This window comes from Oncorhynchus nerka, linkage group LG14 (genome assembly GCF_034236695.1).
Source record: "Oncorhynchus nerka isolate Pitt River linkage group LG14, Oner_Uvic_2.0, whole genome shotgun sequence".
NCBI lineage: Eukaryota > Metazoa > Chordata > Actinopteri > Salmoniformes > Salmonidae > Oncorhynchus > Oncorhynchus nerka.
Window position 1 is genome coordinate 61524398 of NC_088409.1, and position 72089 is coordinate 61596486.

The window sequence follows — 72089 nt, forward strand, 5'->3', positions numbered from 1 at the left end:
CTTTGTTCACAGTTGAATTTGAGACATGGATCCCTACAGTATCCAGTGTTCTGTAGAAGACAGTGGGAGGTAGTGAATGAAATTCAAAGCCCAGCATCCCATGAAGCGTCCTGTTGCTTATCACTTTGGCAGGAACCCAGGAGCGCTCCTCGGGACCGTAGCCTTCCCAGTCCACCAGATACTGCCAGGACCGCTGCACCCGGCGGGAATCCAGTATCCTATGGACGGTATAAGCCGGCTGGCCTCCAATGACACGAGGCGGAGGGGGAGGTCTGTCTGCCGGGACAAGGGGAGAAAAAAACAACAGGTTTTAATAAGGAAATGTGAAACGTGGGATTAATCTTAAGGGATCTGGGTAAGTGTAGGCGATAAGAAACTGGGTTAACTCTCCTGGCAACCTTAAAGGGACCGATGTATTTTTGGGACAGCTTGCGAGACTCCACCCGTAGTGGTAAGTCTCTTGTGGAGAGCCAGACTCTCTGGCCGGGGCGCAGGGTAGGCCCGGGACGGCGACGTCTGTTGGCTTGTTGTTGGTACCTCTGTGAGGAACGCATAAGATTAAGACGGGTCTTCCTCCACATAAGCCGACAGCGTCTGACGAACTTCAAGGCTGAAGGCACTCTGACTTCTGCCTCCTGGTCCGGGAACCGGGGACATACCAGTGGAGGAGGAGCGCAAGGTGTTGTGCACGTATTCGGCCCAAACAATGAAGGACGACCATGTGGATGGGTTGTTACGAGTCATACATCAGAGGGTGGTTTCCAGCTCTTGATTCATCCTCTCTGTTTGGCCGTTGGACTCCGGATGGTACCCTGAAGATAGACTGGCAGAAGCCCCCATGAGTTGGCAGAAGGCCTTCCAAAACCTTGAGGCGAACTGGGGACCTCTGTCAGAAACCATATCTTGAGGAATGCCGAAGACTCGGAACACATGATTAATTACCAACTCAGCCGTTTCCTTGGCAGAAGGTAACTTAGTCAGAGGGACGAACCTGGCCGCCTTTGAAAACCTGTCGATTATGACTAGGATAGTAGTATTGCCATGGGATGGAGGAAGGCCAGTAATAAAGTCCAACGAGATATGGGACCAGGGTCTGTGGGGAACAGGTAAAGGGTGAAGGAGTCCTTGAGGGCGGAAGTGAGAAGATTTGCCCTGGCAGCACACGGGGCAGGCATTGACGAAAGTGGCAACGTCTTCTCTTATGGTAGGCCACCAGAACTTACGCTGGATGAACTCCAAGGTGCGACCTACGCCCGGGTGACAGGTGAGGCGTGAGGAGTGCCCCCACAGAAAGACCGGAGTCCTCACTGCCTTGGGGACAAACAACCGATTGGCAGGACCTCCTTTCGGGTCCGGTTCGATAGCTTGAGCTCGTCTCACGGTATCCTCAACTTGCCACGAGATCGGAGCCACGATCTTAGCAGCAGGAAGGACAGGCATGTCCGTGTCATCTCGAATGGCAGGAGCGTAGACTCGGGACAGGGCATCCGGTTTGAGATTCTTCGACCCGGGCCGATAGGTGAGGATAAACTGGAATCGATTGAAGAAAAGAGACCATCTAGCTTGTCTAGAGTTCAACCGCTTCGCCTGCTGGATATACTCCAGATTTTTGTGGTCCGTAAGCACTTGAAACGGGTGAGAAGCCCCCTCGAGCCAGTGTCTCCATTCCTTCAATGCCATCTTAACCGCTAGGAGTTCACGATCCCCCACATCGTAGTTCCTCTCAGCCGGGGTAAGCCGGTGTGAGAAGAAAGCGCACGGATGAAGCTTCTTGTCTTCACCCCTCTGAGACAGGACAGCTCCAACACCAACCTCTGAGGCGTCTACCTCCACCACAAACGGTTCATCTGTAGTCGGTGGTATCAGGATGGGAGCAGAGAGGACGCTGCTGCTGAGTCCTTGGAAGGCCGTCTCAGCTTCTCTTCCCCACAAAAACCTTGCATTGCCACCCTTGGTTAAAGCTGAGAGAGGGCTGCCACCAAGCTGAAGTTCTTGATGAACTTGCGGTAAAAGTTTGTGAAGCCCAGGAAACGCTGAACTTCCTTAACGGATTTGGGGTGGGCCAATCCGCTTAACCTTCCTGGGGTCCATTTGGACTTGACCGGGTTCCACTACAAATCCCAGGAATTGTACTCGGGATGAATGGAATTCACATTTTTCCGGCTTAACGTACAGATGGCTGTCTAGGAGGCGTTTGAGTACTTGTCTGACATGCTTTGTGTGTTCTTGAAGAGAGCTCGAAAAGATGAGGATGTCATCCAAGTAAACGAACACAAATATGTTAAGCATATCCCTAAGCACATCGTTTATGAGCGCTTGGAACACCGCTGGGGCGTTGGTCAGGCCGAAGGGCATCACCAAGTATTCATAGTGACCAGTAGGCGTGTTGAAAGCGGTCTTCCACTCGTCACCAGGTCTGATCCGCACAAGATGGTATGCGTTCCGCAGGTCAAGCTTAGTGAAAACAACTGCTTCCTGGAGCAGCTCGAAGGCTGTGGCCATAAGGGGTAGCGGGTAACGATTACGGACGGTTATGGCATTGAGTCCCCGGTAGTCGATGCAAGGACGTAATCCACAGTCTTTCTTGGCCACAAAGAAAAACCCTGCTCCCGCCGGGGAGGTGGATGGATGCATGAGGCCTACTTCCAGAGCGTCCTTGATGTAGGTATCCATAGCAGCTCGTTCGGTTGGAGATAGGGAAAAGATCCGACCCCTGGGGGGGCAAGTGCCCGGAAACAGTTCGATGGGGCAATCATAAGGTCTATGGGGTGGTAGCATGGTGGCCCTCTGTTTGCTAAATACCAGTTTGAGGTCATGGTAAGACTCGGGAACTCGGGTCAGGTCGATGGATTCTAAAGACTCGGGAGTAGAACTCGGGGAATTCGGGAAAATACAAGTAGCTTGGCACGTAGGACCCCACTGCTTGATAGTGCCCACAGACCAGTCGATGTGAGGGTTATGGCTGTGAAGCCAGGGGTATCCAAGGACGAGAGGGAACTCGGAACAGGAGATCAAATGAAAGTTCATCAATTCCTGGTGTTGTGAAACTGAAAGTCGCAAGGAGGTAGTGACATGAGTGACAAGTCCAGATCCCAAAGGGCTTCCATCCAATGTAGTAACCCTCATGGGGTCACTTAGAGGTTCAGAGGGAACGCCATTCTCCTTCGCCCAGACACCATCCATGAAGTTACCTGCGGCTCCAGAGTCTACCAAGGCTTGAAGGTGAAGCTTGTGGTTGTCCCAGGAAAGGGTGACTGGAATGAGCAGACGGGAGTTGGACGGATGGGAGGAGGTTATGTTTCCCGTTACAGTTCCCCCCGGTCTGTACGGGACAGAGCGTTTCCCTGGAGCCCGGGACACGTGGAACGGAAATGGCCCGGTTTGCCGCAATATAGACAGCGTCGCTCCCTTATCCGGCGGTCTCTCTCAGCCTGGGAGATGCGTCCAATCTGCATGGGTTCCGGTGGAGCCAGTGAGGATAAAGGTGGGGACTCGGAGCTGGGACTGATAGGGGCTAGAGGTCTACGGTTGTGTTCTCTCTCTCTCAGACGCTGGTCAATGCGTGAGGCCAACTTGATCAGGGACTCGAGATTGTCCGGTGGTTCCCGAGTGGCCAGTTCATCTTGGATAGTGTCGGAAAGGCCTTTCAGAAAGCACACCGTGAGTGCCTCGTTGTTCCAGCCACTCGCTGCTGCCACCGTGTGGAACTGGATGGCATAGTCCGTCACGCTGCGCCGACCTTGGTGGAGAGTCAGGAGCTGTTTGGCTGAGTCAGGACCACTGCTTGGGCCTTGAAACACTCGTTTGAATTCCTCAGCAAAGGCAGAGTAGCTGGCACAGCAGGAACTATGGGCATCCCACACAGCAGTAGCCCAGGCCAGGGATTTTTCCGACAGCAGGGTGATGATATATGCGATCTTAGACCGGTCGGTGGGGAACGACGAGGGTTGCAGCTCGAAGGAGAGAGAACATTGGGTGAGAAACCCTTTACAAGCACTTGGATCACCTGAGAACCGTTGGGGAGGTGGAAGACGAGGTTAACTGCCATGGGTACATGAATCTGAGGTACTGGGACGGGAACTGTTGCCGGGGTAAGTCGATCAGATATCTGCTTTATGGAAGTCAGCATCTCCGACAGAAGATGAGAATGTCTAGCCATTAAGGCCTCTTGCTGAACCAGGGCGGCTTCGTGGCGTTGGACACGTCTCCTGGTGGTGGGACAGCATGGCAACAAGGTCCTGGGAACTGGCTGCCTCTGGGTTCATTTTTGGCTCTGTGTTTCTGTCAGGACCCGGTTACGAACCCGGGTCTCCGGAGTGAGAAACAGTCACTTAACCAACTGAGCCACGAATAGTCGGCAGAACCCAGAAGATGAGGCAGACACAGCAGTACTTGAGACGGTGTATTTAATGAAGTAAAAAGTGAAGTCCTTCAGGAAAACATGTAACTCCACAACCTCAAAAGGTAATCCTCCAAGACAAAAAGGTAAATCCACAAGGTGGTAGGTATAGCGCCAAAAGCCTCAAAAGATTCCACAAGAGAGTCCACCGGGATCAACAAGAGTTCACAGAATACTAGGGCTGGGTGCTAACATACAAACACAGAGCAAAGAACTGAGGAAAACTAAGGGTTTAAATACAATCAGGGGAAACGAGGCACAGGTGCAAATAATAATGGGGATCAAGGGAAAACAAAAGGTCAAAAAGCACAATGGGGGCATCTAGTGACCAAAAACCGGAACAACCCTGGCCAAATCCTGACAATATAGGGATGGTCTGCTATCAAACATGAATCTCAGCATAATGGCTTGGATAAATGAGTGTTTTTTCTTTCTAGACACTTGATGCAAGAGGTTAGTTGGCGTCTCTTAGTAGTTGCAAGCAATGATGCTTCTATGAAGAATAAACAAGAATTTGTTAAAGCAAGGTCAACAATGCTGAATAGGAATTGCTGTGGCTTTCATTTAGTAATACAATGTATACAATCAGTATTTTAGCATCAGTCTTGTTGACAATCCACAACACAGAACACAGACAGATGGTGTGGTATTCAGCCCAGATAACTTCCCCCAAGGCATGTATTAATGTCAGACAATTAATCACGTATATAGCTTAGCTTCATTATTTGATATGCCAATAAACAAGATATTTTGTTATGGGTTATGTCTTGGTTGGCTTGAGTTCCCCATATGTCCCACCCACATTCACACATACAATATGCTGTGTGATGCAGTCTTTTTGATGCTGTTCCATAACATCATGTTACCCATAAAGACCTCTGACTGCATCAATTGGCCATAACTGATTCCAATATGAACACAGTCTTGGCAATAATGCTGAAGTGCAGCCCTACCTTTCCATTATAATTCAATGTTGGCAACTCTGGCTGGGAGAAACAGAGCTGACAGTTGCTCCCAGTGACTTGACATCTTTAACAAGATTTATATAAATAAATGTGAGAGCAGACTTGCTTCATGGAATCAAAATGACTGGCCTCTAAACTCAATTGGAGGAAGCAGGCAAATAGCTTCCCAAAGACAGATGATGCACCTTAAAAAAACAGCTGGTATTTTTTATTTTATTATTATCATATCATTTTTTTAATGCAGTTTGTAGCCTAGTTACCAAGGTTGGTAGCTCACAGCTGAGCACTCCCTTGTAGTAAGGAACATTGGACTTTGGGATGGATTTTAGATCCAGAACTTTGCACCTCAAACAACAACACTTTCTTCCAACTAGAGGTCACATAGCATGTGAAGCCTACCGTACATACACCTCAAATAAGTGTTGAAGAAGTCTATATTTCTGTGGTAATTATGGGAAGGAAATGCACTGTGACTGCCGCTTTCACTTTGAGAAATGATTTATTATCAACATAAGACAGGATTCATCGTTGTCACCTTAACTCATATTAGGTGGATTTTCTTTTCCGTATTTAGTCATACCTTTCAAAGGATTATTGCTCAGCCTGCTATTTGCGCTGCTGATGCTTGGCAACATGGCAGTAGCACAATGCAAGGGAACATAGCTGTTAAATATTCCTGCATAATTGGTTGCATGTTTTATATCTCTGAGACTCCTACACAAGAATGGAATAAGTCCATGTCTAAACTGCCTATTAGGATCGTAAGTAGATTGACTTAAACTAGAAACCAGCATGGTCAATAACTGTGTTGACTCCAGATGAGCTTGTTGGATAAAATAGTACCACAAAAGCACTGCTTTCTACTCAACTGTGGAGCCATTGATGAGCCCATGTCCCCAGGGGATCAGTCTGTTACAAAATGGTTAGGCAGGAGACAGAAATATCATTTTCCAGACTGCTAAACCGTGTCAGCCAGACATCCAAACCATCCATCATTATGATCAATACTCTTCATTTACTCTTCGTACACAAAGGATTATTTATATTTGTTTTGTTTCACATGTGAACCTTGTTGAGGTGAAATTAAATGAATTGAAGGATGCAATCATTCAAACAGAAGTTAGTATGGCTCTTTTGAAAACTGTGAAGACAATATAGCAAAACAAAAATATTGGAGAACTTTGAATGGACAGATCCTATAGTGAGACCAGTGCCAGATAATACTATTTTATGTGCAGATGAAACCATTGCATGAAGACAAAATCTAGTTAGTGTTGATGTTTTAATGGGGGTGCTGTTCAGTCACTACAAACAGGATATTTTCCCTCAACACAAATAACCCTGGGAATGTGTGCAGGAACAAACAATTGAAATGGTGGCAACAGCTGTTTTGTGCAGGCCAGCCAACTTAACATAGTTGATCATTCGGTCACAGCTTATGCTGCAAAATAGAATAACCCTAAATGATGGTTGGCTTCAATCAGAGGTAGGACCGACCGTGCTGCATCTGTTGATTGGTCATCATCTGAGGTCTGCCAGGGCTGAGAGGCCATGGGGCATTATTTATATAATCTTCCATTAAATCAGAAATGGTGCGAGAGGACACCCTTGTCAAACACCACACCGTCCTCACGGATGAGAGAGAACGCCTGCAGATTTGAGATGTGATTTCCAACATGATTTGATGAAGAGCAGAAAGCATCAAGGTTATTGAATCTTTACACATCTAGCAAATTATTAACCGGCGACAGTCTTGAAATTATTTTGAAGGTGGTTGATCAAATTTGGATTGTCGGGGAATTCAGAGTGTCGAGAAAGAATTCCAGTGCAGGCTTTAAAATAATTATGATTAGAATTTCGGAGTGCATAATAACATATTAGCACCGTTCAGTGTTTTCAGGACAGACAAGCAAACAATTCACTCTCCCAAGGTTATGATGCCATTACAATGCCTCCATATTATTCAGATAGACCTGCTTTTCTTATTCAAATGAGTAATTGTGAACTGTAGGTGTGTCTTTATAACGGGAACCACCAGCATTCAAATTACCAACGTGATTGACAAAGAAAAGAACTGCCGTAGCTATTTGAGGTATAACAGCGACATAACTCATATAGCCTCGTGAAAAGTTGTTCTAATAGCATACGAAGTAACTCTACCTTGAAACACTACATTTACAGATCCATCTGGTTTATTTGTAATGTGCTTAATTAGGCTAATTGTGCTCCTCGTGAAAAGCATAGGAAAGAGGAGCGCCAGAGGTGACTTTGGATGGGATGAACTGCTGCCTGAATAATAAGTCATTATATCCATCTACATGAGCCCCTTCATCAGTTAGTCTATGAGGAAACCATTGTGAAGCCTTTGATCTTACTTTCTCATCTCTCTATGCTTGGCTGTTGTATGCATATCAAAGCCCTGGCAAGCCCTGTGAGTTTCACTGAAGACTTCAATGAGTCCATGGAAACATTCATTCACTGCGATGCTGTTTATACACTTTAATATTGATTGGATTGGGGCTTTAATGCTGGGAGCAGCGAAACATGTCCACCACTGGCTTGTTGTTCCACATAATTACCAAGCAAGGTTAATTTGTTCAGCCTCTCCGTTTTGGAGGCGTCAATAACATTGCGCCGGGTACCTTTGGTGGGGGTGGGCTGTGGGAACGGGGGAAATGGGAGTTTTTTACACTCTGCCTCTCCCCTTACTTTTGTAGTGCTCTGTTAATCTAGTTGCATTTAGGAGGATACCTTTATCACATGATCAGGCCGCCCAGTTCAATGGTTAGAGATTCCATCGACACCTGTCGCCAACACTAACCCATCCCTCTAAAGACCAGGCCCCACAAGGACCCAGATGGTAAGGGAATGAAGGAAATCCATTACATTAATATAAAGCCAACTCTTTTCTCCGTGCTGTGGTCTTTTTGAATAGGCTTGATAAGCACTGCAGTTATTTATATGCAAATTCTTAAGGCAACACGTCATGCATTACCTGCTGTTCAATAAAATGGAAATGAGACAATGTGTCTGAGCATTGCTTTAGTGTCACATTGTATATAACATATATTATTTGCACCACCAGGAGGTTGCTATAATTCAGTTTCCCGTGTTACAGCCACTTCTTCAAGCGGTATTAGCAGTGATGGTGGTGGATTAACATGGATTGTGAATTCTATGCCTATCTAGCATTGTGAAATGAGATTACCAAATGTATTTTGGCAGCAATTTCTATGGCTTTTTGTTCAACAAAACAATGTGAATACCAGCTGAGAGAAAGTAGTATTGCCCTGCCCTAGAGGACCTTGCCAGTGCTGGGAGATGTGTCCGTTTTGAGACAGAGAGTTTGCTGCAAACTGGGTTGTTGTGAGGTTAAGTGTAGCCAGAGAGTTTCTGTAATAAACCTGAGCTGTGTCTTGATTGTCTCTTGTAAAATATGATGTCAATAATGTTCTTATCGATGGAATGTAAGACCATGAGGGAGCAGGTCAACACCTACTGCCTTTTTGACTTTGCTAACTCCAGTCACTACTTCATGTTTAAGATTAGCAAATGAATAGGTATTTCTTTATTGTGCATCAGGATGTTTAATTTCCACAGTAAATGTCACATTTACTATTTCAATTCAGCTAAGTGCATCCATCTCAAGTATAAATGTGAAGTCGCCCCCCTTGTTAAGACCGTGACTACTGCACCATTGCCAGCCTGTAGACTTACTTAGCTTTTAAACGAGGAACATTCAGTCTCTCGTTCTTTGACAGAAGAAACAGCATGTGTTGAAGTGTCCAACTGAACTAGAGAATCAGCTTCCCCCAGTCCCCTTAAAGACGTTCGAACTCACCCACTCTGTCTGAGGAGGAGGAAGTGCCCCCTAGTTTCTCTCCTTTCTGCCTGCCGACAGATAGACACACAGGCTCGGCGGTGACAGTAAACATCAGAGCGGGAGAACGCCTACTCCCTAATGAGACGCAGTGTGAGATGGGGGCCCTATAATCTTCTGGAGCTTGGGCTGCTGTCAGTACAGACAGCGGGACCGTAGTGCTGCCAAGACCTTACAGGAAGCTTAGATACAATCAAAGGTACATGCACAGTGTCACATCAGACGCACCCTAAATCTAACCCCGAAATACAAACGGTTCTTCTTCTTAAAGAGGAACAACAGGAACTCAACCTCCCGGTGTGCCATGATGGGTGTGTGCGTTGTGTAAGCTATTCATTAGAGGGAACGTCCCCCAAACAAAGACGTGCAATCGCTTTCAAAGTGAGTTATGTTCGATAGCTTGATGGAGTTGTTATTCATTTGATGGCTTGATTAATCTGTAGTGTTATCCATTGTCATTGGATGCCCAGTACAACAAAGGATAACAGGGACATTAATGAAAATGGTTAGGGACAGTGGCACAAACTCATATTTTACGCCTATATTACTGGACTAGAAAGAGATCTGGCCTTTTATATGGCCTAACAATGTACAGGAAAGTTCTTACTCTTTATCTGCGTGATACTCTACTGCAATTCATAATGGCCTGTAGGCAACATGAATGCACAGAGCACATAAATTACTGCACATAATAGGTTTTTCAGTTATCTAATTAGTGTATTAACTGTGAAGAGACCGCCTCTTCTGTGGGGGAAGGTGTATTGTTCAGTAGAGGAATATGTCTGGCAATGTCTGTAGATACATTAACTTTTATTGACGATTGACCTCGTGGAATTACAGAATTACCAGTATTATGTTTGCAGGGAAAGGTAAATTAATTATCCAAGCTAATTCCTCTAGCATTTATCTACTTAGGGGTGTAAACGTTGATAGATCTCCCCATTAGTCTGCAAATGTAATTGCTTAGTGCGGTTTAGTAACCTATTTTAGAGACATCTCTTAGATTAGCCTGGATACAAGGTGCTGGAGAAACATGCCATTGTGAACTTAACAGGCTATGTTCAGCTACTGTGCAGTTGTGCTCTCCATCTCCCTCCACACCAAAAGCCTATCCCACAAATAAATTGCTGTCACGGTTTGACCTGAGTTCCTTTTTTATGTCTGTGTTAGGTTGGTCAGGGCGTGAGTTGGGGTGGGTAGTCTGTTCTTTTTTCTATGTTGTTATATTTCTATGTGTTTGGCCTAGTATGGTTCTCAATCAGAGGCAGGTGTCGTTCGTTGTCTCTGATTGAGAATCATACATAGGGAGCCTGTTTTCCCCATTTTGGTTGTGGGTGATTAATTTCTGTTTAGTGTCTATTCACCTGGCAGAAATGTTTTGTTTTCTCTTCGTTGTTATTTTGTGTTAGTGTTCAGTTTTTCTATTATAATATGACGAACCCTTACCACGCTGCATTTTGGTCCTCCTCTCCTTCCACCAACGAGAATAGTTACAATAGCATAAAACCACATTTCACAGAGTGATAAAGAAAACCCCTTTCAGCATCTTTTAAGTAAAATTGGACGGGAAACTAGTTCATTTTCTGCACAAGAATTTAAACCTATTTAAATAATCCATTACTGGTTCACTGATGTACTGTACATGTGGGCTGGAGAGAAAAAATACAGCCCCATTATCAAATCAAATGAAATATCCTAAAGGATGATTTTGACTGCCAAGCTCTGTGCACAGTACACAATCCCTTAGATGAACAACAACATGTTATACTCTCCCCTCAAAGAGCGACCAATAAAATAACCATCAGTGGGTGGTCAAAAAACGGTGGATGGCTGCTCACTTTAAATACCATAAAACTGCTGATACCAAAAAAGACGTCTAAGTGACTGTCGTTGACTGGCCTACTGAATACAAACTTCTAACAGAGTTGTGTGACATCTGGAAAAGGATAGTGTAGTTAGTTATCATAGGTCATGCATTAGTAATAGCTCATCACACACCGATGTCATTGTGTACATAGTAGATCTCATCAAAGGCAGTAAGCCACTTGTCAGCCATTCAGGTGGGGCTGTATTAACAGGTTTAATTCTTAATGCTCTATGAACTATGTGTGAGGTACATAGTCTATTACATACAGTACCAGTTATAAGTTTGGACACACCTACTCATTCCTAGGTTTTTCTTTATTTGTACTATTTTCTATATATTAGAATAATAGTGAAGACATCAAAACAATGAAATAACACATATGTAACCAAAAACAGAGTTAAACCAATTTTAAATATATTTGAGATTCTTCAGAGTAGCCACCTTTTGCCTTGATGACAGCTTTGCATTCTCTCAACCAGCTTAAAAACCTCTCAGGGATAAGGCGTCCCGCTAAACATTATGGACATTGATATGGCAACTACCAGTGAAAATAGAGGGCGCCAAATTCAAACCACAGAAATCTCATAATTACAATTCCTAAAACATACATGTGTCTCATATCATTTTAAAGCTATTATCGATGTTAATCCCACCAAAGTGGCCGATTTCAAATAGGCTTTTCAGGAAAGCACTACAAACGATTATGTTAGGTCTCCACCAAACCACAATAAGCACAGCCATTTTCCAGCAAAATATAGCATTCACAAAAAGCATAAATAAAGATAAAATTAATCACTAACCTTGAATTATCTTCATCAGATGACACTCATAGGACTTCATGCTACACAATACATGCATGTTTTGTTTGATAAAGTTCATATTTATATAAAAAAATCGGAGTTTACATTGGCGCGTTAGATTCACTAGTTCAAAAACCTCAAGTGATTTTGCATAACCACATCGTTTCAACAGAAATACTCATCATAAATGTAGATGATAATACAAGTTATACACATGGAATTATAGATATACCTCTCCTTAATGCAACCACTGTGTCAGATTTTTTTTTTAAATTACGGAAAAAGTAACCCATGCAATAATCTGAGACGGCGCTCAGAACAGTAACCAAATTAGCCTCAATGTTGGAGTCAACAGAAACCAGAAAATACATGATAAATGTTTCCTTACCTTTGATGAACTACATCAGAATGCAGTCCTAGAAATCCAAGGTCCATAATAAATGCTTGATTTGTTCGAAAATGTCCGTTATTTATGTCCAATTAGCTACTTTGGTTAGCGCGTTTGGTAAACAATTCCAAAGTCACAAAGCGCGTCCACTATAACGTGACGAAATATCCAAAAGTTCCATAACAGTCAGTAGAAACATGTCAAACGATGTACTGAATCAATCCTTAGAATTTTGTATACATATATCTTGAATAACGTTCCAACCGGAGAATTAGAATTACTTCAGATAAGCGGTGGAACGCAAGTCCTTCAACTGTGAACGCGCCTGGTGAAAGCATGGTCCACTCATGGCTGTGGTGACTATTTCCTGTGTTAATCGACCCCCCTTCACATTAGTCATCAGACAAAGTTCTATTGACTGCTGACATCTAGTGGAAGGCGTAGGAAGTGAAAACTCATCCATATCTCGCTGTAATTTCAAAGAGACCTTGGTTGAAAATCTGTCCTCCAGAAAAAAAACAGGAATTGGAATTTCTCAGATTTTGCCTGCTATATGAGTTCTGTTATACTCACAGACATAATTCAAACAGTTTTAGAAACTTCAGAGTGTTTTCTATCAAATACTAATAATAATATGCAAATATTAGCAACTATGACTGAGGAGCAGGCTGTTTGATATGGGCACCTTTCATCCAAGCTACTCAATACTGCCGCTGCAGCCATAAAAAGTTAAACACTTAGGTACATACAAGTGTCTTATATCGGTTGAAAGCTCAAATTCTTGTTAATCTAACTGCACTGTGCAATTTACAGTAGCTATTACAGCGAAAGCATGCCATGCGATTGTTTGAGGACGGCGCCACACAACAAAATATTTTTCCACCGGCACAGGTTTCATAAATTCATAAATAGCGATTAAATATTCACTTACTTTTTAAAAATCTTCCACTGATTTGTCATCTAAAGGGTTCCAAATATAAAATGTAGTGTCATTTTGTTAGATACAATCATTCTTTATATCCCAAAAAGTCAGTTTAGTTGGCACCATCGATTTGAGTAATCCACTCGTTCAATGTGCAGAGCATGCATTCAAAAATATACCCCTAAACTTTGCTTTAACAAGTCAAAATATGTTTCTATTTACTCCTCAGATACCCGAAAATATAATAAAACTATAATATTTCTTACGGAAAGAAGTATGTTCAATAGGAAACCGATTTTAGCAGGTGTGTCTTGTCTTCATGGCGCACCCAAACATGAATTTCCAAGACTGTGTCCCTGTAATAAAACTGATATTTCTTATTCGTTTTGGAAGTTACAAGCCTTAAACATTGAACATAGACTTCTGACACCTTGTGGAAGCCATAGGAATTGCATCCTGGGAGCTAGAATTCAGTATGCCCCTATACTTTCCATTGTAAGAGCATGGTCTCTCAACAAAAGCAAAATTCTGGTTGGTTTCTCTTTGGATTTTCTCCTACTATATCTATTGTGTTATAGTCTCCTACATTATTTTAACATTTCTTTCCAATGGTAGCAATTATATGCATATCCTGGCTTCAGGGCCTGAGCAACAGGCTGTATACTTTTTTTGCGTTCTTTTTTTAACTTACTTTGTACATTATGTTTCTGCATACCGTATCTTACGGCAAAGAAGAGCTTCTGGATATCAGGACAGCGATCACTCACCTCGGATTAGACAAATATTTTTTCGACAACAAGGATGACGCAAAAGACAAACAGCCCACGGGGCTCCAAACAGCCCACGGGGCCGACATCCCCGTTATTTGCAAGAGGAAGTGACGCAGGTACAGAGGACAAAGAGCCGGATGCCTGGTCAGGACCCGGAGAAGGCGAGTGGGAAAGCTGCCGTTACTGTCAATACTACTCGCCAACGTGCAATCATTGGACAATAAATTAGACAAGGTACGATCACGAATATCCTACCAACGGGACATCAAACTGTAATATCCAATGTTTCACGGAATCATGGCTGAATGACGACATGAATATTCAGCTAGCGGGATATATGCCGCACCAGCAGATAGAACAGCAAACTCCGGTAAGACGAGGGGAGGCGGTCTCTGTATATTTGTAAACAACAGCTGGTGCACAAAATCTAAAGAAGTCTCTAGATTTTGCTCGCCTGAAGTACAGTATATTGTGATGAATTTCAGGCCACACTACTTGCCTAGAGAGTTCTCAGCTATACTTTTCGTGGCTGTTTATTTACCACCACATACGGATGCTGGCAATAAGACCGCACTCAGTCAGCAGTATAAGGCAATAAGAAAACAGGAAACCACTCACCCAGAGGCAGCGCTCCAAGTGGCCGGAGACAGGGAAACTTGCAGGGAAACTTAAATCAGTTCTACCAAATTTCTATCAACATCTTAAACGTGCAACCAGAGGGGGAAAAAATTATAGATCACTTGTACTCCACACACAGAGACGTGTACAAAGCTTTCCCTCGCCCTCCATTTGGTAAATCCCACCACAATTCTATCCTTCTGCTTCCTGCTTACAAGCTCAAATTAACGCAGGAAACACCAGTGACTCGGTCTATTAAAAAAGTGGTCAGATGAAGATGCTAAACTACAGGACTGTTTTGCTATTTGCCCTCCTGGGACATGTTCCAGGATTCTTCCGATGGCATTGAGGAGTAAACCACATCAGTCACTGGCGTTATCAATAAGTGCATCGAGGACGTCGTCCCCACAGTGACTGTACGTACATACCTCAACCAGAAGCCATGGATTACAGGCAACATTCGCACTGAGCTAAAGGGTAGAGCTGCCGCTTTCAAGGTGCAGGACTCTAACCCGGAAGCTTACAAGAAGTCCTGCTATGCCCTGCGACGGACCATCAAACAGGCAAAGCGTTAATACAGGACTAAGATTGATCATATGTGGCAGGGCTTGCAAACTATTACAGACTACAAAGGAAAGGACAGCCGCGAGCTGCCCAGTGACATGAGCCTACCAGACAAGCAAAATCACTTCTATGCTCGCTTCGAGGCAAGCAACACTGAGGCATGAATGAGAGCATCAGCTGTTCCGGACGACTGTGTGATCACGCTCTCCGTAGCCGACGTGAGTAAGACCATTAAACAGGTCAACATATACAAAGCTGCGGGGCCGGACGGATTACCAGCACATGTGCCCGGGCATGTGCTGACCAACTAGCAGGTGTATTCACTGACATTTTCAACATGTCCCTGATTGAATCTATAATACCAACATGTTTCAAGCAGACCGCCATAGTCCCTGTGCCCAAGAACACAAAGGCAACCTGCCTAAATGACTACAGACCCGTTGCACTCACGTCCATAGCCATGAAGTGCTCTGAAAGGTTGGTAATGGCTTACATCAACACCATTATCCCAGAAACCCTAGACCCACTCCAATTTGCATACCGCCCAAACAGATCCACAGATGATGCAATCTCTATTGCACTCCACACTGACATTTCCCACCTGGACAAAAATTTCACTTATGTGAGAATGCTATTCATTGACTACAGCTCAGCGTTCAACACCATAGTACCCTCAAAGATCATCACTAAGCTAAGGATCCTGGGACTTAACACCTCCCTCTGCAACTGGATCCTGGACTTCCTGACGGGCCGCTCCTAGGTTGGTGAGGGTAGGTAGCAACACATCTGCCACGCTGATCCTCAACACGGGAGCTCCCCAGGGGTGCATGCTCAGTCCCTTCCTGTACTCCCTGCTCACCCATGACTGCATGGCCAGGCATGACTCCAACACCATCATTAAGTTTGCAGGCGACACAACAGTGGTAGGCCTGATCAGCGACAACAACGAGACAGAGACCTGGCCGGGTGGTGCAAGAATAACAACCTATCCCTCAACATAACCAAGACTAAGGAGATGATTGTGGATGACAGGAAAAGGAGGACCGAGCACGCCCCCATTCTCATCGACGGGGCTTTAGTGGAGCAGGTTCAAGTTTGTTGGTGTCCACATTAACATCAAACTAGAAATGGTCCAAACACACCAAGACAGTCGTGAAGAGGGCACGACAAAGCCTATTCCCCCTCAGGAAACTAAAAGATTTGGTATGAATCCTGAGATCCTCAAAAGGTTTCACAGCTGCAACATTGAGAGCATCCTGACTGGTTGCATCACTGCCTGGGATGGCAATTGCTTGGCCTCTGAACGCAAGGCACTACAGAGGGTAGTGCGTAAGGCCCAGTACATCACAGGGCTAAGCTGCCTGCCATCCAGCTGCTTGCCTCTATGGGGGTGCCACAGGGTTCAATAGTCGGGCCAACTCTCTTCTCTGTATACATCAATGATGTTGCTCTTGCTGCTGGTGATTCTCTGATCCACCTCTATGCAGACGACACCATTCTGTATACTTCAGGCCCTTCTTTGGACACTGTGTTAACTAACCTCCAGACGAGCTTCAATGCCATACAACTCTCCTTCCGTTGCCTCCAACTGCTCTTTAATGCAAGTAAAACTAAATGCATGCTCTGCAACCGATCACAGCCTGAAACCTGCCTTCCCGTCCAGCATCATTACTCTGGATGACTTAGTTCTGACTTAGAATATGTGGGCAACTATAAATACCTAGGTATCTGTTTAGACTGTAAACTCTCCTTCCAGACTTACATTAAGCATCTCCAATCCAAAATTAAATCAAGAATCGGCTTCCTATTTCGCAACCAAGCATCCTTCACTCATGCTGCCAAACATACCCTCGTACAACTGACCATCCTACCGATCCTCGACTTCGGCGATGTCATTTACAAAATAGACTTCAACACTCTACTCAACAAATTGGATGCATCACAGTGCCATCCGTTTTGTCACCTAAGCCCCACATACTACCCACCATTGTGACTTGTACACTCTCATTGGCTGGCCCTCGCTTCATACTCGTTGCCAAACCCACTGGCTCCAAGTCATCTACAAGTCTCTGCAAGGTAATGCCCCACCTTATCTCAGCTCACTGGTCAGCATAGCAGCACCCACCCGTAGCACGCGCTCCTGCAGGTATATCTCACTAGTCACCCCCAAAGCCAATTCCTCGTTTGGCCGCCTTTCCTTCCAGTTCTCTGCTGCCAATGACTGGAACAAACTGCAAAAATCACTGAAGCTGGAGACTCATATCTCCCTCACTAGATTTAAGCACCAGTTGTCAGAGCAGCTCACAGATCACTGCACCTGTACATAGCCCATCTATAATATAGCCCATCAAACTACCTCATCCCCATACTGTATTTATTTATTTATCTTGCTCCTTTGCAAAAAGGCTTCTCAACAGTTTTTATCCCCAAGCCATAAGACTCCTGAACAGGTAATCAAATGGCTACCTGGACTATTTGCATTGTGTGCCGCCCCAACCCCTCTTTTTACGCTGCTGCTACTCTCTGTTTATCATATATGCATAGTCTCTCTAACTATACATTCATGTACATACTACCTCAATTGGGCCAACCAACCAGTGCTCCCTCACATTGGTTAACCGGGCTATCTGCATTGTGTCCCGCCACCCACCAACCCCTCTTTTACACTACTGCTACTCTCTGTTCATCATATATGCATAGTCACTTTAACCATCTCTACATGTACATACTACCGCAATCAGGCTGACTAAACGATGTCTGTATGTAGCCTCGCTAGTTTTATAGCCTCGTTACTGTATATAGCCAGTCTTTTTATTTCTTTACTTACCTATTGTTCACCTAATACCTTTTTTGCACTATTAGTTAGAGCCTGTAAGTAAGCATTTCACTGTAAGATACCTGTAGTATTCGGCGCACGTGACAAATAAAATGTCATTTTATTTTAAGACCAAGTCCATATTATGGCAAGAACAGCTCAAATAAGCAAAGAGAATCGACAATCCATCATTACATTAAGACATGAAGTCCAGTCAATCCGGAAAATTTCAAGAACTTTGAAAGTTTCTTCAAGTGCAGTCGCAAAAACCACCAAGCGCTATGATGGCGCTGGCTCTCATGAGGACCACCACAAGAATGGAAGACCCAGTTACCTCTGCTACAGAGGATAAATTCATTAGAGTTGCCAGCCTCAGAAATCGGCAAATAACTGCACCTCAGATAGCATCCCTTATAAATGCTTCACAGAGTTCAAGTAACAGACAACTGTTCAGAGGAGAATGCATGAATCAGGCCTTCATGGTCAAATTGCTGCAAAGAAACCACTACTAAAGGACACCAATAATAAGAGATTTGCTTGAGACAAGAAAAACAAGCAATGTACATTAGACCGGTGGAGATCTGTCCTTTGGTCTGAAGAGTCCAAATTTGAGATTGTTGTTTCCAACCGCCGTATCTTTGTGAGATGCAGAGTAGGTAAACGGATGATCTCCGCATGTGTGGTTCCCACCGTGAAGCATGGAGGAGGAGGTGTGAGGGTGCTTTGCTAGTGACAATGTCGCTGATTTATTTAGAATTCAAGGCACACTTAACTAGCATGGCTACCACAGCATTCTGCAGTGATACGCCATCCCATCTGATTTGCGCTTAGTGGGACTATCATTTGTTATTCAATGACTCAAAACACACATCCAGGCTGTGTAAGGGCTATTTGATCAAGGAGAGTGATGGAGTGCTGCATCAGATGATCTGGCCTCTTCAATCACCCGACCTCAACCCAATTGAGATGGTTTGGGATGAGTTGGACTGCAGAGTGACGGAAAAGCATGCTCAGCTGGGTGAGTGAATGCCAAGAGTGTGCAAAGCTGTCATCAAATCAAAGGGTTTGAACGATCTAAAATATATTTTAATTTGTGTAACACTTTTTTGGTTACTACATGATTCCATATGAGTTATTTCATAGTTTTGATGTCTTCCCTATTATTTTACAATGTAGAAAATAGTAAAAATAAAGAAAAACTCTTGAATGAGGTGGTGCGTCCAAACTTTTGACTGGTACTGTACATGTTTTATATCTGGACTTCACCTGTGAATGTTCTGTAGAACAAGTACAGTATTCCTGTTTTAATGACCTCAAAAGCACATTTTCAATAGATTTATGAATTGTAAGAATTGATTTCCTTTGCCCCTCTGAATGCTATATTGACTAATTTTTATTTTATAAATGAAAATACAAAATGGTTGTTGGCCATATGACCAGTAGTGTAAAGTACTTCAGTAAAAGTACTTCTTAAGTCGTTTTTTGGAGTATCTGTACTTTACATTACTATTTATACTTTTTCCCTACTGCATCTGATCTGGCGGACTCACTAAAAACAAATGCTTTGTATGTAAATTATGTCTGAGTGTTGGAGTGTGCCCGTGACTAACTGTCAATTTAAAAAACAAGACAATCGGGCCTTCTTGTTTGCTCAATAAAAGGATTTTGAAATGGTTAATACTTTTACTTTTGATACTTTTTTTTCTTATACTCAAGTAGGATTTTACTGGGTGACTTTCACTTGAGTCATTTTTTGTGAAGGAATCTTTACTTTTGCTCAAGTATGACAATTAGGTACTTTTTACCACCACTGCATATGACTAATGATGGTGGACGATGCCCAGTCCACTGTTTTTCCATTTTCGAAGTTTGTGTTACTGTGAAATCATTAGTCCTAAACTACAGAGCATTTCCAGAGCAATGCAACTGATTCAGAACACTCAGCACTTTTAATCACTAGACAACAGCTACCTGCAAATGATGATGTAACGTCTCTGAGAATGGCTACTATTGATTCCATTATAACTCATCCAGCACTGTCTACCTTTTTAATTGTGTTACAAATAGCTTTAATTCTGCCAAGACCAGCCTGGAACCCCTCCATTAATTACTACCACTAGGCTTTTTTCTCTCTCCCTCAGACCCACAACACTAGCCAGATTAGTCTGCTCATATAGTCAATTATAGCCATGTCACAGCTGATGCAATGCCAGAAAGACACTGAACTAGATAAACTAGCTGAAATAATTGTGATAAGGCTTTTAGACTAAATTAGTATTTTGTTTGGTCATAAGACTGAGAGACAGATCTGATATTTTGCTTTAGATCATTTGCATTTTCTAGAATTTTCACATGAAACCCAAATATATACTAAATACTATGCATCACCAGGGATGGGCTTATTTCAGTGAAAATGTCAGGAAACACTGTTCAAATCAGGGGTGTCCATACTGTAGGTTAGTTTATCAGAGGCCTCAGGATAGGATTTAAAGCCAGTGTACTCTCGCCCTTACCCCAGAGTCCTGCTAAACCCATTACTTTCCAGGGTTGCCATTTGGTTAACAGGGGTCATTGATTTCCCAAGGAAATTGGACAAGTAGAACATCATATATCATCATATTAACCCCATGGCATACGTGTTATGCCTAGGCAATGAAGAGAGGAATCAAAGCCATGCAGGAATTTTTATATATACAGTATGTACACTCCCTGCTGTCCACAAAATACTTCCCAAATATGAGAAGCTTCTTCTTTCTTTTCTTAAAAATTCCTGCACGGCTTTGATTCCTCTCTATTACTTAGGCATAACACAAAAGCCCTGGGGCTAATATGAGCTATAAATGAACCAAACAGTAATGTGTGTTCAGGTTTTACATTAAGAAAATGTCACCTTCCACCTCCCTGTTTTGACCTCCGTCCCACAATAATTTCCAGCAGCACTCCCCTGACAGCTTTGATCAGGTTATGTTCTACTCGCTAGCAAGCTAACAGTACACTTTAACTTGAAATTAAAAGACGTTATGTCAAAATTAAAAATGTGTAATATATGGAAATGTAGCTTGCTAGACTTACCCGGGGTCTGAAATTGGAATAGATAGTGAATTTACCAGCTAACGTTATGTCTATCAACAGTTGTTTCAGTGACATTCTATTGAAATGGATGCTTGCAAAGTGGAGTATTTTGTTAAGACATGTAGCTAGCTAGCTAGCTAAACCATAATCCCCACTCGTGACGTTACTACCCTGCATGCTTGTGCAGGTAGCTAACCAACCAGGTTCAATGTTAGCTAGTTAACAGTAGGCTATAACTAGCCAAACAAATGGCTCTGAGATTTGAATAATAAGATCATACACATAACATTAGCTAGCGAACCAACCAGCTAACATTAGCTAGCTAACAGTACACTTTAACTAGTTGCTCCTACCCTCTACTTTTTTGAACATTTTGTTAAAAATCGCGCAACATTTTAGCGCCCTGCTACTCATGCCAGGAATATAGTACGTTCATATGGTTAGAATGTGTGTATAGGAAACCCTCGGACGTTTTTAAAACTGGTTAAATCACGACTGTGGCTATTACATAACGTGCGTTACATCGGAAAGCGCAGGAAAACCTGATCACAGAAAATGGAAATAAATATCCTTGCACCACTTCCAGCAATTGTTAACAGTGAGCCGAATTAGATAAGACCGAGCATTCAACTCCCACAGCATCCCCATGTAGTCGAGTATCTTGTGAATTTAATCCTCTTTGATTCTTGGTTGAACCGAAAGAGGGGCACGACGTACCTCCGGTCTCCGCCCAGATCATTCCGGAAGAGCTCTCTCCTGAAATTTTTTCCAAGACGACAGCTAATGATATGTACATCGCCTACGGATGAATTTTATCGCTTATTAACGTTTACTAATACCTAAAGTAGCATTACAAACGTATTTCGAAGTGTTTTGTGAAAGTTTATCGTCTACTTTTTGAATTTTAAAAAATGACGTTACGTTGTGAAATCGCTGTTTTTTTCGTTTATCACACAGTCTACATATAACGATATCTTGGCTTTATATGGCCCGATTTAATCGAAATAAAGACCCAATAGTGTTTATGGGACATCTAGGAGTGCCAACAAAGAAGATGGTGAAAGGTAATAACTGTTTTCTATTTTATTGTGCGGTTTGTGTAACGCCGAAATGCTAATTATTTTGTTTACGTCCCCTGCTGTGCTTTTCTGTTGTAGTGTATTGGTGCATGCTATCAGATAATAGCTTCTCATGCTGTCGCCGAAAAGCATTTTAAAAATCTGACTTGTTGCCTGGATTCACAACGAGTGTAGCTTTAATTTGATACCCTGCATGTGTATTTTAATGAACTTTTGAGTTTTAACTAATACTATTAGCATTTAGCGTAGCACATTTGCATTTCCAGAGCTCTAGTTGGGACGCAAGCGTCCCAGGTAGAGGTAAGAGGTTAACTTAAAATGAAACAACTTTCTGTCAAAATTAGAAACATGTAATATCTGAAAATGTAGCTAGCTGAACTATCTTACCCGTATACATAATAGATGAAATCGTCTCCTGTCACGGATGCCATGGTTGCCCTTAGTTGGAAGATGTAATCCAGAGACAGGTGTTTTCTCCATCTCCTTAGCTATCATACTCGGAAACAGTCCTACAGAAACAGTCAAAACAGTCCGACAGAAAGTGGAGAGCAACACTTATGCAGTTTACTACACAATACATTTTTTTAAAAAAAAAAAAGCTGTGGTGGACAGGATTACCTACACATACTGACGAGCTGAAATAGACAGAAGCGTGCTATATGGCAGACTAATCCAAACTCAGCTCTCGGCATGCCCAGCCCACTCATTATCTCAGCTATATCGTAGCTAGCGGGAAGTTTGCTGATTTTTTCTGGTGCTAAACCAACTAGGCTCGCAATTTAACAATTTTATTCATATTTACGGAGAGCATACAATTTTGTTACGAAAGCACATAAAAGTTCACATGTTCAAGAAGGCATTTCTACCAAAAAATGGATTTAGATTTTTCTTTTTTAAGCTTACGTTCAAACGGCTCTCCTGTGAAGTAGTGACCCGCGACAATATGCAAAGTTTCCTGAAACGGGTCATATATTGCCTCTATAGAAATAAGCCTACATCATCACTCTTGGATTTAGGGATCATTAGAAAGGTTTAAATGCCAAATTATGATAATAATGATCTGTTAAGCATTTGTTTTGTATTTCTATGTTTTATGAGGAGAAGGCTTTTGTGGACTCTCTCTCCCCCCAGCTTGCATTGTAGCATTGGTCAACACTCAAACTGATGGTTCATGAAAGTTTAATGCGGAACCATTTCCATAAACACACCGTAAGAGCTGATTGAGAAACAAAACAAAAATGCTCTTACAATATGTACAAAACATTTCACAAACAATACACTTTTACACAACTTTACATTATCGTGCTTGATACATCAAATTCATCAATATGCATGAGAATTTCTTCCCGAATAGTTGATTACTTGCTAATAGCTTGATAATGTGGTGCAAGATGAACTAATATTAGCCAGCACCCAGTGGAGCTAGGCTACAGCTAATAACGTCATATTGCTAGCAGACTTCTTAACATCAATTACAACACAAATATCTGTTCAGTACAGGTTCAAAATCATTAAAAAGATATCTGAAACAAGACCAATATTGAAAGACAGAAAACACCTTGTTCTCTTTCTAGCTAGGTTCTAAGTTTGACGTTGTTTCTTGGGTGCTTGAACAACCTAAACAAGAACGTATTGTTCTTTTCCTCTCTCGGCGCGAGATATAAGGGTGTTTCCCATATAGCCTTGGCGCGTAAAGCAGAGAGGGCAAAAAACCTGCTTTCAAAATAAAAGTCATACTAAACTGTTGAATATACAACGAGGATAGAAAGCTCATAAAACAACCTTAACAATAACTTTCCTTTTCCTCTCGCGCCCGTTTCCCATATACCCTTGGCACGTAAAAGCAGAGAAGGTAAAAAAACAACTTTCAAAATAAGTCACACTAAACTGTCAAATATACAGCGAGGATAGAAAGCTCATAAAATAAAATAAAAGTCCAAATTGGTCACCCGTTTTAGGGCTTCATTCACATGCATGGTGCAGTGATATGCAGCTACATGTGACTGGGAGCAAGGCCGAAACACACCAGGCATGATGACAGTGGTAGATCTACAAAATGTTCTATTCTAGTAATCATAAGAGCTGTGATGGCTTTGTTGTTGGATTGGCGCCTGCCAGAGGGTCAGAGGTGGTTCTGGGGGATAGATGCGAAACTCTGGTGAGGAGGGTGGAGAGTTAACTCTGGGATAGGGGTCCCAATAGCGAGACAACTTCCGGTGAAACTGGAGGGTGCGCAATTCAAATGAATAATCATAAAAATGTCTTATATCGGTTGAAATCTTAAATTCTTGTTAATCTAACTGCACTGTCCGATTTACAGTGGCGTATTACAGTGAAAGCATGCCATGCGATTGTTTGGGTACGGCTCCCCACATCAAAATGTTTTTCCACCGGCACACGTGTCATAAATTCACGATTAATTATTCACTTACTTTTTGAAAATCTTCCTCTGATTTGTCATCCAAAGGGTCCCAGCTATAACATATAGTGTCGTTTTGTTGGATAAAATCCTTTATATCCCAAAAAGACAGTTTAGTTGGCGCCATCGTTTTGTGTAATCCACGCATTCAACATGCAGAGAAAGGAATTCAAAAATCTACCGCTTTCATAAGGAAAAAAGTGTGTTCAATAGGAAAACAATATTAGCAGGTCTTCTCTTCATTGCGCGCATACTAAAACTCATTATTCTTACTCGTTTTAGAATAAACAAGCCTGAAACCTTGAACAATGAATGCTCACACCCAGTGGAAGCCATATGAATTGCATACTGGGAGCTAGATTAAATTATTTCCCTATACTTTCCATTGTAAGAGCATGAGCTCTCAAAAATCATTATGTTTGGTTTTTCTTTGGATTTTCTCCTAACATTTCTATTGTGTTATAGTCTCCTTCATCATTTTAACACTTCTACAAACTTCAACGTGTCTTCTTTCCAATGGTACCAATTATATGCATGTCCTGGCTTCAGGGGCTGAGCAACAGGCAGTTTACTTTGGGCACATCAGTCAGGCAGAAAAAAGGACCCTAGCCTGAAGAAGTTAATTGGAACGTAGTAAGCAGAGACATTGACTTCCAGCGGTGAGCCACCAGCCGCACAGAACGCCAAAGGTGAAATAGCATGCTGTCAAAGGGGACGAACCACTCAACTGGCATACAAGGACAAGCTGGACTGCCCAAGGAAAAAGAACCAGGCTGGCGCTGCCACACAAGCCCTAAAAATAAGTTGTCAGGGTGACACGATACATGCAACAACAATCTGTCCCATAAGATGGATAACAGGCTGGCATAGAGAGGATGTTAGGCAGTAGAAGCCAACCTGGCACCAATGACTTGACTCTGCCCCCATAGATAAATAGTTTGGCTGGTGCATTGTTGCACTGCTCTGTGAGTTGAGCCAGAGATAGAGCTGTGAGCTCTGAGGTGGAACACACAGAGGTGTTGGGAATATTATGGAGCCCTCCTGTTTCCTTTGACAGTGCCTCAGGAGAAGCTTCAGAGTGGCAGGTGGGTTATAAATAATGAATAACTTGACAAGTGAACAAAATAGCAAAGATGGGCTCAGCCACTCATGATTTTGTTTCATACATTTTTGCCTGACTATGAAACTTATTCCCGAACACGTATGGTACATGCACAGAATAATATCACACTTTTTGTCATGTTTAACATGTCAAATGCTTCTCACTGTCTTGATCTGTCGCTCCCAGACACCATGCTGAAGTCACACTGTTTCTCAACGAGATAGGCAGTCACCCTGTCCATGTTAACTTCCTTGAGTGCTTCCTTCAGTTCATTTTTGGCTCCCACAAAGTTGCTTCCTTGGTCACATTTAATCTGACGAACTACGCCACGTATGACTATGAAGCAACGCCGACCATATGAAGGCATCTGTTCACACGTCATCTAACATTTCAATATGAACGGCACATAAGCAAAAGCAGGTTAAGACAAGACCATACCTTTTATGCACTCTTCGTCCTTGCTTAATGACAAATGGGCCAAAAAATCCATACTGCAGTATGTAAAGGGGAGGTGATGAGTCCACACGCTCTGGAGGGAGATCAGCCATCTTTTGCTCCTCTGTGGTTTTCCTGAGCTTTCTACAATTCGCACATTGGCGAAGATAAGATGCTATTGATACCTGGGATCCAGTAGCCATTTGACCTGATCTCATTAAAGCTGAGGCTTTTACCCTGGTGTAGTGAGCAATTCTCATTTTTGTGATGTGGTGTTCCTTGGGAATGATTGCAGGGTGTTTGACTGGGTTAGGAAGAGACGAGTCACAAAGTCTTCCTCCCACCCTGAGCACACCATTTTTGTCTAGGAAGGTATTGAGGCGGTACTAATTTTGGAGTGTCAGTTGAGTCCCTTTACTTAGCAACTTAAGCTCATCTTGATATACCTGTCCCTGCACATCTTCGATTATGAGACGCTCTGCGTTCTCCCTTTCCATTACCGTCAAGAGACCATTTGATCTGTCCTTGCTGATTCCTCAGAGAATACATGCAACAGCTTGAGAAGCCCAAGACCAGGGTGAGAGGTTAGACAGACGATCTGCAAGACTTACTTGTTCTGTGGTTCTCGTGTTTAGTGTTTGAGCTTTTCTGACTCCCGGGTTTCACTTGCAACTCTGAGACTACATCCTCTGCGAAAAATATTTATTTCTTCCATAAAACTTGGGTCCTGTGAACCAATCAGATGATAGCAGTTCATTGACAGTTAGGCCTCTGGCCACGTGATCTGCGGGATTTTCATCAGTCAGGGCGTATCTCCATTGCTGGGGAGTCTGAGATGTATTTTCTGCACTCGGTTGGCTACAAATGTGTGGAATCGTTGTGTCATTGTTAATGTACCCTAGAATTACTTTGTAGTCTGCCCAGAAGAACTCTTCAAAATCAGCATATCTAAGTTCCTCCTTGAGGACATTGCTTGCTTTTACTGAGACAACTGCAGCTGTGAGTTCTAGTCTGGGAATAGTTGTGACCTTTGTGGGAGTGACAGGAGATTTTCCCATGACTAAAGCACAATGAATGTCTCCCTCTTCATTCTTGAGTCTCAAATATGAACACTGACCATATCCACTCGTGCTTGCATCAGTGAAATCATGTATCTCTGTTTTGGTAACCCTTCCAAAGTCAGCTGGTGCATAACTACGGGGTATGTTCACCGTCTCCAAATGAACAAGATCGTTTTTCCAACATTCCCACTTTGGTTGAAGTTCATCAGTCAGAGGGTCATCCTAACTTGTGCCATGCCTAAACATTTCCTGCAGTACTCTTTTTACGTTGAGCAGGAATGGAGCTACAACCTCTAAAGGATAATACAAGGAGGCAACTGAAAACAGTACACCTCAATGCTTTGCAGGTTGGTCCTTGAGATTGTCATTGAACTTGAAGCAGTCAGACTCAACGTTTAACTGAATCCCTAGTGCTCTTTCCAATGGCAAGTCACAAATGCAAGGTTAAGGTCCTTAATGTCGGACGCACGTTCAGATGGCGGTATGCTTTCTAGGACAACTCTGTCATTGGATACAAAGTTATGCAGTCAAAGACCACCCATCGCACAAGGTTCTCGAGCCTCACGTGCAAACTGAATAGCATGTACCATACTGTCTATGCTTGTGACCCCGTCATCTACGTAAAAGTCGCTCAGAGCCCAGTCTCTGTTCTCCTTAGCTAGATGATTCAGCCCAGAGTTTGCAAGTCCAGGAGATGATGCAGCGCTAAAGAGATGCACCTTCATGTGGAACTCTTGTGGCCGTGCAGTAATGTCTCCCTTTATCCACCAAAGGAAGCATAGGTAGTTTCGGTCCATCTCAGGCACATAGAACTGGTGAAACATCTTCTCAATGTCACACATCAATGCAATAGGGTGCTGCCGAAAACGCATGAGAACAGTTCAGCTTGTTATCAAATCAGGCCCTGGAAGCCGATGGTCATTTAAACTGGTTCTCTTGTACTTACTTGGCAGAGCAATCAAATACTATGCGTAGCTTATCTGGCTTCTTAGGATGATAGACACCATGCACCAGCAATATTCCCTTTCTCAGCTACATTTCCATCACCTTCAACTTCTTTCGGGTCACTATTTTCATTGCCATAATGTTCCTGATACCTTTCATCCTTTAACAGTTTCCTTTTGAGATGGCTTAGCCGTACAATGGTGAGTTGTTTGTTGTCGGGTAGATTGAGTCTCTTCTTAAAAGGCAAGGGCATTTCGTAATGGCCATGACTATTTTTCCTTATGCCATCTGTCACGGCCCCTCCTCTGCAATGCAGGGGCGGTTCCTCCTGCAGGCAGAGGAGGGCCGTTAGTGATTGGAGTCACCTGGGCTCAGGTTATTCAAACGGCTTCACTAATCACTCTTGTCTCTCTCTTTCTGCTTCTCCAGGTATGATCCTGTTTAGTTTGTTCCTTTGTAGTTTTCCATAGTTTTCACTCAGTCATTCACAAGCACAGATTCACGCATCCCTGCACTTCACATACACCTTACGTGATAATACTTTCACACCTCATTCCCTTTTCTTTGTTTAAAGTTAATAGTTTGGTTTATAATAACTTTTCGATTGGCCTATACCTGTTGTACGTGTCCACTCATCTTTGCCACAGGCTATGAGCCGGCCTGTGACACATCATTCAGCTTGTTCAAGAAGAGGATGTCATCCTGAGACACTGTCTTGCCATCTTCACTGGCCTTCTTGAAATCGGACTCCAGAATGCGAATAGCATCTGCAGGGGTTACTGAGGGGGGGGGATCTCCTTGACAATTTCCCAGTGCCACAGACTAGCGACGCTTGGTGTATCGAGGAACGGTGATGAGCGCACCACAATGCTCCATCCTAAGTCAGTTTGAACAGCGTAGGGTTCATCATTGCCACCTAAAATCATTTGTGTTGGTGCCATTGCCCTTGAGCAGTTGTAAGCCTATCAGAAGGCCAACCTCACAATCCTTCAGTGGTGCGATTTCATCTACTACTGTAGAGAGAAGATTCCAGTTCTTGGCCGTTTCACAGGTCGGAATATGGGTGCGGTTTACAGGTATGCAATCCTTGGTGTAGGTTGGAGGAAGATCGATATGGATAGTGGAGCTGTAACCTTCACACGATACCCTGAGACTCTTTCGCTTTTCACAACTGTGTCACGTCCTATCATAGTAGTTAATTTCGTTTTCACTGGATACCTGTCTGCTTGTAAAGCGTTGCTCACTTCCTGGTCAATTAATGAGGTATCACTGAGTGTCAAGCAGGGCGTAGACACGTTTTTAGCACCTGAGTTGTTCTTTGATGACACCCACACTGGTACGATCATGGAAGTGTTAGTAGATTGTTCTTCTCCAGCTACGTGGAGTGGCAATGCAGTTTCTGCCTCGTTCATATTATTTTGGGAAGAAATTGGCAGAGGTGTAGGCCTTTCCCATTTTACGTAACTGTCATCGTGGAGACCCGTGGGATGCTTTCCTTTGCAGGTGTCACAGGTCTGGTGATGAGGACAGTCCTTTGCACTGTGACCAGGTATCATGCACCCATAGCAAAGCTTATTTTCTTTAACATATTTACGTCGCTCCTCTAGAGACTTTGTCATGAATTTTGAACAGCCATGGAGCTGATGCTTGTTGTCCTGGCAAAACATACACGAAGGCCTCGCACTTCCTTTGGCTGACTTTTGTGATCGTTTGAGTGCGGAGAACCCTTGCCTTGTTCATATTGGTCTCCCTGACATTTTGTTTCTCAGTGGTACATTCGGATGAATAGAGAGCCTAGAATTAAGTTATCGGATTGCAGGCAATCTCTGCTTCCATCGTCATAAAGGTAGCAAAGTCCTGGAAACTGGGGAATTCTTGACTATTGTTCGAGGTTTGTGTAACTTCTCTGTTCCATCGAGAAGCTGCCCAGTCAGGCAGTTTTAGGACTAGCTTCTGATTTTCTTCAGTCATTTAATATCTGAAGGCCTTTAACATGAAGTATAGCATCTTGACAGGCATTCAAAAAAATCTGTAAAGTCTCTGAGTCCTACAGTGTCCCTAGGTTGAATTATTGGCCAGTTTGCAAGCCTTTCTCTAAAGACTCTGTGGCTGGCCATATCTATGGTTGAGTTTGTTCCACGCGTCTTTGTAGGCCTCGTCATAATTTCTGTAGAATGTACCATCTAGGGTCTTAAGAGCTGGGCCACCCACATACTTCTTAAGATAATCAAGCTTGTCAGCTGACAAGATGCTTCTTCGATCGATGAGTGACACAAATGAGGCTTTCCATTCAAGGAATTTAATTGGATCCACATTGAAAACAAATGGCTCTGGTATTGGAAGTTGATAAGGGCTATGCTATCTTGGAAGGATTGAGCCAGAGAATCACATCCACATGAGATGCTGGAGCATTGGAGGGTTGTTGGATGGTAGTTGGAGTAATGTTGTCAGCAGTTTGGAAGCTAGTTTCCCGTACTACCTCCTGGTTGTAGGCCTCCAACCTGGCCCGAGCTGCCCTTACATCTCTCTCTGCCTGTAGTCGTTCCAACTCACATTTCTGAGCTTCAAGATCATTATTTTGCTGCTCTTCTAAGTGTTGTATCCTTTAGTTTTGTTTCTTTTCCTCCAGCAACACTTCATACTCAACTTCCTTTGCTGACAGCGCCGCCATACATGAGGACATGGAGTGATGGCTGGACTTGTGACTCAATTGTGAGACAGTAGATCCGTAAATGGAGTGAGTGTAGTCGTGATCAGGTAGCTCATGGAGACAACATTGTTCCTGTTATGCATCAAACGCTTCATCAATGCCTGATATCCTTTCATAGGCAATTTGGATAATATCTGCCTAACATGCGTCAACACGACGCCTTAACTCGGTTGACGGTGTGATGTGATCTCTAATTTCAAGATAGTTGCTCATGACATGATCCTTTCCTTTCTCCAATGTGTCAATCAGAAATGCCAGTTGGCTCTCTGTTATGTCCGACTTTAGCTGCTCTCTTGCTTTGCGGGCTTGGATCGTCTATTGGTCATACATGGAGATAATGCGGTGACCTCACCTGGCTTAAATGGTGCCTCTAAAGACAACCTCTCTCATCGTCACTCAATGCCTAGGTTTACCTCCACTGTACTCACATCCTACCATACCATTGTTTGTACATTATGCCTTAAATCTATTCTCCTGCTCCTTTTACTCTCTGTTTCTGAACGCACTAGACGACCAGTTCTTATAGCCTTTAGCCATACCCTTATCCTACTCCTCCTCTGTTCCTCTGGTGATGTAGAGGTTAACCCAGGCCCTGCAGACCCCAGCATCACTCCCATTCCCCAGGCGCTTTCATTTGTTGACATCTGTAACTGTAAAAGCCTTGGTTTCATGCATGTAAACATTATAAGCCTCCTCCCTAACTTTGTTTATTCACTGCTCTAGCTCACTGCGCCACCACGGATGTCCTAGCCGTGTCTGAATCCTGGCTTAGGAAGGCCACCAAAAATCCTGAAAGTTCCATCCCTAACTATACCATTTTCTGACAAGATAGAACTGTCAAAGGGGGCGGAGTTGCAATCTACTACAGAGATAGCCTGCAGAGTTCTGTCATACTATCCAGGTCTGTGCCCAAACAATTCAAGCTTATACTTTTAAAAATCCACCTTTTCCAGAAACAAGTCTCTCACCGTTGCCACGTAGCATCGAATAGCCCCCGCGATATGCAACTTTTCAGGGAAGTCAGGAACCAATATACTCAGACAGTTAGGAAAGCTAAGGCTAGCTTTTTCAAACAGAAATTTGCATCCTGTATCACTAATCCCAAAAAGTTTTGGGACACTGTAATGACCATGGAGAATAAAAGCATCTCCTCCCAGCTGCCCACTCCACTGAGGATAGGAAACACTGTCACCACCGATAAGTCTACGATAATTGATAATTTCAATAAGAATTTTTCTACGGCTGGCCATGCTTTCCACCTGGCTACCCTACCCCGGCCAACATCTCTGCACCCCCCCGCTTCTCCACACAAATCCAAAGAGCTGATGTTCTGAAAGAGCTGCAGAATCTGGATTCCTACAAATCAGCTGGGCAAGACAATCTGGACCCTCTCTTTCTTTCTACTAGCATATTCAACCTCTCTTTGTATCGTCTGAGATCCCCAAAGATTGGAAAACTGCCGCGGTCATCTAGACCCAAACTGTTATAGACCTATATCCATCCTGCCCTGCCTTTCTAAAATCTTCATAATCCAAGTTAACGAACAGATCACCAACCATTTCGAATCACACGGTACCTTCTTCACTATGCAATTTGGTTTCCGAGCTGGTCATGGGTGCACCTCGGCCAAGGTCCTAAACGATATTATAACCACCATCAATAAAAGACAGTACTGTGCAGCCGTCTTCATCGACCTGGTCAAGGCTTTCGAATCTGTCAATCACCGCATTCTTATCGGCAGACTCAATAGACTTGGCTTCTCAAATGACTGCCTCGCCTGGTTTACCAACTACCTGTCTGATAGAGTTCAGTGTGTCAAATCCGGACCTTGTGCCTGTTGTCCGGACCTCTGGCAGTCTCTATGGGGGTGCCACAGGGTTAAATTCTCGGGCCGACTCTTTTCTCTGTATTTATCAATGATGTTGCTCTTGCTGCTGGTGATTCTCTGATCCACCTCTACGCAGACGACACTATTCTGTTTACATCTGGCCCTTCTTTGGACACTGTGTTAACAAACCTCCAAACAAGCTTCAATGCCATACAGCACTCTTCCGTGGCCTCCAACTGCTTTTAAATGCTAGTAAAACTAAGTGCATGCTCTTCAACAGACTGCTGCCCGCACCCTCCCGCCCAACTAGCACCACTGCTCTGGACGGTTCTGACTTAGAATATATGGACAACTACAAATACCTAGGTGTCTGGCTAGACTGTAAACTCTCCTTCCAGACTCACGTTAAGCATCTCCGATTCACAATTAAATCTAGAATCAGCCTCCTATTTCGCAACAAAGCCTCCTTCACTCATGTTGCAAAACACCCTCGTAAAACTGACTATCCTACCAATCCTTGACTTCGGCGATGTCATTTACAAAATAGCCTCCAACACTCTACTCAGCAAACTGGATGTAGTCTATCACAGTGCCCTCCGTTTTGTCACCAAAGCCCCATATACTACCCACCACTGCGACCTGTATGCTTTCGTTGGCTGGCTCCAGGTCATCTATAAGTCTATGCTAGGTAAAGCCCCGCCTTATCTCAACTCACTGAATGAATAGTCAACTCACAAACTGATGGTTCATGAAAGTTTACTGCGGTACCATTTCCATAAAAACACCATAAGAGCTGATGGAGAAACAAAACAGAAATGCTCTTACTGTGCCTTGCAAAAGTATTTGTCCCCCTAGGCTTTTTCCTATTGCATTACAACCTGTAATATAAATAGATTTTAATTTGGACATAAACAGAATAGTCCAAATTGAAATGAAAAAATAACTTGTTTCAAAAAAATCTACAAAATAAAAAACGAAAGAGTGGTGCGTGCATATGTATTCACCCCCATTGTTATGAAGCGACTAAATAAAATCTGGTGTAACCAATTATCTTCAGAAGTTACATAATCAGTTAAATAAAGTCCACCTGTGTGCAATCTAAGTGTCACATGATCTCAGTATATGTACACCTGCTCTGAAAGGCCCCAGAGACTGCAACACCACTAAGCGAGGGGCACCACCAAGCATCACCAGGAAGACCAAGGAGCTCTCCAAACAAGTCAGGGACAAAGTTTTGGAGAAGTACAGATCAGGGCTGGGTTATAAAAAAACATTTATCTGAAACTTTGAACATTCCACAGAGCACCATTAAATCCATTATTAAAAAATGAAAAGAATATGGCACCACAACAAACCTGCCAAGAGAGGGCCGCCCACTAAAACTCACGGACCAGGCAAGGAGGGAATTAATCAGAGGCAACAAAGAGACCAAAGATAACCCTGAAGGAGCTGCAAAGCTCAACAGGGGAGATTGGAGTATCTGTCCATAGGACCACTTTAAGCCGTACACTCCACAGAGCTGGGCTTTACAGAAGAGTGTCCAGAAAAAAGCCATTGCTTAAAGAAAAAAAAATAAGCAAACACATTTGGTGTTCACCTAAAGGCATGTGGGAGACTCCCCAAACATATGGAAGAAGGTACTCTGGTCAGATGAGACTAAAATTGAGCTTTTTGGCCATCAAGGAAAACGCTATGTCTGGCGCAACCCCAACACCTCTCATCACCCCAAGAACAACATCCCCACAGTGAAGCATGGTGGAGGCAGCATCATGCTGTGGAGATGTTTTTCATCGGCAGAGACTGGGAAACTGGTCAGAATTTAAGGAATGATGGATGGCGCTAAATACAGGGAAATTCTTTGGGGAAACCTGTTTCAGTCTTCCAGAGATTTGAGACCGGGACGGAGGTTCACCTTCCAGCAGGACAATGACCCTAAGCATACTGCTCAAGCAACACTCGAGTGGTTTAAGGGGAAACATTTAAATGTCTTGGAATGGACTAGTCAAAGCTTAGACCTCAATCCAATTAAAAATCTGTAGTATGATTTAAAGATGGCTGTACACCATTGGAACCCATCCAACTTGAAGAAGCTGGAGCAGTTTTGCCTTAAAGAATGGGCAAAAATCCCAGTGGCTAGATGTGCCAAGCTTAAGGAGACATACTCCAAGAGACTTGCAGTTGTAATTGCTGCAAAAGGTGGCTCTACAAAGTATTGACTTTGGGGGATTGCATAGTTATGCACGCTCAAATTCAGTTTTTTTGTTTTATTTCTTGTTTGTTGTTTCACAATGAAAATATTTTGCATGTTGTGTAAATTAAATGATACTATTTTAATTCCGGGTTTAATTCCAAATTAAAATTGATTTTAATTTTAATTCCAGGTTGTAAGACAACAAAATAGGAAAAATGCCAAGGGGGTGAATACTTTCGCAAGCGACTGTACAATATGAACAATACATTCCACAAACAATACACAATACACTACACAATTTTTCATTGGCGTGCTTGATATGCATGAGAATTTCTACCCAAATAGTTGATTACTTGCTAATAGCTTGATAATGTGGTGCAAGCCTAATATTAGCCAGCACCCAGTGGAGCTAGGCTACAGCTAATAACGTCAAGATGAACTAATATTAGCCAGCACCCAGTGGAGCTAGGCTACAGCTAATAACGTCCTATTGCTAGCAGACTTCTGAACATCAATTATAACACAAATATATGTTCAGTACATGTTCAAAATAGTTAGAAAGATATCTGAAACAAGACCAATATTGAAATACCCTGTTCTCTTTCCAGCTAGGTGCTAAGTTTGACGTTCTTGGGTGCTTGAACAACCTTAACAAGAACGTATTTTCCTTTTCCTCTCGCGCCCGTTTCCCATTTATCCTTGGCACGTAAAACCAAGAAGGTAAAAAAATAACTTTCAAAATAAAAGTCACACTAAACTGTCAAATGTACAGCGAGGATAGAAAGCTCAAAAAATAAAATAAAAGTCCAAATATAGAGCAGACATTGTGATTGGTCACCCATTTTAGGGGTTCATTCACATGCATGGTGCAGTGATATGCAGCTACATGTGACTGGGAGCAAGGCCAAAACACACCAGGCATGATGACAATGGTAGATCTACAAAATGTTCTATTCTAGTAATCATAAGAGCTGTGATGGCTTTGTTGTTGGATTGGCGCCTGCCAGAGGGTCACAGGTGCTTCTGGGGGATAGATGCGAAACTCTGGTGAGGAGAGTGGAGAGTTAATTGGAACATAGTAGACAGAGACACTGACTTCCAGCACCAGGACAATTGACTGCCAGAGGTGAGCCATCAGCCACACAGAACACTGCTTCCTGCCAGAGGTGAAATAGCATGCTGTCAGAGGGGACGGACCAATCAACTGGCATACAAGGACAAGCTGGATTGCCCAAGGAAAAATAACCAAGCAGGCTCTGCCACACAAGCCCTAAAAGGAAGTTGCAAGGGTGGCACGACACATCTGTCCCATAAGATGGATAACAGGCTGGCATAGAGAGGATGTTAGGCGGTAGAAGCCAACCTGGCACCAATGACTTGACTCTGCCCCATAGGTGAATAGCTTGGTTGGCGCATGTTGCACTGCTCTGTGTGCTGAGCCAGAGATGGAGCTGTGAGCTCTGAGGTGAAATATTTAGGAGCCCTCCTGTTTCCTGTGTCAGTGTCTCAGGAGAAGCTTCAGAGTGACAGGTGGGTTATAAATAATGAATTACTTGACAAGTGAACAAAATAGCAAAACTGGGCTCAGCCACTCATGATTTTGTTTCATACTTTTTCACCTGGCTATGAAACTTATGCCTGAACACGTATGGTACATGCACAGAATAATATCACACTTTTTGTCATGTTAAAGGTGTCAAAATCTTAGGCAGTGGGAGAAAATGGACACATTAATTGACAATGAGTCTTAAGGACACCAATCAATATTATCCGACTGCACAAAAAAACTGGTCTGTGTCGGAACAGCAAATACAACAGCACTTTCTACACATTGGTAAAATAGTCAGCACCTTGTAAAGGGCTGTTGGGGGACTAAAATGGGAGTCAAATACACTGCTTCCGTACCCAAACACCCACAGTATGTTCCTCACATTAACACACTGGCAGCTGTGCCGGAAATCACTGTGGCAGCATTAATAAGGATTTGATGGAATAGAGCCATTTCGTCTTTGGAGATGATTATAATTTTTCAATTCACCCTAATTGTATTAAGAAATAATGAAAGAACGGTCAAATAATGAGAGACTCTTTGATTCAAATACTGTTTTATGCAGTTACCAAATGGGCTGTGTTCTCTAAAAACCTGTGACTGTATAAATACTTCCAATCAGACATGACTCAATTGTTAGCCACACCCCCAAACATCAGTGTATGAGAAGAAAATGCATAATATTATATAATATACAATGGTCCTTCGTGCCCAACACAATAGAACCAAACGCTAACTGTTTCTAACTACTGAAGGTTGTGGTAATTCACTCTCTTACAGTGAATATGTTACAGCCTTCACATGTGTCAAGTACAAAAAGACAATGTGGTGAATCTGCCTAGTGACTCCACACAGACTCTCCTGGCTGGGCACTGCCAGCCTGGCACAAAGACTGGCAGATGTACTGGACCTGACGACGGTCAAACAAGAAGCTTTATCACTGGCATCAGGCAGAGCAGAGTGGGAGAAAGGGAGGGCCTGCACTCCAACCCAGGACCCAGGCAGCCATGAGTGGAGCAGGCTAGTGTGAACCAGCCCACATGTGACCTAGGCCAGCAGTGCTTCAAGCACAACAAAATGTCCATTTCTGACCTGTTTTCACCTGTTTTCAGCTGAACCCCCTGGTTTCCGGCAAAAATAGTTGCTATTCAGATCTTGTATTGCATGATTTCCATGACCGGGGGGTGGAAGTGGAGTAGAATACCGCTCCCTCACTTGCATCTCACAATAAATATTTATGAACACATCTAAATAATGTGCTTTTATAATTACAAAATGTCATTTGGATCTGTGCAAAAAAAGGCGCCAAGTAGGAGAACGGCATCCTACTCTTCAGACGTGAGTTAGATTCATTCGGGGTCGTGCAAGGTTAAGTGGCCCGGAAACTAGGAGGATGCCCTTGAGCAAAGTAGGCAAAGCCCAACACACCTGGGTTACACTTTATGCAAAGAGAACATATCCAGCATATCAATGATTCACCAGCCTCACTAAATACTCATTCCTGTGTGGCAACAGCCAAGGCTACCATACCTCCTGCTCAGTATGCAAGGCTTGGGTTTATGCTTCAGTGACCTAATACGAGTTCTCCACCAGATATCACCTTTGTTTTCCCTTTAAGGGACAATGTGTTTTTTGAGACAACCTGACATCACGCTGGGACATATGGTAGATATTGGAGTTGCGCATGCTGCATCTCCCAGGGTGTAACACCTTGCATTGTGTGAATAGTAGCACATTGTAATGTGCAACACATGGTCCACTCTAGAGAGACACAGTGGGACAGGGATGACTGGACTGGAGGAGAGGGAGAAGAACAAATCAGGACATGTTTGAGGGGATACTTGATCAAGATGTAAAAATGTGAAGAGGTACTCCAGCCTATAACAGTCTCTCAGTCTACAGAGCTCTATTTACTAGGTCTTGATGACAGGTGCCCAGCTAGCTAATGTCTGAACATCTTATGTTTCCTGGAAAAGGAAGAAAGACAGACCATTAGTTAAGAATTATAGCAAGATGGACTTGTAGTGCTTTAACTGAATCGTGATTGTCTAGTACTGTTCAGAAATATGGCTTTTCAGAGTATAAGAAATTGGATATGCAGCTTTGTGCAATTAAATAATTTATGAGTTTCACAATTTGATTTTTTTTTCTTCTAATACACGGCATGGCATCATCTAGTGATTACATTTGTGAAGTGGATTATTTATTTTCCGTCTTTCAATGATTCAACTTTACTGATCAGGATATCTTTAAGACCTGCGGTTGTGCCTCATCTGATACGATATACTATTGTGTGTCAATCTCCTGTCTTTTGAACGTCCTCCTCCATCCATTTACTTCAAACAAGTTGCCTTTGTTTTGTTTCTTCTTCTTCTTCCAGAACTGATTTCTGGTTTAGTTGAATGGTGTGTAGCCATTGAGAAACAAGTCCCATTATTATCCCGCCAGCGCTGTAAAAGCAGTAACTTTTATAGTCCTACAGGGAGCTATTTAAGCAATAAGGCCTGGGGGGGTGTGGTATAATGGCCAATATACCATGGCCATGGTATGGCAACACGGAGTGCCTGGATATAGCCCTTAGCCGTGGTGTATTGGTCATATAGCACAAACCCCATAGGTGCCTTGGTGCTATTATAAACTGGTTATAAACATAGTTAAAGCAGTAAAAATGTATGTTTTGTCATACCTGTGGTATACGGTCTGATATACAGTGGCTTGCGAATGTATTCAACCCCTGGCATTTTTCCTATTTTGTTGGCTTACAACCTGGAATTAAAATAGATTTTTTGGGGGCTTGTATCATTTGATATACACAACATGTCTACCACTTTGAAGATGCAAAATATTTTTATTGTGAAACAAACAAGAAATAAGACCAAAAAAAAGAAGAACACTTGAATGTGCCTAACTATTCACCCACCCAAAGTCAATACTTTGTAGAGCCACCTTTTGCTGGGTTGGGTTGGGTTCCGCTGGTGTACAACAATCTTTAAGTCATACCAGTCCCTCCTGCAGCAAAGCACCCCCATTACATGATGCTGCCACCCCCGTGCTTCATGGTTGGGATGTTGTTCTTTGGCCTCTAAGCATAACAATGGTCATTATGGCCAAACAGTTCTATTTTCGTTTCATCAGACCAGAGGACATTTCTCCAAAAAGTACAATCTTTGTCCCCATGTGCAGTTGCAAACCGTAGTCTGGCTTTTTTATGGCGATTTTGGAGCAGTGGCTTCCTCCTTGCTGAACAGCCTTTCAGGTTATGTCGATATAGGACTAATCTTTCTGTGGATATAGATACTTTTGTACCTGTTTCCTCCTGCATCTTCACATGGTCCTTTGCTGTTGTTCTGGAATTGATTCGCACTTTTCGCACCAAAGTACGTTCATCTCTTGGAGACAGAACGAGTCTCCTTCCTGATTGCTATGACAGCTGAGTGGTCCCATGGTGTTTATACTTGCGTATTAATTGTTTGTACAGATGAACGTGGTACATTCAGGCATTTAGAAATTGCTCCTAAGGGATGAACCAGACTTGTGGAGGTCTACAAAAAAAAATGATGATGTCAAGCAAAGAGGCACTAAGGTTTGATGGTAGGCCTTGAAATATATCCACAGGTACACCTCCAATTGACTGAAATTATGTAAATTAGCCTATCAGATGCTTCTAAAGCCATGACATCATTTTCTGGAATTTTCCAAGCTGTTTAAAGGCACAGTCAACTTTAGTGTATGTCATCTTCTGACCCACTGGAGTTTTGATACCGTGAATTATAAGTGAAATAATCTGTCTGTAAACAATTGTAAAAATTACTTGTGTCATGCAAAAATGTAGATGTCCTAACCGACTTGACAAAACTATAGTTTGTAAACACGAAATTTGTGGAGTGGTTGAAAAACGAGTTTTAATGACTCCAACCTAAGAGTATGTAAACTTCCGACTTCAACTGTAGCTTGTAAAAATGAAACAACTAGGAGTGTTCGGTTGGACTAACATAGGGTGAAGTCAATGGCCCATATAATGGTGCTTGTAAAGAACTGATGGCAATGGTGGTTTTTCCAAACTAGCGGACGTCCTTTGCATACTGGGTACTTTGAATGCAAGAAAAATCAATCATTACTACCTAACTGCAAATTACCACAGAATTCACCCCGTGTTCAAGTTACCAGGCATTCGTCAATGAAAAAGATCATGACAATGAGGGGTGAAAATGATGTCCATAAACTACATGATTTCTAACTGCATATTCTATTTCTCAGTTGGCAGGTGTTTGAGAGTACGGCTGAAATCGACGAAGAATATTGTAACAGGGAGGAAATAGCACCCAAATTACTGGAGTCTGAGTGCTTTGTGAAAGAGGCTACTTTAACCTCATATTCTGTTGATGCATCATACACATTTGTTTAGGGGATGGGATGTTGTGATCATTTCACTGCCAGTTGGATTCTGTTAATTTGAAGATGTGCCAGGAGTGTGATTTGAGTTATGATTAAAGGATGTTCTATTCTGAGGACACAAACTGCTCTGGCGTTGGTCAGATGATGTGTTAGGATTAAAGGATGTTCTATTCTGAGGACACAAACTGCTCTGGCGTTGGTCAGATGATGTGTTAGGATTAAAGGATGTTCTATTCTGAGGACACAAACTGCTCTGGCGTTGGTCAGATGATGTGTTAGGATTAAAGGATGTTCTATTCTGAGGACACAAACTGCTCTGGCGTTGGTCAGATGATGTGTTAGGATTAAAGGATGTTCTATTCTGAGGACACAAACTGCTCTGGCGTTGGTCAGATGATGTGTTAGGATTAAAGGATGTTCTATTCTGAGGACACAAACTGCTCTGGCGTTGGTCAGATGATGTGTTAGGATTAAAGGATGTTCTATTCTGAGGACACAAACTGCTCTGGCGTTGGTCAGATGATGTGTTAGGATTAAAGGATGTTCTATTCTGAGGACACAAACTGCTCTGGCGTTGGTCAGATGATGTGTTAGGATTAAAGGATGTTCTATTCTGAGGACACAAACTGCTCTGGCGTTGGTCAGATGATGTGTTAGGATTAAAGGATGTTCTATTCTGAGGACACAAACTGCTCTGGCGTTGGTCAGATGATGTGTTAGGATTAAAGGATGTTCTATTCTGAGGACACAAACTGCTCTGGCGTTGGTCAGATGATGTGTTAGGATTAAAGGATGTTCTATTCTGAGGACACAAACTACCAGATGAGGCACAGGTGTGTTGAGAACATGGGTCTGGTTGAATTCACGACAGTGTTAACACAGTCTAATCTGCAGTGTTGGAGAAACATTCTCTCTACCTCCTATATAAAGGCAGCTCAATCTGTTTCTTCTTATCACCCCAGGCTGAAAACAATCATTTGAAAAATAACTGAAGGAAAAAGTGGGAATGGACTTTGAACAGGTGTTTTTTCTCAGACATAAGCCTTTCGGCTCGAGTGAAAATGGTTTTAATTAATACATGCTAATGCATGACCTATAAATGTGGTTTGGTCCTGATAAAGTTAATAAAATGAGTGCTAGGCAAACAAAGGCAGAGATAAGGTGGTTGTTTGTCTTAATCCAGATGAGAGCTCATTCAGGGCAAGGGCCTCAACCAGACGTTCTATTTTCATTCGGAAAAACAAAAACTTGCACCGCCTGGAGCCAAATCAATTTCCAGAGGAACTCTTCAAAAGCCTAATTGAGTATCTTCAAGCTGAAATACACATGAGGTGAAACAGCGCCACTGGTCACCCCAGGAACAGGTATTATTGATTTTTTTATATTTTTTTTCAATGTGGCAGAGGGCCACCCTTCATCGTAGTACATACTCTGCTGCTCTTATCACGTGTGCAATGATGTCTGAGGGACAAAAACAGTGTCCGTTGTTTGAAATGACATCTTTGTTGTTGTAATATCATTGTGATGGAAACGTTATTCTATGTAATCGTAAGTTTAGCACAATGCTGCTTTTGTAATGACCGGTCTTGGTTGGGTTCATGCGAGTGACGAGTTGACTGCACAAAAGAGTAAACCACACTATCACTCATAAGCAATTTGGCAGTACGCCCATAACATTGCTTTGGGATTTAGAAGGAGTGATACAATATCTCAGTTTTCAGGTAAGAAGCCTGGTGTGGTATTAGTCAGTCACATACGGGAACCAACCATGCTCGTATGACTTGTCTGAGTAGCAGTATAAAAGGACTGAAGGGGAACGCCCCCCTTTCTGAGTTTTCATGAAGCTTGTATTGAGTTTGTGAACCTCCCCGGCTGTGATAACAAAGATTGCTTTATTTACTTTGATTTGAGTCCTTGGTGGTGTGTTTCCACAACATCACAAACAGATGTGGACATTTCACCGCTACGGATTCTAGCTTTAACCCACGAAACATTTCCTCTCTACACACCAAGAATAAGGCCTCGTTGATTTGAATGAGGATGCATATTCTAATATTTATATTTGCATAACACTACCCTCTAGGTGCAATGTTTCAGACTACTGGTTTATGTGGGCTGCTGTTAGATTAGCACAACATAATAGGGCAGGGGGAGACAGATTGAGCACGGTTGGAACGCTGTTGTTGTTTGGCCTTTGCTGCTGTAGCTCAGCGACCTTCAAGCCACAGTCACAATGGTTGTGTTTGTATTCTCTAATGGAAAACAATATAGGCTGTTTATAATATAACATTTGCGCAAGAATACCTAGCCATATAACCATATCCACTAATGTAAACTACAATAAGCTGTGTTATGTTTTAAGAACAGACTGTACTGTACAAATAAATTAAGTACCAGTGATATATTTTACGTTGGTATGCAAACATGGGTGGTTGACAAATAGTGGTTCGCAGCCAGTCTTTGTTGTGTTGGGCTACAGCTGAAGCCTGGGTTGTGGTTTAGAAGCATGGCTTTATCTGGGTGACTAGAAAATGTGATGTTTTGTGGGTCACAATGCAAAATAGTTTGGGAACCACTGGTGTAAATCATGCAGATTGATGACTCAAATAGGGTGATCATTAGAATTAGGGTTATTAACCATCCATGTGCTAACTTCCTCTTTTCAATTCCTTCCTGTACTGTTGTAGGGGCGCACTGCAGAAATCCTCTTAGATGGTTAGTGTATTCTCTCTGCTGGGGTCTTTCATGTGATGTCACTGAGTAGATCAAAAAACCTCAGTGGCACAGAAAGGACACATTCAGATTACACACACGGTTCATTGTTGACATGGAAGTAGGTTCCAGAATTATAGAGCGGGTTTCAGAAACAGAAATACAAATTCAGCAGCAAGAAATGTCTGACGGTTTTGTGAAACATTTATTAGTGGGAAAAGAAAGGACACTTTTTATAATCATTTTTAGTCACAGGGAGAGTGGGGAAACCATCTCACTCACTAAGAATCTTTGTAGTTTCTGCATCTGGAACAGATTATTGCTATGACTTCTTTGTATTTGCTGTTACCATGGACCCAGGTGAATTACGGCAGGGTTTGTAGGTTACTATAATAATAATAATAATGCTACCCCAGGGCTCCGATGGATTACATATATTTAGACATACTCAATGAGCTTTTACAGTTCAATTCTACCAGCGGATAACTCTCTGGACTAATCTTCAGACACTATACGGCACAGACCGCAGCATGTAGTTACACACATATTGCCAATTCATTTTATTCATCTAATTGTACATTTTGCTGCTGGTGATGAAAGTGTGAAAGTGGGTGCATGTTGATCATGATGATAGATTTAGAGGTAATTCCACATAGTTCCTGCAGTGCTTTAGCTCCACATCCAAGGGTGGAGATGGGTAATTAGAGAAGAGGGCATTGTAAATATGTGAGGATTACCACCGGTATGACATAGTATACTATCTTCATTTTAAAGCCCCAAGCCTAGTGTAATGAGGTTTTCACAAACCTTGTGGTTATTCTTTGATCCTATCGTGTTGTCATGGTAATAATATAATGGGTTTTTACACATACATATCACTCAGTAGCCCAGTAAAAAAATGGAGGCTTAGAGAGAAGGTTGTTCTGACAAACGTGTGCGGGGTCTCAAGATGTGTAGCCAAATTACCTTTTTTCTTCTTCTTTTAGTCTTCTTTTTTTGAGTTTTTAATAAAATGTCACACTTCCATATTTTTTTGCAAAATGATCTGTGTTATCTATGTTTTTGACATGGTTGTTGTCATTTGTGGTATTCTGACAGCTACCGTTGATGTTATACAGTTGAGTGCCTTTGTGCAATCCACTTATGTTGATTTGACACTTGAGCTGACATTTCAAGAGTCATATTTGATGTAATGTCTCTTTTATACTATTTGTGAACCTGTGCGTGCCACCGCTGTAGATTTAAATTGGCGCATGGCCAACAAAATCCCATATCAATCAGTGTCTGTGTGGGGTCTGCAGCTTGGGGACCCTGACATTGTGAATGTATTGTAAATGCAGATCTAGAGAATGAACCAGGAAATGGTTTAGGTTATTGTCTTTCACAAGTCAAGGGGAGATTCTCAGCAGTCAGGGCAAATAAAAGCCTTAATTCTGTTCTGCATTAGTTGTCATTTTCCATTTGGATTTTATGTCTTTTTCAGTCTTACGAGTGTTTCTAAATGGGTGTACTGGGGTCCTGCTCTTGAATATCAATTCTCAGGGCCCTTCCCGCTCCCTCTTTCTCCGTTCTCTTTTTATGAAGGAGGTAGCCATTTCCTCTCATTAAAATCAATGAATCTGGAGAGATCAACTGGTGGTGTTTTCCTGTTTTTGAAAAGGGTGATTAAATTCCATTATTTCCACAATTACGTTAGCAGTTATCATTTAATAATCCCAGTCACTGTGTGTGTGTACTCACGGGAATGCTCAGACCTTCAGTGTTGTTGGTAGTAAAATATATTTATAAAAATAAAGAGAGGCTCTATACAGTTGAAGTCAGAAATTTACATACACCTTAGCCAAATACATTTAAACAAAACGTTTTTCAAAATTCCTGACATTAAATCCCAGTAAAAATTCCCTGTTTTAAGTCAGTTAGGATCAGCACTTTATTTTAAGAATGTGAAATGTTTGAATAATAGTAGAGAGAATGATTTATTTCAGCTTTTATTACTTTCATCACATTCCCAGTGGGTCAAAAGTTTACATACACTCAATTAGTATTTGGTAGCATTGCCTTTCAATTGTTTAACCTGGGTCAGACGTTTCGGCCTTCCAAAAGCTTCCCACAATAAGTTGGGTGAATTTTGTCCCATTCCTCCTGACAGTGCTGGTGTAACTGAGTCAGGTTTGTAGGCCTCCTTGCTCGCACACGCTTTCTCAGTTCTGCCCACAAATTTTCTACATGGTTGAGGTCAGGGCTTTGTGATGGCCACTCCAATACCTTGACTTTGTTGTCCTTAAGCCATTTTGCCACAACTTTGGAAGTTTGCTTGGGGTCATTGTCCATTTGGAAGACTCATTTGCAACCAAGCTTTAACTTCCTGACAGATGCCTTGAGATGTTGATTCAATTAGTCCACATAATTGTCCTATCTCATGATGCCATCTATTTAGTGAAGTGCACCTGTCCCTCCTGCAGCAAAGCACCCCCACAACATGATGCTGCCACCTCTGTGCTTCATGGTTGGGATGGTGTTCTTCGGCTTGCAAGCATCCCCCTTTTTCCGCCAAACATAACATAACTGTTATGGCCAAAGAGTTCTATTTTTGTTTCATCAGACCATTTTTTTTCTGACGTCTTGGCTGATTTCTTTTGATTTTCTCATGATGTCAAGCAAAGAGGCACTGAGTTTGAAGGTAGGCCTTAAAATACATCTACAGGTACACCTCCAATTGACTCAAATTATGTCAATTAGCCTATCAGAAGCTTCTAAAGCCATGACATCATTTTCGGGAATTTTCCAAGCTGTTTAAAGGCACAGTCAACTTAGTGTATGTAAACTTCTGACCCACTGGAATTGTGATACAGTGAATTATAAGTGATATAATCTGTCTGTAAACAATTGTTGGAAAAATAACTTGTGTCGTGCACAAAGTAGATGTCCTAACCGACTTGCCAAAACTATAGTTTATTAACACAAAATTTGTGGAGTGGTTTAAAAACTAGTTTTAATGACTCCATCCTAAGTGTATGTAAACTTCCGACTTCAACCATATGTAAACTTCCAGTAATTTATTGGGTAAACCACCAACGTTTCGGAATCACTCTGCGTTCTTCAGGTTATTTTTTGGTGCTCCAGCTCATGCTTTTCACTAGAGTGTAAAATATATTTAATAAATTAACACTGAGCTTATTCTGCCACGAGCACTGTTCATACGTTTCCCTGTTTTTTACTTGGTATTGTTATAATCAAAATTTCGTGACACAAAGGCATATTCTGTGAAGAACACTGGATGTTGCAGCCCCTCAGTTATATTTAATAGGAACAGTACATTGAGTCCTTGATGCCTTCTTTATCTTATGCAGATCCACCCGGTGATACTGTCAGTGGAAATGTGCTAATCACCTCTCGTTCAGTCTCTGGTCGCTCATTTGCATAGTGTCATATATGAAGCAAATAGAACGACAGGTTAAACTGTAACGCTGTGTGTATATCCCTGATGGCAGGTTATCAGAAAATTACATCTCTAAAGAACAAACTCGGGCTGTCCCCGACTAAAAGAAATCTTGGTCGACCAAAAGTTGTCTGTTTTGATTGGTCAAAATGTTTAAGCCTGTATTTTTCTATATAGACAAAATTCTATCCAAATTTAAATGAAAATTATACAAACCTAAAAAGTTAGTTCTATGGACATTGCCAACTATGTAAAAAATAGCCTACAAAGCCAACAAGTAAAAACATTGCAGCCTGCAGTCGGAAAATATCCTATAATTCATTGGCTATGCATGGCCTGTCTGCAACGAACTTGGAACATTGTATCAACTATTAGCTAGTGAGTTTTTCCTAGCCACCGTGCTTCTACACCTGCATTGCTTGCTGTTTGGGGTTTCCGGCTGGGTTTCTGTACAGCACTTTGAGATATCAGCTGATGTAAGAAGGGCTTTATAAATACATTTGATTTGATATTAACGGGTTCGGCCTGAAGCTAATTGAAACATTTAATAAAATATTCTGGGCCTTCTGAGTTTCCTGTGCCAGTGAGTTCGGAACCGACATAGCTGTAGGCTATTTGCGCAAGGGATAAGAAGTAATCAGGTAGGCCTATTTTATGATGTTTCCACTGGATCAGAACATGACATTTTTCATTTTCATGCTGAGTGGCTATCAAAAGGGAGAGAGCTGGGAAGATGTTTCAAATACATTGAGGAACTATTGTCATTCTCAACAGAGGTATAAACAGACTTAATTTGATTGCTGTTTGAGGTGAAGAAAACATTACTTTGAGAAACTCTTTAGTAGTGGTGCATTAAGCCAATCAGAAATACTATCAGATCCCCAAATGGGCACATTTATATTCCTACATTTGCGCGCAGGCCAGGTAGCCTATTGGCCTACTTCTATGCGTAATCAGGTGTGCATCCTTACTCAATATGACTAAATTGACAAAACTGGTAAATGGGATACAATAAACCAAAACTTGTTTCTCACAAGTGTAGCATAGGTTGTGCGGCGCGCACACAACGAGTCCACTCTGACAATGAGAATGGCAAAAGACTGGAATAATAATATATTGAATGCATTAACAGACATTACCATAACAAAACAAACATTGTAGATTAGAAATGATAGGAATTCATGGGAAATGTACTCCTGGTGCTATATGTAACGGGGAATTGATAGACACTAACAATCAAATGCAGACAATTCACACAATGAACTTGCAGAGATTGTCGGGAGAGAGCGAGACGGGCATCTTGCAGCCAGACTCCTCTTCTTCTTGTACAGTGTTATCCCCGCGAGCTCCGCAATGGATTAGTTCACTGAGATGGGCGTGAATAAGACAGGTGTCTCATGTCCCAGGAACAAAAATGTATATATATATTTGCTACTGATCGACCAAACAATCGACCAGTAGAATAATTGGGGTAAGCCCTAGAACAAACACAAAGTGATTTGCCGAATATACTGAGAATAACCCTTCCATGTAGACATCAAAGTATTTTGACCAAAAGTTTGTAACCAAATTGCTGTTGTGAATGATACAGGAATGTGAGCATTGTTGTTAAGTTGAGGCAGAAGGCTTTGTACTACTATCTTGTCAGTTGTGTTGGTGTATAAACCCTCCCAGGCTCCAAGGGGTCCCCTGGGGACAGCCCCTAGCAGCATAGATACTGCATCTGAGCAGCGAGTTGGAGATAAACCTCCTACACTGTGGCACAACTATTGTGCTGCAATTATTTTTCAAGAACACGGGGGCTGTCTGCCTTGGTTACTAATACGTTTGAACTAACATTGATTTCTTCTGGCTTGCAAGTGACCGAAAATGTAGCAAGGAAAACATATTTGCTGCTGGAAAAGCCTCACCAGGAAAAAAAACACCTTGTTGTCACCTTGTTTGGTTGTGCACAAAACCCAAAACCTATGCAGGCCTACACTATCGCTCTACTGAATCAAGAGGAATGTCTTTTGTCTCTGTTTTGTCTTTCTTTCTTGTACGCTCTCTTGGAGAATGGCTGATTAGCCCCTTTCCACAGTTAATGATATGCCTTGCTCTAAGGGATATGCATTTATTACACAATCATGTCATACTTACTTTACCATAAGCTATAAAAATAGAGTCACACACTCTATATATAAACTCCCAGTAATTTATTGGGAAAATCACCAACGTTTCGGCATCACTGTGCCTTCTTCGTACTTACTTTACCACTCATTTTATTTGGGTGTAGCCATATTTATTAGCACATCCTTCATCAACTTTCCACACTCAATTTGAAATACAGACTCTGGATAAAAAGGTATTTGCCATGGAGAAACCACCAAATAACAATAGAATTAAGTGACCTCTGTCCTGCTATCTCCTCTCCTGTTGTTATCGGTGACTGTTATTATAATTACCCCTTTCCAGTAGCATGGAGGAGCTTTCTGTTTTTAACTGCATTTGACAGCAACTAGTTAGGCCCAAGTGTGTGGTACTGAAACATTGAAGGAGATGCACTGCACATTTCTCAACCTTCTGTTGTTACAATAATTATTTTTATTCCAATATATGTGTAACGTAGACGCAGGGAGTCAGGAAGCAAGTGCAGTTAGGGAGTTTAATGACGAAGAACATGAAACGATACAAAACAAGAGAAGCGTCTAACATGGAAAAATAAACAATATTGCCTGGTGGTTGACAACAAATGAATGCTAGATAAAGGGGAATTAATCAGGATAGTGATGGAGTCCAGGTGTGCCTCATGATGGGTCGCAGATGTGCATAATGAGGGTTGCCAGGTTGGCATAATGCTGGGTTGCCAGGTTTGCATAATGATGGGTTGCCAGGACCGGTAGTTAGTAGACTGGCGACGTTGAGCGCTGGAGAGGGGTGTGGGTGTAGTCATGACAGTGTGCCTCAACAATCTTGAATCCTGAAAGGATGCGATGACACTGATGTTCTATATGTTATGGATTTGCAATCCACTTGTTAGTACATTAGTGGGGCTCCCGAGTGGCGCAGCGGTCTAAGGCACTGCATCTCAGCGCATGAGGCGTCACTATAGATACCCTGGTTTGATTCCAGGCTGTATCACAACCGGCCGTGATTGGGAGTCCCATAGGGCGGTGCACAATTGGCCCAGCGTCGACCGGATTTGGCCGGGATAGGACGTCATAAATAAAAAATAAATAAAAATGTGTTCTTAACTGACTTGCCTAGTTAAATAAAGGTACAACAATGTTTTATCATCTACCAGCTTGTTGCTCGGCACTGCAGCGCAGACAGAAGCCCTTGTGCTTAGTGCCGGATGAGGATTATTTGAATCTTTGAGACCTCCCACAAATTTTAAATTCACGGTTTGATGGCTGGCACTGGCCTAGCTGACACATTTCAGAATGTGTCATCAAATATGCATATTTCAGCACTAAGAGATTTGTTCAGCGGATATTCTTATCATGGGAAAAGCACATATGATCATTTCAATCATTTTAATTAAAAACCACTCGGTCATACACGGTTCAATTCTTCCATTGCAGACACTCAAAACAACTGTTAGTGTTTTTTTCTAAATCCTACCACAATCTGCTCTGACCAGAACAACAGCACCTATTTCTAGACAAAAACCATTGTCAGTTCATTACTCATGGTTGCTTGCAAAATTAGTTGGTGCTCAATGAATTCTAACCTGCTTTTTATTCAGTAACTTTATTTGAACCATGTTCACATAAAAGGACAGAATGGTTTTGGGTACTGTAAACACTTACTCAAACTGTAAGATAAGCCCAGATTCCCCTCACAGATACATGTATATGCTTTCATTTTGTATGTGTGTGAAGACAGTCATTTCTAAACAAACATTGGAGGGTTTGATTGAAATAAAGCTGCTGTCTGCTCGTTTGGAATAATTCTTACATGGAACGTTTCTTTAGGTCTTGGTCGTACATTTGTAAAGTGAGCCATATTATTGTGGTCTATATCAGATATCACAATACCTTCATATCAAACACATTGCCTTTGTCCCACTTTTGGAATCGATGCACCTGGAAATGCAGCTACAGCTCACTTCATCCCTTCAGGTTTGATGTTTCACCATAAATAGTGGAACATAAAATCCCCGTGATGTCTGTTAAGGTGTGACAGTGAATAAGAAATAAAAGTAACAAGTAATTAAAGAGCAGCAGTAAAAATAACAATAGCGAGACTATACACAGGGGGGTACCGGTACAGAGTCAATGTGAGGGGGGCACCGGTTTGTCGAGGTAATTGAGGTAATATGTACATGTAGGTAGAGTTATTAAGGTGACTATGCATAGATGATAACGACAGTGAGTAGCAACGGTGTAAAAGAGGGGAGGCAAGTAGATTCACAAGTAGTTCTGAGAGAATGTTTCCCTAAACACTGGTCTAAGATTCCACTGTAGCCCTAAACCTGACTATTTATACAAGTCTTCTACCAACCAGCCCTTTCAGGGGTTTGCACAGAGGGAATGAGAACATCCTCTTGCCCAAATGTTCACTGAGTTGGAAAAGAGGTGAATCGAGAGAGGGTTCCGACTCTGTCTGATAAGAGTATCATTCTAGTACAGCACCCTCATGGTCATGAACAAAGACTCTACACATCGACTGAAATGCTATCATAGTCTAAATTGAGCAGCAGTATACTGAACTTGTGTCAGTTTAGTGACATACATAACAATGTTTGTTCCAAAATAAGTAAAAAGTTAGCTTCTTTTCTGTATGGTTTTGTCAAAAGAAGAAAGGAAGTTTGCACTTGGCTTGTCTAAAAGTAAAAGAGAGCATTGTTCTGGAACTCCTTTATAAATGCAGGCACATTTTTCGATTCCCATTGTCTGTTTGTTATTTGTATTCAAAATGGTGAGCCCTTCTTGACTCTAGGAGCTGTTAATTGCATACTGATCAGCAAATTGATATCTCTGTACAGTTGACAGCAGTTTGGATTGTGACCACTTTCTCTAATGAGTTAACAAAATAGTTTTCTCCAGCATCTCTCTCAGCGCTCTCAGATAATCCAGTGTTTTTTGATCAGTGTTTTTACATTTAGTCTTGTATTGTATCAGATACGACCTCAGTTAAACTTGAGGTCATAAATGTAAGGGGGGATCGTTCGACAGCAGTGATCCGTATTACAACTGCAATTGAGAGGAGTATCACTGTGTAATAGATCTGGGGTAGCATACTGTGGGTTTGTGTTCAATAATCAATCACTGTCAGAGATGATCAGATTCACTTCACAGCTGTTAAAAGAATGAGAATGTATTTCAAGATCGGGTTGGAACTGAAATTATTTTCCAATCAAAATCAACTTCTGGACTAGTTCAACCCCCCCAAAAAGTACCTGTTTATATTATTCTTTCTGTTTCGGTTCCTTTTTAAACGCCTGAAATGTATATACATTTTTTACATTTAGCTCTAAATTAAATTACCTCACCAATCACCGCGAATAGAGCAGCTTGGTATGGAGCAGGTAAGAGCTATAGTTGTTTACATGTAAGTATAGGGTGCGAGATGCGACTGAAATGTCGCAAGGAAGGTTGCTTTGAATCGCTTGGCACTCTCGTTGTTATGACATGCATTATCTGAATTAGACCCACAGAATTATCCCTACGGAGGACTAGCTTCTCTGAGGGAACTTTGAATATCTTTGAACTTCAGAGTTGGTTTATTGTTGAACCAAAAAATGGATAGCTAGCTAGCTAACAAGCTTGTGTGTGCAGAGCGACACCAGAATTAAAATAAAAACAGGTCTTAATTTTTTTAAATGAATAAATCCAGTGTGAAACGTGATAACTATAGTATCCTTAACAAGAGTTTAAAAAGTTAACCCATTCTTCTCTAATTAAAAATCTCTCTCCCTAATTTCTGAATCACGCTTGTAATGTCAGTAGTAGAATACTCTTTGGAAGTGGAGGGGCAGGTAGCCTACACCCGCACACACAGTGGCAAAGATTTTCAGCTGGCAGGAAGGCAGACACAGGAATAAAAGTGAGGGCTTTTGGGTTTTTGTGCGACTGCAAAAAATGCCCGCAACATAAAATGTCATTATTAACCAGTTCCAATGCTTTTAAAAATAACAGTTCTGTTCCAGAACACTAGATATCATATTCATTCCCATTTAAAAAAAAACCTTTATTTAACTAGTCAAGGCAGTTAAAGAACAAATTCTTATTTTCAATGACAGCCTAGTATCAGTGGGTTAACTGCCTTGTTCAGGGGCAGAATGACAGATCTTTACCTTGTCAGCTCAGGGATTTGATCTTGCAACCTTTCAGTTACTAGTCTAACACTCTAACCACTAGGCTACCTGCTGCCCCAGATAGCCTTCTGATTCTGTTCCTTCTTAAAATGTAGTTTTTTTCAGGTTTTCAGTTCTGTTCCCTGAACTGGTTCCAACCCCTGTTCAAGATGATTCCTTATAGCAACAGCTTTACAAAAATGACAACTATTTTGGGACTTTTTGTAATACTATGGTGTATAAAGACTGGCCCGAATAACTCACAGAACAAAAAATACACAGTTTTTACTTTTTTTCAACCTGATGCATATATTTGTCAGAGATGTGTCCCTGAACCTCTCTTAACCCGGGTCTCATTCTCGCCGAAACACTTTCATATTTTCAAGATTTTAAGCACTCTAGCCATTAATGATGTGTAATTACCTTGAGAGTGGGAGGTGAAAAATGTTTCATCCATGCCACTTCTGTTGGCATGCTTGACAGCAATTTAGTTGTACAAGGCTGACCTCATGTCACTCCACTAAAACCCTCTGGACCTGTTCATGACCCCTTAGTCAAAGCAGTCAGGAGTAAATGACTTTATGCTGTGTTTTTTTTGCCAAAGAAACGTGGACAGAGCTTCACTCTAAATGCAAATTGGACTAGTTGGCTCTTCTTATGTGGCGGCACTGACCGTTTATGGGGGGAAAGTCATCTTCTGCTGAAACTGTAGTTTCTGTGGCAAATATATTCATGTACCTCTTCAATCAAATGTGGCACCGAGCCGTCCCTACTTGCTCTTAAGCTCTACATAGCACCCAATGGATCTTTGTTAAAGAAATATGATGGAAAGTATTTGCACATGTCTGTAGACTGAGCTCTTTCATTAAGAGTAACTTCTGCTTCTGGTCAACTATTCAGTACAATTTTAGATCCTGAACATGAATACGTTTCAGGTTAGGTTGACTTTTTAAATGCTGAATTCATTCGAATAATTGTTTACTAAGTTTATTTATTTATTTTGGCGTTGTCATGTCCTTTCACAGGCATGATACATGTATATAAAGGGGAATGAATGGGCCTAATACATTTTGATTAACAGTGCATGTGGCCCCTCAAAGAAGGTCATGGGTCTGTATCTAAGCTGACAAAGTATGCCATACCCTGTAAAGAAAGGCTATTTGGAATATGAACTGTGAAATGAATGCTCTGTCTGCTGTTTCTATGAGGGATAATAGAAAGTGTCTGGAATTATTTCATATCTGACTAGATTCAAATCAGTTTGATACGCCAACTCTTTCTCATCTGGAGTGTCATAGGAAAAACATCAAAGGTACTGAAATATAGACATGTCTTGTTAGCTGTATTTTAACTGTCATACACCCACCGGGATAATTTACCTCTTCAAATAGGATGTCAACGTGGTTTTGAGATCCTTATTGCTATTTACAATAATAATAAAGTTGATTTTTAATTGCCCTCCAGACTACAAGGTGATTTGACAGATCATTGATGTTCTCTGAGGGACTACAGCTTTTATAGACCTTCAAAGGCGATATCTCAAACAAATGATTCCACAAAGGGAGAGCTGTTGTCAAGGACGTTTCTGTGTCACCTTCCACTACCTTTGTGGAATGTGAAATCGGGAGAAGTGAGAGTGTGTCAAAAGTAATTAGACAGTTTATGGACAGGCTTAGAGCTACTGTGCATCTCTCATCTTGTTCTCCTGTTGAAAATAAATGAAAAAATATGATGTTGAACAATTTGGTTCAAATCACAGTAATAATGTATGACTGTGTGAACTTCACCACCTAATGCCACTTCCTGTTCTTTCTCTTTTCTTTCAGGTAAGTCAGTGCTGCTTAACAACCTTTAAGGAGAAAACGGTGAGGAATGGCTTTGCTGTTGTTTAGAGGCTGAGGCCTCTCTAAAGCTCTCAATGGCTTCCGATCCGTCAAAAGGTGAACGTTGGGAGTGAGTGAGTTACCGTCGGCCGTAACACCCAGGCTCCTCTCTGTAAAGAGCCACTATTTCATGTGTGTATTGTCGGTGACTACAGTTGTACATGTGTATCTGCCATCGACAGGGTTGGAGAGCAGATGTAATCACAGCATTATTCCCCCTCCACGATGTCACACATCAACGCAAAACACCTCAACTTGATTAGCATTATTCACTCCTCAATGGGCTTCTTCTCCTATGTCTGTGTAAGCCTACAGAGGCATGATGACCTAGTTGTTCATTGGTTGTATGGAGGTGTGCTTTTTTATTACCCTCTAGTAGAATTAAGTTAACTGCACTTCTGTTTTCACGATGGCCCTATAAGTCACAGGCTATGTTGCGAGCTATAGTAGTTAGTTCATGTTTAATACAGAGGCCCTAGGGCTGAAACACAGAAGCCCCAATTGGACACTGTGCTTGTGTATGTATGAAGGCCCTATTGCAATATACCAGGTTGGATCTATGCTGAATGTGCTGGTGTTTGATGGGCTTATAGCACACTCAGTGTGCTTTGGGACTCCTGTATGTGATGTGATGTGATGTGAGACGGACTACCGCTAGTCTTATCTGTACCCTTGAGGATCGTGTTCATCTTGTGTTTTAAACGCTTCTTCAATTCTTCTTCTTTCTTTTAAACGTATTGAGGTATGTTCCCACTCCATCTCCTCTCCTATTAAGTAAATGCAGAATACAGCCTTCACATTTAAATGAATCACTCTCAATGGTACTCAGAGGGTTAACCAACGGTCAATGAGGGCCCGTAGATTTGTCTGTATAAATAGAACATGGCGAACACACCATGCATTGGTCATCATTGGTCATGTAATGGGTTGAATATTGCAATGCTCCTCAATAAGCTTCTGTCTGATTTCCTTGTATTTTTGGCACAAAAAAATTCTGCCAAATATTACAGCTGAAAGAATTGCTAATGCCTGGGAAGGCTGTTCTGCTATCACTAACCCTCTAGCTAAGATGATCAGGTCATGAGCCGAGCAAACTGTTCTTGTTGTTTCCTCTGAGAAGTTTAAGACCTATTACAACCTCCTTGCAAGAACCATCAATTATAAATGCAGGTTTAGTTGCTGAAATCCCATCTGATAAATAAATGGTAGTCATACCAGAATTTTAGTTAGACTACCCCCAACTATATCAAACAGATCAGAGTCTAAAATGTAGATGGATCTGTTTGATTTAACTGGAGGTAGGTAGTGAAAGGTCCATGTGTACATTTGGAAAGATGTGATAGGTCTGCAAGTGATGATTGAAACTAGTCATTCTGTATCCAGTGGAAATAATTACTCTCAATGGAAACTCAGAGCAGCCCCTTGCTCAGCGCCACAACAGTTGATTACGTTCAGCTGTGAGTGTCTCGGAGTTCCGTGCATCACCAAGCATTGAAAATGACTCCTCCAGCGACTGAGATCATTCCTGTCAGGGAATGATAAAGATATGCTACACGACTCTACTGAGAAAAAGCTGAACTGTTTTCCTTTTCATAACATTCTGACACATGTTTAGTCAATTTTTACATTGAAATGATGTGTCTTGAAGAATGATGATTATCTTCTGAAATAACACATTCCAATGAATACTGATCTTATGAGATCTGTTGAATGGATATTAATTGAATTTATCGAAGATGCAACATGTCCAGTTATTTTCCAATGGATCTGTCTCAGACCAAAATGAAAGCAGGCTTATAGCCTAGATGGCTAGATCACCTTTGATAGCAGTTAGCCCTCTGGGAAGTGGTGGCTAACTGGCAGGTCTGGCTGATTCCTGGAGGCTGTGTTCTGTATTCTGACTGTGACCAGCTATAGGAGGACCTCCTGTGTTGAAGGAAAGACTCTTTTCACAACAGCGCTGCAGGGACAGAGGTGTTGTTGACCACCAGCTTCATTCAGCTGCACTTTCCAGATGTTCTTCCTGAAACATTTACAGCTAAAAACCCAACTCAAGTGCACCTTGGGGTTTCAGTTGAACTTTTGCATGCATGTGATATCATGGAAGTACAGACACTTAAAGGCTCATTAGTATTTGATATGGGATGGTTAAATATTTTCTTTCATTCACATATAGCAATGGCTGACTTACAGTATTTGTATGGGTTTTAAGCAGTAGCCCAGGATTGTGAGAATCAAACCCTGTGATCAAGGACGGATTTTGGCCTTTTGAAGCATTTCTGTCTGCTGATATGATATATTTCATGCTCATACAGCTACAGTTGTCATTCAGGAATTTAGTCAGGATATATGATCTTATATGAGGCACGGTCTAGGGCTCTCTGAGGACCTGTATATCAGACAGGTCTGAGGGGATCTCATGGCACTCTGGCTTATCATGACACCGATGGAGAAAGCGAGGGAGAGTCCTCACGAAGCCAGAACTGCCGGGCCTGTCATACCAAATAATGTCCCCCGGTCAAATAGTGTCCCCCTCTCCATTCCAATGGGATTCGATAAACTATTCGCGTCTGTTTCTATATCAACGGTGTGATGACCTAATGATTAGAATTTTGGAGATCATTACAGACTAAATGACGTTCTTTTCATCATCGCTATGCAAACAAGGCTGATTTCAGCAAAATATTCGCTGTTTAAACAAGTTTTGTTTAGCTAATAAAATGAAAACATTAATTTGAACTACTTTTGGGCACCTTGTCAACATCACATGACACCCATGTTGCTATGTTTCGGAAATGGCAAAGAAAATGTGTGTAATCTGCTTGACACATTAAAGTTACTTACCTTTCAGACCAGGAAGTTAGCTAATTTCCACTCCATTCATATGCAAATCCATTTGATTCATACACTGGTGTCACGCCCTGACCTTAGAGAGACGTTTTATTTTTCTATTTGGTTAGGTCAGGGTGTGATGTGGGGTGGGCATTCTATTTTTTGTTTTCTAGGTTTCTTTATTTCTATGTTTTGGCCGGGTATGGTTCTCAATCAGGGACAGCTGTCTATCGTTGTCTCTGATTGGGAATCATACTTAGGTAGCCCTTTTTCCCTCCTTTCAGGGTGGGTAGTTATCTTTGTTAGTGGCACTTAGCCCTGTAAGCGTCACGATTGTTTTTTTTTTTTTGTTGGCGACATTTTAAATAAAAAGAGAAATGTACACTCACCACGCTGCACTTTGGTCCACTTCTTCCAACGACAAACGTGACAACTGTCTTGTCTGGCTGTGATGTTTATATTTTAACCTGCCCTTCCCTTATCTACACTGAAATAATATAATTTCAGTAGTCCTCTATTATGATTTTTAATATTGTATTATCTCACAGAGCTCATATATGTATCTATTGTAGGTCCTAAGATACAACAATGAATAATGTAGAACAAATACATACCATCAAAGGATACCTTACATCTTACAATAATGAACACCTTGTGAAACAGCTGTGAAATCCAACCTGGCAATATTTAAGATTTTAATGCATAAACGTTGAGTTTTTGGTACACTTGTGTCATTAGTTTAGTTGTACACTCATATGGATATCATAGACTAAAATACTGAATTCTAGTGTGTGGAATTGTGCCTGTCACTTGTTCTCAACAGGCAGCCAATCTCAAAAGGGGGACTTGAAGAGGGAGACTGCTGCTCTCTTTGTTCTGAGTGTTTGCAGTTCATCTGTGTATCTCACATATTATGTGCTCAGTAGGATAGAGCAAGAAACGTTCTTGGCAGATAATGACAGCATGACCATAACAATAGCTGATGTCATGAGAAGTTGGAGGATGGTTGGTAATGGAGGGCATCAGATGGATCCACGTCTGGGTGTTGGGCAGAACCCTTAGGACCTGGAGAACAGGAGCAGACTTAAAAGGAAAGGAGACAGACGTAAACAAGCAAACACACAGGTTACACTTTACTGTGAGAAAATCTAATGGATTAGTTCAGTGTTATATATATATTTTTTACAGCGGGCAATCATTTTATCTGGTCAAAAACCTCCACATCCTTCTCAGTCCGTGAAGGTAGTACACAAAGGGGGTCTGATCTGGTTCGACAACTTCCACCACATCAGGTGGACTTTTAGTGATCTGAAAGTACGTTATACAAAAAACAGCAAAGGACAACCACAACACTAAGAAAATCACACATTTGAAAGACTACAGTATATGCAATAACTGTATATGCAATTGCATTGTTTACCTCAGTCAACAGCTGCGGCTCCCGTCCGTACTCGGCGTAGATGCTGCTGTTGTGTGCAAAGAGAATTACCTTCAGGTTGTTCTCCCACCCTACCTGGTATCAAGGGACTTGCCCATGGCAGTCTTGAGGGTCTGGTTGGTCCATTTCCCAAACCTGGAGGAGGGGGTAGGATAGCGATATCTATTGAAATATGTCTGATTATGTCCCATAGAAAAACAAATTGTAAAAAATAAATAAAACAAACCATTGGTGACAGAATATAACCTATAACATCTGTACCTTGTTCCAATGTTCATGACCTCGGTCACTCAAGATGACCTCAGGAGAACCGCATTTGTTGAAGATACTCCACCATCGCCTTGGAGGTGGCTTCGCTAGTCTCGTCCGTGATGGGTAATCATACAAAAACGAAAATCTATTTTTGGTTCCGAGCACCCTTTTTAAATGGGTTACAGAAAGGAATTCAGAGTTAAGCACGTACTCTTCCTTTACTGGCCATAATGGGTATTGCCTCCACCCACTTGGTAAAGTGGTCGATCGCCGTCAGTCACCAGCTGTTGACATTCCTGGATTTCGCGAAGATTTCCGATGAGGTCCACCACTAACATTTAAAGTTTTAGTGAGAAGATGACTTTATTCTTACCCATATCTGTGCCATACAGTCTGCAGATTTTCATATTTGTAAGGATACTGAGACACACACACACACACATTCTATAATATTGAACTCTGCTGTGGTCAAATAAAGAAACCATTAAAAACAACTTATCAGGGCAAAATTTGACTTGGGACACTTACCGATCATGTGCCATGGTGAGACAACTTTGATGGGTTTCAACTCCGGTGCCACAGTCTTCGCCCTCTCAAACTTCTGGCAGGCTAGACAGGATACTGACCAATTTGTCAAAAAAGTGACAAATGGAACATTGTGTGCTCTCTGATATGACATTAATTGAAATCATAATAATTTCAGATATAATAGAATGTCATTGATAAACGAAAGGTTATTTCACTTGCCCAGCTGTCCACCTCCTTGACAATTCGCCGTCAGAAGAAGCGTAGGTTGATTTTGGCATTCATGCACTTCACTCCAAAATGTCCAGCATGCATCTCTGTCAGCACGGCCTCCTTCTCCTCCTTAGTAAAAATCACCGTCCTGTGTGGCTGGCCATCCTTCCCCCTTAGGTAGATATGATTGCCTAACAAGTTGGAAGAGAAGAGGTGTTGAAATACTCAAGTCTCAATATATTTGCACTGCTGTCTTTCTCTCTCTGTTTCTCTCTCTCTTTCTGTCTTCCACTCTCTTCCCACCTCTCACTCCCTTTCTCCCCCCTTCTGTGTCTATTTAGCATAGACACCTAGTTTAAACCTATCCATTTGATTGATCAGGATTAACTTATAGCTAGACACCTCAATATGACAGACATATAACTATATCAGTGGAGGCTGCTGGGGGGAGGATAGCTCATTATAATGGCTGGAATGGAGTCAATTGAATGGTATCAACCACATGGAAAGCACATGTTTAATACCATTCCATTTATTCCATTCCAAACATTATTATGAGCCATCCTCGCCTCAACAGCCTACACTGAACTATATGTTTAGCAAGCAACTACTATAGCTAACGTTAGATGGACAATGGTTGTTCATAGCTAAATCCATCCAGTTATCTAACTGAAGTTAACTGCTTAACGTTACCCTGAATTGTGAATTTCTCTGAATATTGAGCCTCTTGTCGAGATCAGGGGTGTCTTCATAGTACTTCGCCAGGTTGGAAAGATAAAAGAAAATCTCGTTTTGGGATGCCATTCAAATGCAAGCTACATACAAACAGAAAGCTGCAACAACAGTTACAGTAGCTTGCTTGCTAGCTAGCTAACATTAGATAAATACAACTATCTGGCTAGCTGGCTAGGCAGGGTGAGGTATATAAGTACAGAAGCTAGCAAAGTCAATCTATAAAAACAGCTTAAATTATTTATTTCTATTTAACAATATGTACAAATACATGGTAGAGAAAGTGTTCTCTTTCCAGTCTTTTCAGTCCTCTGAAGCAGCAGGGAGTCACCGTCAAATACACCATTTTGCGCGGACTGAGCAAGCGTTTATGCCGTGAAATACAACTAGAACTGCCCGCATCCTCCTACGAGGTCAAATAGAGTCAAGCAACCAGCATAGCAACGGATGCTTTGGTTCATTACGTAATCCGCTCATCGAATCCCATTGTGATGTAGAGGGGGACACTATTTGGCCGGGGGACACTATTTGGCCGGGGGACACTATTTGGCATGACAGAGAGCAGAGAGAGAAGAAGCAGTTCCGGGTCAGTCTGGCTCCAATGATGGACACATCTTATCAGCTTCTCCTCAATAGCCACTACATCAGTTTAGACAGCCCTCTGAAAGTACACTTCCAATGTTGTCTTCAGATGTAAAGAAGAACCTCTACATGGGCTTTGTCATAAAATATTCAATAATATTAGCCAGACAGATTCAGTGAGGGGAACACTAAACCCCTTTGGTAAGTGACTTCAATGGGCAGAGGAATTCTTGAGATGGACAGGAAATGACACTCCCATTTTTTCACTGTAAGAAAACCTATTATATTTTAATTGCAATTGACATGAGGATCAGATCAAAAAGCATTGGAGATGGAATGATACATACATGATTTTTTTCTCCATTGATGAGAATAGATGTCCAAGACCCTATATAGGCAAGAGATAAGAATCCATTATCATTGCTCAATATTGCTCTCCACGTGTGTGTGTGTGTGTGTGTGTGTGTGTGTGTGTGTGTGTGTGTGTGTGTGTGTGTGTGTGTGTGTGTGTGTGTGTGTGTGTGTGTGTGTGTGTGTGTGTGTGTGTGTGTGTGTGTGTGTGCGTGTGTGCGTGTGTGCACATGCATGTGTGCGTGTGCGTGCAGGGACGTTAATCCTGCTATCAAAGGCAAATAAACTGCAGTGTTTGGGTAGAAATTAGAGCAGTGTTGAATCTGATCATCAGTTATAAAGTGTGAAAGTACACATTATCTCTTTGCCCAAAAACAGTCAAGGCTTAATCTCAGATCTGTTAAGCAGATTTTTAAAATTAGGCTCTGCTTGTTATGTCTGCCACATACACCTTTGCATGCTGAGCTTCCCATGGGAAAAGTGGGTCAAAAATCTGTCAATCAAGAGTGTTTCTGAGGAAGAGACGCTCACAGCTTTTTTTTAAATCTATGGAGATCTAAAGGGCATGAAACAGACATGCCTTGTGACACCTCCAAATCTAAGGTACACTTGAAGTTGAACAGATAGCGATAAGGGTAGAGGGTAAAGGTATAAAGAACAAAACTGATGAGATAAAAAGTCTAGTGTGTCAGGAAAAGGTTACTGTCATGCTTTGTTATCTGGCCATCACCAGAAGCAGAATATAGCTTGTTACACTAGACCAGTGGTCACCAACCTTTTCAAGCCTAAGATCACATCCCAAGTCCAAATGTAAAACAAGATCTACCACTTGCAAAAAAATGACGGAAAAACAAGGCCACAATGTAGTTCTATTTTGACATTATTATTTTTTACCTGTCAGTCACAAGCAAAGTATTCATTTAATTGCTTTCCTTTTTGAAGAACACACAACAGATCATATCCTTTGCAAAAAATATAGCCTACAACAGATTTCAAACTGGCAATACTCACTCACTCTAATGGCTGTGGATGAAACTCCCTCCCCACACACACACATTCATGTGATGGCTGTGATTGCACACTATCAGCAAGTGCTCTGTAGTCTGGCTCCTAGTTTGACACAGCAAGTCTGTCACTGTCTGTGAGATGTCTATTAGTTAGAAAAGGCCTGTTCTTTGACTTGATTCTTTTAATCTGTGAAAAGGCCATCTCACAGAGGTATGTTGATCCAAAGTAGGCCTTCACCTTATGTGCGCAGGATAAACGGAGGGGACACTTTTCAGTTTTTACAAGACCCCAAATGACTCTTGGTCTTGCTTTCAACTCGATGTCATTTTGCAATTCAATTATCTCCATGTCAACTTCGATTGGTAAAGCACATACTTGCTGGAATCTGGCGGACACTTCTTCAATCTCAGTGGGGAGGAAAGGGTTTGAGGTAAATGCAACATCCTCCACTATGTAATGTTTTGCAACATTTTCTCCATGTTTGGGAAGCGCACCAGCCTTCAGAGAAACTGTGTGGGCTGAGAGGCCTTAAAGGCATTGACAGCACTGATCATGTGTGCCACGTCTTTGTCTTTTCCTTGAAGCTCATAGTTGAGCTCGTTCAGTTTTGCTGTTATGTCCGTGAGGAAACCTACATCTTGCAGCCATGCATCAGACATTTACCTCATGGTCCTCATTTCGTGACTCCAGAAATGATTTGATCTCGGGCAGCAAGTCAACAAATCGCTGCAGCACTTTCCCGCGACTCAACCACCTTACGCAAGCGCGAAGAATCAAGTCACCGTATGAGGCATCAAGCTCATCTAATAAAGATTTAAACAAGCAGTGCTGAAGTCCTTTTGCACGAATCAAATTAACAATCATAATGACAAGTTAATTACTTTACTATGTAGTGCTTGCTGATGAATCACACAGTGATAGTTCAAAAACTCTGGGAAATTGGGATACCGATGGCACTGTACAACGAAGCCCGAATGCACCCCACGAATTGCCAGTCTGTCGTGATCGCTACTAGCTTATGAATCTAGCTTATGAATAGGAATGCTGTTATCGTGCACATAAAGTTTAAACTCGTTGTAAATGTCCTCACCTCTTGTCGTCCCTTTTAATGGTAAAAGATTGAGAAAAGCCTCCTTAGTAGTTGAATCCTTAAAAGCCATGTGAACAAACACCATCAGCTGTGCAGTGTCTGTCATATCCTGGGATTTGTCAAATTGCAGCGATAAGCACTCCCAAAGTGATAAATCCTTGAGCACTTATTGATTCACGTCCTCCTATAAAACGACTCTACCCTTTTTTGTCACAATGGCTGGGCCAAGTGGCACACTTCGATAGCATTTTTAATGTCCTCTTTGTTTTTGAATGATTTGAATAATTTCTTGGCAGCAATGTCCAATGCCTCCTTGTATAGCTCTCCATCGGTGAACGGTTTCTTATATTTAGCCAAGAGATGGCTGACACAGAAGGATGCCTCCAGCCTTACTTTTAGCGGTCGGTTTGGTAAAAAGAGACTGCTGTGCTTTCAATACAGACTTGTCAACTCTTTGAACAAAGCTTGCTCTTTAGCGGGTAGGTTTCTTTGAACTTGGGGAGGGTTGAGTTTTTGGTGCCGCTTCAAGTTACTTTTTTGAGAGCGCTACAGCCTGGTGACGAATCAAGCAAATCCTTTTTGTCCTTAACTACGGTAAACAGAAAATAGTGTTCCCATTCTACATGAAAATGATATGTTTTTCACTTTTTCCATTGGGCCTCTGCCATCGTTTCGTTAGCTTGCGTATCGTTAGCTTGATAGCTCGTGAGCGTTACAACAAGTGCCTGAGCTAGTGAAGGCAGGAGTCAGGCACGTAATTTGTCAGACGTTAAACCTAGAAACTGTATTTGATTGGCCAGATAAACCCTTCCCCCGCCCCTCAACTCCCATCACTACACACAGGGCTCACACATGGCACATTTGAAATTAAATGGATAAATAGTCATAAGTAAATGAAAGATTTAGCCATTTATTATAATTTTTTTTCAGATTTGGAAAACTCCTCACGATCGACTTGAAATGCTTCCAAGATCGACTTGTCGACCGCGATCGATGGGTTGGTGACACACTCTCTGTTCTCCCAGAGTCAACATGTAGTGTCATGTTTCACTGGTCTCATCTACTCAGAGAGGAACATTAGTGTTCGGACAGAAAACTCTCCTAAATCCACCATGATTGCCTTTCTCCGACTGTAAATATGGCTGATGCCAGCAAACCTGTTATACTTCCTCACAGCACCAAACAATACCCTTACATTATTAACAGGTCTTAAGGCTCATGCTCAGCAGTAGAAATAAAATCTCATAGAGAAGTTCATCCATGATTATTATTAAAACCCTCCAAAGAGACACGTGATGGAGTTTATGATCTCAATATGTGGTGTTTTGCTCAAGGGTACGTGGAATATTGCAGATCCAGAAAACACTCTGTGGTATTTTGAGTTTGATGGTAGTTCCAAAGCCACTGTATCCTTCATAATAGTCACTGGTAATGCATATGGCAGTGGGCTGGTACTCAAAAGAGAAAAGCCTGTGATATAATGACTGCTGAAGCACAGGTGACATTCTTCTTGTGACCTGATTGGTACACTCCTACAATGCCCTCTTGAACCTGTAATACAGAACAGCCTCACAGTCAATCATATATTTCAGCTAGCCAAAATGGAGACAAGTCCAAAAAGTGGAGGTGATAGATTGTTTCCTGTAATGGATGCTAAGAAGTAATATCAGACCGGTGCAAAGATTTTGCTCAGACTATTTTGGGCTGTTTTGGGGCTCCAATATAGAGACGTGTGGATGAAATGCTTTGTGTGTGCGTGTGTGTGTGTGTGTGTGTGTGCGACCTGCCTCACCATAAGATGACCTGTGTGTCTTTCCTGTTTCAGTAGGATGTGATTAGTGGGATGGCCGGAAGAGAGGTAGCATTTCACTGACAGCTGAACAGAGAAACGGTGGTTTATTAAAGGACTGTCAGTCTGTCTCTTCTATATAATACAATGTGCCCCCTTAAGAGTGAACAGGCTTTGAACAGTTGGCATGTTGGCTTTGACACTGATGTAGTTCCACTTGCTGTTCAGAATCTCTACAATTAATTAACATGAGTTACAGTATGCCTTTGTTAATGTAAAGCTGCTCTTTACTATGAGATCAATCATCTTGAATGTTTATTTCATTTGTAATAATGAAAACCCTTATTAAAACCATAGAGGGACTTTTCATAATACAAACTGCATCAGACATCTTTAGAGGGCTACAGTAAGTTATGAAATGACTATAGAGTGCACAGTCCTTTAAGTCCTAGTGGTGGGAGTAGACTACAGTAAGTTACCAAATGACTGTAGAGTGCACAGTCCTTTAAGTCCTAGTGGTGGGAGTAGACTACAGTAAGTTACCAAATGACTGTAGAGTGCACAGTCCTTTAAGTCCTAGTGGTGGGAGTAGACTACAGTAAGTTACCAAATGACTGTAGAGTGCACAGTCCTTTAAGTCCTAGTGGTGGGAGTAGACTACAGTAAGTTACCAAATGACTGTAGAGTGCACAGTCCTTTAAGTCCTAGTGGTGGGAGTAGACTACAGTAAGTTACCAAATGACTATAGAGTGCACAGTCCTTTAAGTCCTGGTGGTGGGAGTAGACTACAGTAAGTTACCAAATGACTGTAGAGTGCACAGTCCTTTAAGTCCTAGTGGTGGGAGTAGACTACAGTAAGTTACCAAATGACTGTAGAGTGCACAGTCCTTTAAGTCCTGGTGGTGGGAGTAAACTACAGTAAGTTACCAAATGACTGTAGAGTGCACAGTCCTTTAAGTCCTAGTGGTGGGAGTAAACTACAGTAAGTTACCAAATGACTGTAGAGTGCACAGTCCTTTAAGTCCTGGTGGTGGGAGTAAACTACAGTAAGTTACCAAATGACTGTAGAGTGCACAGTCCTTTAAGTCCTAGTGGTGGGAGTAGACTACAGTAAGTTACCAAATGACTGTAGAGTGCACAGTCCTTTAAGTCCTAGTGGTGGGAGTAGACTACAGTAAGTTACCAAATGACTATAGAGTGCACAGTCCTTTAAGTCCTGGTGGTGGGAATAGACTACAGTAACCTCATAACAGTCGGCCATTTTAACTGTTGAATGTATAATATAGCAGAAACTAGCTTGATTGTTGAACCAGGTAAGTCATACAGAGTATGAGGTCAGCGCCACCAGACTGTGTTCTGTATAAGTCAGCCCTGCCGGTTGGAGAGCATTTATCCTCTGCTGTTAGGTAATAGGCATAACACACTGTACATTTCACAAGATTTCCTTTGATTAGTGCCTGGGCTCACCTTGCGATTAAAAAAGGGAAGGCTTTGTTTAATCTGGGCACCAAGCTCTTCGCCGCAACTCCCCCGAGTTTGGCATCTGCTCCCCGTGAGCTCTTTGATCACTCTGTCAGTGAGGGGGAGAAGACTGAGTGTGTCCTCCAGACAAACGAGGCACAACCGGGAGACAAATCCATTTTTCTCCCTGTTTTATTTATATCAACTAAGACCTGATTATGTCACCACTGTGTTTCTCTGACATATCAAATATGTAATATGGTTTCCCCCACAATAGATAATAATAATAATACTCGCTTAGACATTTAATGGCATATTCTTCATCAAATCTCATTCTACAACCCTCACTAAGAATGGGGTGTTTATGGAGGTAACACGTATGTGGATTTTTTACGTTTTGATAAGGGCTCTTTAAATACCAGTCATAACCTGATTTGAGGAAACATAAACAGTAATTGGACCATGAGGGTGTAGTATTATGGGGTCATGGTCACTCTGGACTGTTCGTTACATGTCAAACCCTCCTCACTCATGTCATGTGTAAAAACATGTGCTTTACATGCAGTGGAGAGAGTTGTTGTGTTAAAAGATACCAATCAATCTGTGATATTTTTGAAGGAGCTTATGTGGACTTGTATGATACAAACCCAGTATGAGGGTTTGCGCTCAGGTTACAATGAAAGGCGGCCGGTGCGTGGGGGAGAAAATATCTCTAGAGTTCAAAAAGTACACTCAAAACCATGAAAAGGAATAACCCAAGGAGGCTGAGATGCAAAAATAATATAATACATTTAATCCATGCTTGAAAGAATACCTCAAGTGAAAGTGCAAGGTGCTATATAAAAATATAATAGACAAGGAACGGCGCATACGTTTCGGCCTTATGCCTTCATCAGTGCTGTACAAGCAAAGTAAGAAGACATGTACTTAAGAAGACACACCTGCTGTGAGTAACAGGTGCAACAGGTGCAGGCAGATGGTTGATTAGAGACTGGCGAATCGGGAGTCAATGCATATTAACAGGGAATATATAGAATATTATTAAAAATGGACAATTCAAATGTCAAATACAATTGTAAAGAGACAACCGTCTGGGCTACATAACAATATCAGAAGCAATAGATATGAAATACTCAAGTAGGCTGAAAAGGTCAGAGAGTGGGGGGAGGGAGATAGAAAATAAAACATGTAATATCAAGCATTGTCTAATCTCTTATTTGATAGGAGTTCTATCACTAAATTGTCATTTCAAGTGTGTGGTCTATAAAAAATAAGTGTCTATAAAGTGTTTCAACTCAAAACATCACCAAGAATCTTGGCACTACCTTTCAATCTGGACAAGTTCTATATGTATCTTATAAAACTGCCCGAAATGAGAATTTCTCTCTTCCTGTCTGTGTTCCAGCAGAAATCCCATTAACTCGAGAAGATAATGACTTGTGAAGTCATGCGGAACCCTAGTTTTATGAAACTGTGCAATGTAACATGAAGCAACCATTACTATGCAATGTCAAAGAAATAAAATCATCATTTTCTGTCTTACAAAAATAGGCCTCAAATGTACTAGACATAGTAACAGGAATCATTTAGCCTGCCTAGGATGCAGACCTGACTTTGAGACTTCAATAACACCTCACAGAGACACAAATGCTATCTAGGGCCCTGCCAGTGTCAGAGTAATCACCTCGTTCCACTTGTGTTGTCTGGCAGACATTATTAACTTGTGTTCGAAGATGATCCCCTGTATCTCTTGCATTCCGGAAGCGTCTACAGTGTCAGGGTACAGATAGCCTGTATATTTATTCATGAAATGTAAGCACTTGTGTTAAATAGGGGGTTTGAAATACAATATAGATTGGGTTTGACGTATACAACATGATCAGGGTGCTAACGAGACCACCTGGCAAAAGAAAATGGATGCTGTTCATTCTGAATTCCAGTCAGATCTTTGCATGTTTTCTGTATTGATTTAAATTACTATGGTAAATCCAGTGGTGGTAAAGTGAATCATCTCCATCCTGCCTTGGCCCAACCTCAATCTACCCATGTGTTTAGCATCCCCATCAGAGTGCGTGTTGAATGATGTGGTACAGGATTCACTATTGTCCTGTAATTCCTTACACAGCATGTGTAGGGTTAGCCCATCAAGAGGCCAACTTTGTGTGTGGAAGTCAGTTCAGTAGCTCCATCTATGTGTTCTTGGGAGACAAAGAGATCAATCCTCAAGTGGGAAATTCTCCATTGATTCACAATCGCAGTCTCCTCACTCCCCCCCAATAGCAGTCTTCTTGCTCCCCGCTGTTCAGTGTCCTATGAAGGCATGAAAGGAATTCTATAATATCTGTACATTATAGGAACACCCGTGATGACAAAAGTACAATGATTGATGTTTTGCTTGAGATTAACAATCAGTGGTAGACACCTTGCAAGTGCACGAAGAGGTCAACTGTACAAAGTCATATGCCTGTTCGTTGAAACTATACTTTCGGAAACAGACAAATGGAACTAAGAGTTCCTGTTGATGCTATGTTCCAGTCTTACTTCTAGCACATGATAGCAATAAGAGGAAGAAAGATTGGGAAATTAATTGCCAATAACACAATAAACTGAACTCCACCTAGCAGAGACAACTTTGTATTAGCAACGGATAATGAACTTATATGGTATTCAATGTCGTGTCTTAAGGGCTCCGGGCAGCCGAGCGGAAATGGAGGAAAACTCGCCTCCCTGCAGACCTGGCATCCTTTCACTCCCTCCTCTCTACATTTTCCTCCTCTGTCTCTGCTGCTAAAGCCACTTTCTACCACTCTAAATTCCAAGCATCTGCCTCTAACCCTAGGAAGCTCTTTGCCACCTTCTCCTCCCTCTTGAATCCTCCTCCCCCTCCCCCCCCCTCCTCCCTCTCTGCAGATGACTTCGTCAACCATTTTGAAAAGAAGGTCGACGACATCCGATCCTCGTTTGCTAAGTCAAACGACACCGCTGGTTCTGCTCACACTGCCCTACCCTGTGCTCTGACCTCTTTCTCCCCTCTCTCTCCAGATGACATCTCACGTCTTGTGACGGCCGGCCGCCCAACAACCTGCCCGCTTGACCCTATCCCCTCCTCTCTTCTCCAGACCATCTCCGGTGACCTTCTCCCTTACCTCACCTCGCTCATCAACTCATCCCTGACCGCTGGCTACGTCCCTCCCGTCTTCAAGAGAGCGAGAGTTGCACCCTTCTGAAAAAAACCTACACTCGATCCCTCCGATGTCAACAACTACAGACCAGTATCCCTTCTTTCTTTTCTCTCCAAAACTCTTGAACGTGCCGTCCTTGGCCAGCTCTCCCGCTATCTCTCTCAGAATGACCTTCTTGATCCAAATCAGTCAGGTTTCAAGACTAGTCATTCAACTGAGACTGCTCTTCTCTGTATCACGGAGGCGCTCCGCACTGCTAAAGCTAACTCTCTCTCCTCTGCTCTCATCCTTCTAGACCTATCGGCTGCCTTCGATACTGTGAACCATCAGATCCTCCTCTCCACCCTCTCCGAGTTGGGCATCTCCGGCGCGGCCCACGCTTGATTGCGTCCTACCTGACAGGTCGCTCCTACCAGGTGGCGTGGCGAGAATCCGTCTCCTCACCACGTGCTCTCACCACTGGTGTCCCCCAGGGCTCTGTTCTAGGCCCTCTCCTATTCTCGCTATACACCAAGTCACTTGGCTCTGTCATAACCTCACATGGTCTCTCCTATCATTGCTATGCAGACGACACACAATTAATCTTCTCCTTTCCCCCTTCTGACGACCAGGTGGCGAATCGCATCTCTGCATGTCTGGCAGACATATCAGTGTGGATGACGGATCATCACCTCAAGCTGAACCTCGGCAAGACGGAGCTGCTCTTCCTCCCGGGAAGGACTGCCCGTTCCATGATCTCGCCATCACGGTTGACAACTCCATTGTGTCCTCGTCCCAGAGCGCTAAGAACCTTGGCGTGATCCTGGACAACACCCTGTCGTTCTCAAATAACATCAAGGCGGTGGCCCGTTCCTGTAGGTTCATGCTCTACAACATCCGCAGAGTACGACCCTGCCTCACACAGGAAGCGGCGCAGGTCCTAATCCAGGCACTTGTCATCTCCCGTCTGGATTACTGCAACTCGCTGTTGGCTGGGCTCCCTGCCTGTGCCATTAAACCCCTACAACTCATCCAGAACGCCGCAGCCCGTCTGGTGTTCAACCTTCCCAAGTTCTCTCACGTCACCCCGCTCCTCCGCTCTCTCCACTGGCTTCCAGTTGAAGCTCGCATCCGCTACAAGACCATGGTGCTTGCCTACGGAGCTGTGAGGGGAACGGCACCTCACTACCTCCAGGCTCTGATCAGGCCCTACACCCAAACAAGGGCACTGCGTTCATCCACCTCTGGCCTGCTCGCCTCCCTACCACTGAGGAAGTACAGTTCCCGCTCAGCCCAGTCAAAACTGTTCGCTGCTCTGGCCCCCCAATGGTGGAACAAACTCCCTCACGACGCCAGGACAGCGGAGTCAATCACCACCTTCCGGAGACACCTGAAACCCCACCTCTTTAAGGAATACCTAGGATAGGATAAAGTAATCCTTCTCCCCCCTTAAAAGACCTAGATGCACTATTGTAAAGTGGCTGTTCCACTGGATGTCATAAGGTGAAAGCACCAATTTGTAAGTCGCTCTGGATAAGAGCGTCTGCTAAATGACTTAAATGTAAAT